This window comes from Nyctibius grandis, chromosome Z, assembly GCF_013368605.1.
Source record: "Nyctibius grandis isolate bNycGra1 chromosome Z, bNycGra1.pri, whole genome shotgun sequence".
NCBI classification, from domain to species: domain Eukaryota; kingdom Metazoa; phylum Chordata; class Aves; order Nyctibiiformes; family Nyctibiidae; genus Nyctibius; species Nyctibius grandis.
In genome coordinates this window covers 65737619-65809707 of record NC_090695.1, presented here as the reverse complement: position 1 = coordinate 65809707, position 72089 = coordinate 65737619, and the positions used below count along the sequence as shown (strand labels likewise).

The 72089-nt window shown below is 40.5% G+C and overlaps 1 protein-coding gene across 3 annotated transcripts; it reads right to left on the bottom strand.

Annotated features, from left to right (window-relative positions):
- Positions 1–25629: 25629 nt before the first annotated feature.
- On the bottom strand, positions 25630–61187 carry MFSD14B (major facilitator superfamily domain containing 14B). 3 transcript variants are annotated; one of them, XM_068422278.1, is made up of 13 exons: positions 60964–61187; positions 50029–50124; positions 46532–46594; positions 44122–44249; positions 43123–43237; positions 41097–41315; positions 37536–37649; positions 36320–36391; positions 34492–34604; positions 33489–33586; positions 31521–31678; positions 27727–27750; positions 25630–27205 (listed from the first exon to the last, which is right to left on the bottom strand). In XM_068422278.1, exons 1-13 carry the CDS (start codon positions 61114–61116, stop codon positions 27002–27004), a joined length of 1557 nt encoding a protein of 518 aa, XP_068278379.1. In that variant the 5' UTR covers positions 61117–61187; the 3' UTR covers positions 25630–27001. The 3 variants fall into 3 exon arrangements, 2 of the variants coding, with proteins under 2 accessions (XP_068278379.1, XP_068278380.1); XR_011050028.1 differs by lacking the exon at positions 27727–27750 and adding an exon at positions 30965–31099 and having other exon boundaries at positions 27168–27205; XM_068422279.1 differs by lacking the exon at positions 27727–27750.
- Positions 61188–72089: the final 10902 nt, after the last annotated feature.

The window sequence follows — 72089 nt, the reverse complement described above, 5'->3', positions numbered from 1 at the left end:
AGACATAGTGTGGGTTCCATTGAGAATGGCAGATAGATATAGCTCTGCAATTTGCATAATTTTTGGATAAACAATTCTCCACAGATTCTTGGACAAATTAAAAAGATCTGCATTGTCACAGTTCCATCCTTTTTTTTTTTTAAGAAATCTTGATGGACATTCATAGAGGAGTGGAGCAGTACAGTTGGTGCCAAAACAGTAATAGACATTTATTACAAATAAATGTAATAGCAATCAACATTTTATCTTGCATTTCCTCCTCTTTAGTTGTGCCTACAGGCCCAGCTCTTTGTCAAACCCGAGCGTGTCTTCTCTGCTAAACTACCTATGGCAAACACTTCATTCTTTCAGCAAGCCACCAAAACAAAGTTTTTTAATAACCTATGTCTTCATTAGCTCCAGTGTCACCATCTCAGAGAAGGCATTGCCTTAGGGAAATCATAGAATTATAGAATCGTTTCAGATGGAAAAGACCTTTAAGAACACTGAGTCCAACCATTAACCTACCACTGTCAAGTTCACCACCAAACAACGTCCCTAAGTGCCACATCTACACGTTTTTTAAATACCTCCAGGTACAGTGACTCAATCACTTCCCTGGGCAGCCTGTTCCAATGCTTAACCACCCTTTCCGTGAAGAAATTTCTCCTAATATCCAATCTAAACATCCCCTGGCACAACTTGAAGATGCTTCCTCTTGTCCCATCACTTGTTACTTCAGAAAAGACACCAACACCCACCTCGCTACAGCCTCCTTTCAGGTACTTCTAGAGAGTGATAAGGTCTCCCCTCAGCCTCCTTTTCTCCACAGTAAACAACCCTAGTTCCCTTAGCTGCTCCTCAGAAGACCTGTGCTCTAGACCATTCACCAGCTTCATTGCCCTCCTTTGGACACACTCCAGCACTTCAATGTCTTTCTTGTAGTGACAGGCCCAAAACTGAACACAGTATTTGAGATGCCACCTCACCAGTGCTGAGTACAGGGGGATGATCACTTCCCTAGTCCTGCTGGCCACACTATTTCTGACACAAGCCAGCATGATGTTGGTCTTCTTGGCCACCTGGGCACACTGCTGGCTCATATTCAGCCGGTCATTGATCAACACCCCCAGGTTCTTTTCTGCCAAGCAGCCTTCCAACCACTCTTCCCCAAGCCTGTAGTGTTGCATGGGGTTGTTGTGACCCAAGTGCAGCACCCGACACTTGGCCTTGTTGAACCTCATGCAGATCCAGCCTGTCCAGATGCCTCCGTAGACCCTTCCTACCCTCCAGCAGATCAACACTCCTGCCCAGCTTGATGTTGTCTGCAAACTTACCGAGGGTGAACTTGATCCCCTCAACCAAATCACTGACAAAGATACTGAAGAGAGCTGGTCCCAGTACTGAGCCCTGGGGAACATCACTTGCGATGGGCCACCAACTGGATTTAACTCCATTCACTTAGTGCCCGTTCATCCAGCTAGTTTTCTACTCAGTAAAGAGTATATCTGTCCAAGCCATAAGAAGACAGTTTCTCCAGGAGAATGCTGTGGGAAACAGTGTCAAAGGCTTTACTAAAGTCCAGGTAGACAACATCCACAGCCTTTCCCTCATCCAGTAAGTGGGTCATCTTGTCATAAAAGGAGATCAGGTTAGTCAAGCAGGATCTGCCTTTCATAAACCCATGCTGACTGGGACTCATCACCTGGTTATCCTGAACGTGCCGCGTGATGGCACTCAGGATGATCTGCTCCATAACCGTCCCTGGCACCAAGGTCAGACTGACAGGCCTATAGTTCCCCAGATCCTCCTTCCAGCCCTTCTTGCAGATGGGCGTCACATTTGCTAATTTCCAGTCACCTGGGACCTCCCTGCTTAACCAGAACTACTGATGAATGATGGGAGGTGGCTTGGTGAGCACTTCCACCAGTTCTCTCACGACTCTTGGGTGGATCCCATCCGGCCCCATAGACTTATGTGTGTCTAAGTGGTATAGCAGCTCTCTAACCATTTCGCTGTGGATTACGGGGTCTTTGCTCAGCTCCCCGTCCCTGTCTTCCAGCTCAGGGGGCTGGGTTCCTGGAGACAACTCGTCTTACTACTAAAGACTGAGGCAAAGAAGGCATTAAGTACCTCAGCCTTTTCTTCATCCTTTGTCACTATGTTTTCCCACACATCCAGTAAAGAATGGAGATCTTCCTTGGCCCTCCTCTTGTGGCTAATGTATTTATAGAAACATTTTTTATTGTTTTTTACAGCAGTGGCCATATTAACTTCTAGCTGGGCTTTGGCCCTTCGAATTTTTTCCCTGCATAACCTCATGACATCCTTGTAGTCCTCCTGGGTTGCTTGCCCTTTCTTCCGCAGGTCATAAACTCTCCTTTTGTTTCCTGACTTCTAGATTACAAAGGAGTCAAAATAGAAATGCAACATACTAATCTACAGTCAGTTATTTTCTTTGCAGCTCCAGTGATCTGAAGAGAAGTCAATTAGAAGGCATGTGTTAGAATATAGGTATCAAACATTGAATAGATTTGCCATTTTCTGATGATAGAAAACTGCTCTAGCCTGTAATACCAATTTTTGCCTAGTGCATCACTTTTAAGAGTGTAATTTAGGAAGAGTTTTTTTAGGCTTGGTCTGTTTGTGGCCTGTTCCATAAGAACAGACTTTTTCTTAACTTCAAAAAACCTGGAGGATGCATCTCAATTTTAAGTGTTGCTACAGTTAGTTTGAGATCATTAGTATAGATCTTCTTAGACACACTCAGAAAAAAATCCCAGCATCTGAGGAATGGAGAGGTTTTTTCCCCTCAAGTATCTTAGTGTCAGAATAATCTTTGTAATTACTATAAATTAAGCCCATTTTTAATATTATAAACAGAATTATATTTCATTAGTAAGTAAGCTTTCTATCACTGCACTAAAAAGCATCCCTTGTTAATGAATGCTTATTAACAAACAAGGGTAGTTTTCACATGACTTGAGCTCCAGCTTGCTCCCTTTGTTTACCAGTGAGCACCATCTGAAAATTTATCCACAGAAAGACATCTAGTGACTAAACAGTTTCCTGAAGTAAACATTTCATTAACCTTTCTAAACTGGACAGTTTCTCCCAAGACAGAAAGTATGTTTCAGATAAAAGATAAAAGAACAGCAAAGCAGGGTACATGATCAAAAGAGCTCTCATATTAAAGACTAGCTGGCAGATATCAATAGTGCAAAAACCTCAGAGCTATAGAAGTAGGTAATTACATACCAAAAACTCCACCTTTTTTGCTAGCATCCCAATCATAGCCAAACTCCACTAGGCAAACAGCTGGCTGGAAGCCACTTTTTATTTTTAGATAAAAGCATGCTATGTCTAAGCTACCGTTCTTCTGTTCACATATCCTTTCACTCCAAAGACAGCAATTTTCTCAAAGCAGGGGATTCTTCATGTGTAGAGGAGCCCTTCAGCCACGGTGGCCTAGATTTACATCGCATTTACATGGTGCTCAGCCACCACGTTGGACAAGCAAAGAATATGATTGGCTCTATATGCTGCACCTATTCTATGTTGAAGCTGACTTCAAGATAACTTCCCTCACTACATCTGCCTCCTAAATGCCTCTGTTTAAATGATTTACAGTTACATTTTCATGTTTTCCTTGTAACAGTTTTCTCTCCACTGAGGCCTTGTTGTTCTCCTGCTTATTTCTGAAGGAACCAAACAAAAGCATTGACGAGAGAAAGAAAAGTGAACACTCAGAACTGAGTGTACACAAGTCTATTTGCTAAGTGAACAAATGGGAATCAACCTATTTCCAAAAATCTTACAGATATAAGGATCTCAAAACACTTCATCTAATAGCTGTAGATAAAATTTTTTCAGTTATGAGCATGGTTTCTTCTCCAGAATCCCTTTAGAATTAAAAGCAGGATTTTATCCAACCTTTTTGTTCCCCACACTGGTCTTTTTGAGGATAAAACATATGGCTTTACAGTACAAAATACTGCAAGGAATTTTTTAAACTCGTTTGTCTCAGTGTGTCATTCTCTTACATTTTTCTTCTTATTAAGACATAATAGACTTTGACCACTAAAATTCATACAAGCATGAGTCTCCACCTACTTGCAAGTAGGAGAACTGGTAGCAATAAAAGAGTACAGTGAAAAATGGCAGTTGGAGTATCTGGTGCATGAGGATAGAAATGTAGTCAGCTTGTGCTGCCATTGGTACCCATCCTCATTGCACTGAACTTTGGAGTAACTCCCATTGCTTGTCAACATCTTGATTTGATGTTGAAGTAGACATGAAATGATGCCATAGAAAACAACCAATAGTGGATAGGCAGGAAGGGGTACAGTTTTAAGACATTTGAAGATGAGGGAAAGATAGTTGAAATAAGTGCAATGAAGGACACCTACACTGGAGTTTCAAAGAGTTGCTGGTATGGTCCAGGCTATTGGCAGAAGAAATGATTATACAAGCTTCATTTTCAACACACTGGATGGTTTGAAGTAAGTAAAGGTATTTAAAATCGAAGTTAAAACTAAACACACAGAACTGGATAAACAAAAGAAATCCTATAAGCAAAGGTTATTACTTCAGAAACTATTTCTGTCCACTGTCCTTCCTATTTTCTTGCTAATCTACACCAGACCCTTAGCAGTGAAATATTCAGAAGTGCCCAGCCCCACTGAAATCCAATTTCTTTTTCTGTTTCTAAAATTAAAGGTCTTGAGTCAAACCATGATATATTATGCAATGATTCTGCAACAGTAAGAGCTGTATAACATCGCCAGCTAGTGGTCACTTGGCTTCAGAGCACAATAACTCAATTCTAGCACAGTTTTGGTATTTTTGAAATGTAATAAAACCTTTTATAGTTGTAGTTTAAGAAGATGACAAATAAATCATAAACGTATTTCAGTAGCTTAGCTATCAGAATCTAAAAATCTGCATTAAGGTAACATTTAGTTCATGAATATGTTAGTCCTGCATTTATGTTTAGTTTTCCAATTCAAGAGCACACAGATACTTTTAAGACCATAAGAGCACTGACTACCACAGTGCAGGAAACTGTATTATAGCTTAATTAATGTTGTTTAATTTTACCATCTGTGCCGTCTCTGAGCTATATATTCTGACACATGGATAATAATATGATTTTTTTATTATGATTGTTGCTGATAAATACTATTTATCAATTAAAAGTGAACTCTCACAAGGGCACAGATAACAGCAAAACAAAAATGAAATGGATACTAAAGGGGCAAGGGAAATGCAGGCACGTGCATTTATAATAAGGCATGCATTTATAATAATTACACTTACAATATTAATAACGCATATTTCTGAATTCTCTCTGTAATCTTACATCTAGCTTCAAACAGGTTGTTTTGTGAAGTAGGGTATAAAGGAACAGGAACACCTAGTAGTGCAAGATACATGGTAAGAGAGCATAAAGGAATGGAAAGAATGGATCCAAAGGTAAATGTCATGTCCTGCAAAAACATATATGCTTAACTCTCTTTCACTGGCTACATTACCTTTGTAAAAATTAAGTCTGTCAGCATTTGCATGTCAGGATGTAAAGGTCGTAGAGAAGAATATACTTTTTGGAAGCAGATATTTCCTACAGATTAACATAATACAAAATTTTAAAGGCAAGCCTATGATGACAAACAGTTCCTATTAAGGCATTGTTGGGATTAATACTGTCTTAGTACACTAAAGAGTACATCTATGTCACCGTTTGCAAGCAGTTTTAAACTTGCTTTGTTCACACTCAGATCAAATGGGATCAGGTGCTACCATCCCCTTGCAACAAATCTGTGTTAATTCATCTCACCTTGCAGCCATATCTATCGTGTGGGCTTCATTTCTGAGCTAGCTGTGGTTATGGCTCACAGTGGGAACACACCAACTTCATATTGGCAGTGAGAACCAGCAGGATCAACCTGGTTTTGCCTATAAAGGACTGGGCAAATATATCCTAAAAAATGATCTGTTTAAGGTCCTTCCAGCTTCAGGATGTCATTCTGCAAAGTTTTACACACCCATTTAATTTTATTCTGACTTCAGCAGGACTAGTCATCATGGATAAATACAAGTATAGCAGGCACCTTTGCAAATGATTCTGACAACTGGGATAAGTACAAAGTGCGAATTGAGATACTGAGTCTCAGGGCCAAGTCCACAGTCATCCGGAAAATTGTGCTGCCATTAAAATTCACAGGAGGAGTATCCCTAGAGGAAGAGATCTGTCAATAAAGGCACACAGCTACTACTGACGACAGAATATCTGTCCTAAACTCAGAATCCTTTAAAATTATCCACTACGTGTGATGGAAGCCCTAATTTAGGAGGTGTCTTTACAAAGAGAAGACAGAATTCACCTTTTACCCTGCAACAACAATTAAAGCAGGCAAAGCAAAATTTGTTCCTTTCAGGCTGCGTCTGCACTAGTGACTTGGATCAGAGCAGTTTTGAAGCACTTCCCCTAACTGTCTCTATTTAACAGTCTCTTTTCTCAGAATGGTTTTCCTGCACACTGAACAGATTCCTTGGGCCTTGTACCAGGTCTCTCTGTCACAAGATCATCCAGTTAGTGCTAAAACCTTTTGCCTTTAGCTATCTCCAAACCACATGCTTGATGGAGACTTTTGGCCCAGGGCATCAAGCGAGATGTAATTCAGAATAAATCCCCTGAACCACCACTGTAAACAGAAACATAAGTCCAGTCTCCAACTATTGGTCACTTTCTATTGTGCCAAAATATCCCTTCATGTAGATATAACAAAAGGTATTGAGTAAACAACACAAAGCCAAGGTCCTGTTACATTGTTAGTCACCACTGACAGAATGTAGATCTTCACACACACACACAAAAACTCTGTTTGTTAGCAGATTATTTAATTAGTCTCAGCAGTGTCAGGTACTGTGAAGCGCATCTGTAAGGCTCCCAAGGCACAAGTACACTTGCTGTCAAGCAGTGAAGTTAATAATTCTAGACAGGCCATTGCCATCCCAGCAAGGGCCCAGGAAGGACTGACTTAGTTTTTTGCTAACCATCACAGTGCACCATGGAGTTCGTCTCATTCAAGTTCTCAGACTCTCTTTAAATACTTGCAAAAGTATCCAGCTGCTGGAAAATGCCTGTTTTGAAGTTACATTTTCAGGCACCTGCATCAGTGCCCCACATACGTTCTCCTCCAGCCCAAGGATTCTCTGTAGCTCCAGCTTCCCTCTTGGGTCAGACACGGTGGCCTCAGTCTTGCTGTGATCTAGCTGTACGTCTCATGTTTTCTTCCCCCTCTTTCAATTACAGGAAGTTTATGGGTTGTTTTGCTTGCTAAAAGATGTTTGCAACACTTTTGTAACTAACTTGGTAATTAACTAACTAGTGCCACTACAAGCAACTTGTGGAGACACGCTTTCAGATTTACGGTCACACCGTTCCAGATCCAGTGCTGTCCACAACTCCACAAAGACTAGCACGTTTGTCACCACTTGGATCACACTGTGCTGTGACAACACTGGCCAATTTTTACACTGTTTTATATAACCGCTCTACAGCCTTCACTCTCTACAGCACGAAAACTTTCAAACGCCAAAGGCTCATTGGTCTCGACTTCCAGTTTTCACTCTCTGTTCCACATAATCCAATACCTGATCAGGGACTGATTTTCCTCCTTCCAACAATAACTGCCAGCATATGTTTTCCTTCTTTTTGTATAGTTAGAACTTTTCTTGATGTAGGCTTCACTTCTGCACAGAGAGCAGCATTTCTAAATTTTCTGTAATGCAGTTGCACAGTTAGCTCATCTAGCTGAGATAATGGAAAGACACTAAAACCAAACCATTTCAGAACTAGCATTGCCACCAAAGAAATTATCCTCTGACAGCCTTCCTGCTTTGTGGCACCGCTTGATTTTGGGGACACAGAGCAAAGCACTCTCCAGACGCCACCCACTCTACTAAAATGCCGTCAGTCACAGCAGGGCTTCTTGGGCATGACATGGAGGACAAGCAACACTGTCTATCCTGCTCTCACACATCTTGATTTATTTTTGGTTGACAATGACACACTGACTGAAGGATGCGCTTTTTATAATCCTGCAGTGTGGACACTGCTTGGAATCTTTCACCACTGTAACTTGTCTCACCCCTTGTAAACCTCGAACAAAATGCTTGAGACTCGTGGTTCTTTTGTTTTCCTATACGTGTATTTTATGTCCCCAGACGTCTCACCTTGACATCATTAATATTTCAAGTTTTTTCTTCTTGCTATCAAATAATGAGAATGAAATTGCTTACAGCATTTTGTAGCAATTAACACACACCATACCCTTGTTTGGCTGTTTCTAAGGCTTTAACACACTCTTCCTTCACACTTCAGTCGTATCAGTCTTGATATTTTTGGTACAAATGTCTATACATTCTTGTAGATTAATTATCTTAGTTTGTTTGTTTCCACTTGTTTTTCAGTAATTTAGCCATATAACCCCACAGGGGTGCAGCTCCTCCTGTATCTGACTCCTTTCAACCACAATTTCATTTAACACAACATCTGACTCTTGCCAAAGGTATCCTGCTATTTCCCAAGTTTAATTACAAAACAGGAATCGATTCTACTTTCCATCATCTGCTTTAGCAAATACATTTATCCTGCACAGCGGGTGACTATTTTTGAAAGATTTTACTTCTTTTTTTCAGTTTAGTAAAATCCAAACTAATCTGTATACAAATAGACAGAAGACAAATACTGAAGCTTACTAAGACATTTGCAAGATGTGAACAACAGAGACTATACTGCATTGTGTATGAGTAGGTGAGGATTTTTAGTCCATCCGCAGAATGCATTAATGGAACTGATCCCAGATTTCACAACTGGCACTTTCGGTGAGCTCAACACAACAAGGACTCTTCACTGCCTCAGGCTGTCCTTTACTGCAGGTTGTCTTACATAGTGTTAGAAACAATGTTTGCATCTAGCTGATAAAGCTCTTTGTGGTCCTATGAGTTGAAGGGTGATGTCAGATACAATTTTTTTTAGATAGTTCAAGAGCTTTTTGCCATAACAGAGGCATTGTATTTTCTAAAAGAGCTGACAAGAAGGTCTTAGATTAAGATCCAAAAAGTTCATGTGATGTTTTACCAGAGCATTTGAAGGTCAGTGCCTTATGGCACATTCCAACTCAAACAACATGCTGAGTTTTGTGAATGGATGTACTACTTCCTCAGCTAAGGTTTTCTCCTGTGACTAATTCTACTTAGCAATAAAGTGGTACAATCTTTTTACGAAGACACCTACACCTTAAAGTACTTCTGAGACGATGATGTGAAGGCTAACACTGTGACAACAAAAGTCAAGATTACCTGATATTTTATTACACTAGGCCTTCTAGACAGGTGCAACTAGCAGTGTCAGGCACTTCCAGTGCTTGCTGTCAACAGGATTAATCATCTGAACCTTGGCTAGTAAAAAAATGGTGCAGTCAAGGCTTAAGTGACCAGCACATACAATGCTCTAAATAGCACTGCTGTGTGACCCTTTCCTTAGACTTTTAGATCTTATTTATGCAGGACAAAAAGGACACGACAAAGCATTAAACTAGTGTTCCCCTGACAACAAGCATCTGAACACTCTGATTCAAGCACGGTTATTTGATGCTGAACAACATCATGTACCTATCTACTAGAAATCCCAAAAGTCGCACGGTCAGAAACAGGGTAAGAACTGTCATCTCTGGGGATAAAAATGTTGGAGCACAAACAAACAAAAGACATTTTTACAGCACTAGAGTTAAAGAAGTGTATCCTACTGGAATCAGCTGCAAAACGGACATGTGACACTGCAGCAGTTGGACTTCCCAGCTTTAAAGAACAACATACCTGAAGTAAGTTTGCCTCTGAGGAGATGAATGAATACTGGAAAAGCTTGTGGTGCCCAGGGTATCACAGGAAAATGGCTCTTTGAGATGGGGTTGAATTCTCCTCTTTGAAGGCCAAGGTTTTCAGTTTTCAGAGATCAAGTTTGGTGTGCAGTGTCCTGGTTTTCTGGGGATAAATTTTGTAGAATCAAGTTTCTGTTAGATTTTGTTTCAGTTTGTGGGAAGCCATGGTGATCAGGCCATTATCAGTTAAACCCAGGTCAGCTGACCCAGGCTGGCCCACAGATGTATTCTGTATCATTAACATCAAGTTCACTATGAAAGGCAAAGCTTGCTGGGGAGGACTGGGGCTCTTTTCGCTCTCTTCTCCTTTCTCTTTCTCATTCCCAATGATTGCTATTCCTGGAGCAACTTGCTGCAACTCTGTAGCTAAGTATAATTTTGTGTGTTTTGTATTGTCATTCATATTGGTTTCTTTATTTTATTAAATCTGTTTAACCCATGAGTCTCCTTCCTTTTTCCCCATTTCCTTCCTTGGTCAGCGAAGGGACATGGGGTGAGAGAACAACTGTTTATTTTTTAGCCCCGGGTGTGGGCTAAAAATAGACATACAGGTTTTCCTATCAGCTTTTGATTCATAGGATTTAATTTAAAAAATCTAGATATGTTTCAGATGTAAACTTGGCCAAAGTCATTGATCAATGGCATGTCAAAATATTTCATTTTAAAGCTAGGTCCTACTACAGTTAAACCACTTTTTAACTAAATGATTTTAACAAAACATTCTTGCAACCAGTACTGATCTTTATTGTCTCAAGTTCCAGATAAAGCTTGCTTGCTTCATGAGATTTTTGTGAGGTTTGAAAACTCAGTTGGTTATGAAAGTAAAGCTGCTTGCTTGCTTTCCCTCTCTTCAGCAATCTCATGCTATCTCAAATGCATTTTTATTATGCTTACCCTACACTTCAGGTGGGTCAGCATTTCTGGTAACTGTGTTAGAAACAGAACGGCACACATGAAAATCTCAGGTTGAGTTTGGAGTCTTTCTAATTAAGAAAAAATAAATACCACATTTAAAAATAAAATTTAAAAAATTTACCTCAAAAGGCACATATGGAATCTTTCCTGTTCCATTTTTATAGTCCTTTTTCCAAATATAACTACATTCAACACTGAATAAAAGCAAATAAATTCAAAGACATTTGCCCTGGGCTCCTTCCACAAACTTAGAGATAAGCTTTTGCCATTGTGTACTTCATAATAAAATAAAAGACCAAGACCTCAACCAGCTGCTTGAGGCACCTGCGCAGAAATTTTTAATATTATTGCTACATGGTAGCTTGACATTTTTCCCCCTCTAGAGATGGGAGAAATAGGGCAAATGGGTTGTTTTTACTACCTTCAGTTACTGCCTAGAGTCATGAGTTGTTTTTCCTTTTGACAGATGCTGTAATGTCAAGGTGGCACCAGCCCACTCGTGGTGAGGCTCTACCCTAGGAAAGTGTTGTGCTCATAATACACTGCCTGACAGTCTGACCTTTATCATATTTTTCTTTTCTTTCACCCTCAGGAAGGGCAGCTGTGGTGCTGATGATATATTTCATATACAGATAAATAATTTCAGTATTATTCTGAAACACTAAAAATTGAACTCTTCTCTTCATCTTGCCACAACTTCTGTTTTCTTGTGATTCATATTAAAAATAAAAAAATCTGAATTTATTTTGGATTACCTGGTTCCATAATTGTTAAAAGTTTTCAGCGCTCCATATTTACCAAGGTATTTGCCCCAACATGCCTTCGCATTTGAAAAATGAAAGCTAACTCCTTGGCAAGGAAAGCTTGCTTCTTGAGGAAAAATGGAAACCCATTGCCCAAGTACATTAAATCCTTAACCACTGAGTTAAGATCACAAATTATCAGCTCTGCAGACAGCTTTTTCCTAAGGACTGCACAGAGGCCTGCAGCCTCTTTCAGAGGCCAAAATGTGTGCCTGACAAGGATCTGCAGAATGCAATTGGCTTTAGGTGGCATAGACTAGTGAATATTTACTTTCCCCACTCCCTTTTCAGTTTTATTTCCCTCTCAGCATTAAAAAAACCTGCAAAATGTACACTTTTTGTACACCTCTTTAAATACTGTATTTAAAATATTCTACTAGCACTCAAATGCATGTTTAAAACTTGCTGGGATCACTAGTTGCATTGACTTAAAACTCCCAATACATTTCAGCATGAGCATAAAGTGTATGGGCTAGAGGGCTAGCTGGCCAAGTCTACAAAAGTTTGATGTTGCAGTTACTTATAAGCCAGTTACAGATGCAGCCAAAAACTACAAAATACATTTCAGCTGTCATGAAGTCACAAAGAAGTAAGATAGCTAGAAAAACTGCTTTGGAGTTTTAAGCAACATGGAAGTATGCTTAGACCAGTGTGTTTCATTTTTTCTTCAGCACTTGAAACTTCTGTCTCTCACTAGAAGGTTTCCTCTTGTTTTTTCTGCTTCACTATTTTTCTCAGGGATGTTTGAATCACTGCTCTGAGAAAAGGCATCAAGTTGTCAGAAGTAGTATCTGCATACCATAAGCAGACACCTCCATATATGATTAAGTATCTCTAACAAAAGAGGACATCACTTTCAGAAAAGACTGCAGTATTTTGCTGCAAAGCATAAAAATATGCTTAAAATTATTCTTCATCAGAACTGGGAGGAGGAGAAAGGACAGAAAAATAGTATCCTGTAAGACAAAATCTGCCTGTAAGACAGATTTTCTGGAGAAAATAATACAACCACAGCAAAGTTTTCAAGAACACAAGCACTTTCCACCTGTGTAGAAAAGTCATTTGACATGGTTTGGTGTTGCTTGCCTGTTGTTCATTGTCAGTTTTTGTTGCATCATGACTAAATAAGGTCCTTCTGAGCAGATTTTTGTCTTTGTTCAGATGCAGCAGAGCTAGCAGCACAGTTTCCTTTACAGTCTGTTTCTTACACAATTATATTGGTACATTAGCCCTAAGGGATACATAAGGTAGTAATTAAGGGACACTTCAGATACAAGCAAATTTCTGAAATCCTTAAGCCTAAATTCACATTCAGACATGCAATCAGACGTGACCATTGTTTCCTGCCAACAAAACCAGGAGTTATAAAAAATATTCTGACTACAAAATTGTTTGCATCTCATTCAGTCGATTGCATTTACATTACCCAGCTCTATACTTCTCAGGGATTCAGCAACTGATACAGCAATTACTTTCAAATTAAGGAAGGAATTTAACACTCCTCCTTTAAGGGACTGACAATGTATATGCAACACATAAGATAAAGGCACCTTTATACCAACACAAAATCGATGCGCTGCAAGGGCCAGGGAGTAGCAATACTAGGCCTGGGAGTGTATCTTGAACCTTGCCCAACATCTTCCATCTTCTTATTGCAAAGTTTACTTTTAGAGAATGGAGCAAGACTGTCCTTTTGATGCAAAGAAAGACGACAAATAGTACCTTCTTTTCTGCAACACGTATTAAAGAGAAATAGTCTAGAAAATAAAAAACTGGTTTAATATAGTTCTTTAAACACATGGGATTCAAGCCTTTATCTCTACTCTTAGATCAATCTCACCACCAAGCTCCTGAAAAACAACAGATGAGACAGCATGCAAATAAACAGAGGACTAGAAATCATGCTCGTTTTTCTCAATTATATAAAAATAAGCTATTCTGCTTGTCTTCTCATCCTCATTCCTAAACATTTTCATACTGACTAGGAAGTGTCTGAGCTTAGCCAGTTAAGCTTGGAAGATGCTATAAGTGAAGGCTTTTGGACCACATCAACAAGAAAGTCTGAGCAGGAGATTTTATTTTAAACCAAATTCTCTTCTTGTTAAAAGACATTCTGGTGCCAGTATATATAACTGATTGGTTAACACAATTGTTTAAACAATCTAAATCATAGATCAATGTTTCATTATACTCTCCCTGTATGTTGTAATCAAAGTACAGTAGCATCATATTTTTGTGACAAATGAATGTACGCAGCAGCACAAAATCTCTGCACAGAGGAAGAGGAAAAGGAAACAAGTATCCTAAGCATAGTTTTCCAGGTCTTTCATCTCCCTTCCCTGTGCCCCTCCACTAGTTTTCTGGGGGCAAGACTATGATTTCTCCTGAAAAAAAGATGAAGAAAGATACATTGCACCAGAACAACTAGAACTTCTCTGGATCAGGTTCAACAGCTCGACACCAATGAAGACCAGCAGCATGCCCATTACTCCCCTGAGGAAGTGAGGCACTGTCTTACTCTTATGGCACATTCTTAGACTAGAGTAAAACATGCTATGGAGCAGTGGTCTCCCAACTGGGGAGGGAACACCCTGGGAGTGTGCAAGGCAATCCACTGGGGTGCAGGAAGAAAATATTAGAACTTCTGTTTCTTTTTTATCTTAAAAGTAAGAAAGAAACCAAGCTTTACTAATATTTAATATGTCTTGACACTGGCACCCTCATTTGGTCCATATGTCAGATGGTCATGCATCACGCAGTCACAAGGTATCCTTGAGGAAGAGCGGGTGCTTCGCAACACAGATGGTGCTTGACAGTGGCACCCTCATTCATTTGTTCACTTTCAGTGTATTGCAACATATTGCAGTTTACATGTGCCCAGTTAAGTGCATCTGTGGATTATATTATCTAGTTGTAACTACACTAACCCTCACAAAATGACCAAGTGGCTTAAAAAGATTCCTTAAAAAAACCCCTGCAGATTGAAGGGTTTAAGGAATTGAAAGATTCCTTAAAAAAAACCCTGCAGATTGAAGGGACAGCGGCGGCAGGAGCGAAAGCGGCGGCAGCGACTTGAGGTTAGTGCGGGGGCGAGGGCGACATCGGGCTTAACCGGGCGGTTTTTCGTACTCTGGGCCCCCCCTGAGCCCCCCGCAAGCATCAGCCCCGAGCTGCGAGCATCAGCCCCGCAAGCATCAGCCCCGAGCTGCGAGCATCAGCCCCGCGAGCATCAGCCCCGAGCTGCTTGACCCCGGACCCGGACCCGGAGGTTCCCGGCAACGAATCAGGAGAGGAGGGGGCATTGCCGGAGGCACCGCGGGCGATTTAAGCGATTTAAACGCACCACCCCCTGTGATCAGGTGATAAAAAGTCTCCTGGAGGGCAGGGACTAGTCCCTGGCCAGAGGGGAGAGGGAGACTTAGCTGTGACTGGGTGTGTCCCAGGGCGGGAGAGGCCGCAGCCATTTGCAGCTCGTTGGGGAGGGCGCTGACTCCCTCCCAGTGCACAAGGCGAGGAAGGCGCCAAGGAGCTGTGAACCAGGGGTGGCACCAACAGGTATTTCCCAGCTCAGAGGAAGAACAATGGTATCTACCCGGTGGAAGAAGACCAAAATGGATGTGGGAACCCAGACAGAGCTCCCACGGAAGGAGGCGATGGTGCAGGTCGCAGGCTGCAGGGAATGCTACACCGTCTCTGTGGTGTCAGGGGGCTGTGTGCGCTGTGAGCAAGTAGATGATCTGCTCGGCCGAGCGGCACAGCTGCAAAGCCAGGTTGAAAGGCTTCAAGCCGAAGTAGAAAGGCTTAGGAGCATTCGGGAGGCTGAAATGGAGATAGACTGGTGGAGCCAGGCTCTGCCCTCCCTGCAACAAAAATGGGAGCACCTGCCAGAGAGCTCCCAGGATCGAGGGACCCCTGTACTCTGCCCCTCTCAGGTGGAAAACAATAACCTAGAGGAGAGGAGTGAGTGGAGGCAAGTCTATGGCCGTGGCAAAAGGCGAGTGCCCTCCTTGCCTACCTTGCCTCCACAGGTGCCTCTGAGCAATAGATATGAAGCCCTAGTGGAATACAGCCGGTCCAATGGGGATGTGGTGGAGAGGCAACCTATATCAGAGGTCCCACCACAGTCAGAAAAACCTGACAGGCGTATAGCTACCTCCTCCACAAGGAAGAAGAGAAGAGTTTTAGTGGTTGGAGACTCCTTCCTAAAGGGATCTGAGGGCCCAATATGCAGAGCTGACCCCCATCGCAGGGAGGTCTGCAGCCTGCCTGGAGCCCGAATCAGGGATATCACCAGGCAACTCCCCAACCTGGTGAAGGCCACAGACTACTACCCCCTGCTGATCTTCCAGACAGGTGGGGAAGAAGCTGCATCCCGTAGTCTGAGGGGGATGAAGAAAGACTACAAGGCCCTAGGACGGTTGGTGAAAGAGTCTGGGGCACAAGTTGTTTTCTCCTCCCTCCTTCCATTTTCAGGTGATGACGTGGGATGGAATAGTAGGATTCTCTCTATTAATGCCTGGCTACGAGACTGGTGCTACAGGCAGGGCTTTGGGTTCTTTGATAATGGCTGGTTTTATAAGACAACAGGCGTGACTGTAATACATGGGAAAGGTTGATGTCGTAGGGGCAAAAGGGTTCTGGGACAGGAATTAGCAGGGCTCATTCGGAGAACTTTAAACTAGATTCGAAGGGGGATGGGGTAGTAGCTGGGCTTGCACCACTGGGGCAATGCTCTAGTGTTGAGGTAGACCAGGAGGCCTCCCATCCCCCTGGGGTGAAATCGGTGTGCTCAGCTCGCTCCCTGAAATGCCTGTACACCAATGCACGCAGCATGGGGAATAAACAGGAGGAGGTACAAATCCGTGTTCGGTCGGGGGGCTATGATCTAGTGGCAATTACAGAGACTTGGTGGGACGCCTCGCATGACTGGAATGTGGTCATGGATGGCTATGTCCTGTTCAGGAAAGACAGGCCGCTAAGGAGAGGTGGTGGAGTTGCTCTTTATGTGAGTGAGCAGCTAGAATGTATTGAGTTCTGTCCAGGGGCGGATCAGGAGCGAGTTGAGAGTTTGTGGGTGCGAATTAAGGGGCAGGCTGGCAGGGGTGATACTGTTGTGGGTGTCTATTACAGGCCACCGGATCAGGATGAGGAGGGTGATGAGGCCTTCTACAGGCAGCTGAGAGCAGTCTCGCAATTACAGGGCCTGGTTGTCATGGGGGATTTCAACTACCCTGATATTTGCTGGGAGGCCTACTCAGCCAGCCATCCTCAGTCCAGGAGGTTCCTCCAGTGCATTGATGATAACTTTCTGATGCAAATGGTGGATGAGCCAACTAGGACAGGAGCGCTGCTGGATCTTATCCTCACTAACAAGGAGGGTCTGGTTGAAGAGGTGAAGGTTGAGGGCAGCCTTGGTTGTAGTGACCATGAGATGGTAGAGTTCAGGATCTCATGTGGCAGGAACAGAATAGCTAGCAGAATCGCAACCCTGAACTTCAGGAGGGCCAACTTTGGCCTTTTCAAGCAATTGCTAGGGGAAATCCCATGGGACAGGGTACTAGAAGCTAAGGGGGCCCAAGATAGTTGGTTAGCATTCAAGGACTGCTTCTTCCGAGCTCAAGATCAGAGCATCCCAACAGGTAGGAAGTCCAGGAAGGGTACCAGGAGACCTGCATGGTTGAACAGGGAACTGCTGGGCAAACTCAAGTGGAAGAAGAGGGTGTACAGATCGTGGAAGGAGGGGCTGGCCACTTGGGAGGAATATAAGTCTGTTGTCAGAGGATGTAGGGAGGCAACTAGGAAAGCTAAGGCCTCCTTGGAATTAAACCTTGCAAAAGAGGTCAAGGACAACAGAAAGGGCTTCTTCAAATACATTGCAGGTAAAGCCAACACTAGAGGCAATGTAGGCCCACTGATGAATGAGGTGGGGGTCCTGGAGACAGAGGATAAAAAGAAGGCGGAGTTACTGAATGCCTTCTTTGCCTCTGTCTATACTGCTGGAGGCTGTCCTGAGGAGCCCCGGACCCCTGAGGCCTCAGAAGAAGTCAGGATAGAGGAGGAATCTGTCTTGGTTGATGAGGGCTGGGTCTGGGACCAATTAAGCAACCTGGACATCCATAAATCCATGGGCCCTGATGGGATGCACCCGCGGGTGCTGAGGGAGCTGGAAGAAGTCATTGCTAGGCCACTCTCCATCATCTTTGCTAAGTCGTGGGCAACGGGAGAGGTGCCTGAGGACTGGAGGAAAGTGAATGTCACTCCAGTCTTCAAAAAGGGCAAGAAGGAGGACGCGGGGAACTATAGACCGGTCAGCCTCACCTCCATCCCTGGAAAGGTGATGGAACAACTTGTTCTTGGTGCTGTCTCTAGGCACATCAAGGATAAGTGGATCATTAGGGGCACTCAGCATGGCTTCACCAAGGGGAAGTCATGCTCAACCAACTTGATAGCCTTTTATGAGGATGTAACCCGGTGGATAGATGATGGTAAAGCTGTGGATGTGGTCTATCTCGATTTCAGGAAAGCGTTTGACCCAGTCTCCCACAGCATCCTCGCAGCTAAACTGAGGAAGTGTGGTCTGGATGATCGGGTAGTGAGGTGGATTGTGAACTGGCTGAAGGAAAGAAGCCAGAGAGTGGTGGTCAATGGGACAGAGTCCAGTTGGAGGCCTGTGTCTAGCGGAGTCCCTCAAGGGTCGGTACTGGGACCAGTGCTATTCAATATATTCATTAATGACTTGGATGAGGGATTAGAGTGCGCTGTCAGCAAGTTCGCTGATGACACAAAACTGGGAGGAGTGGCTGACGCGCCAGAAGGCTGCGCAGCCATTCAGAGGGACCTGGACAGGCTGGAGAGTTGGGCGGGGAGAAATTGAATGAAATATAACAAGGGCAAGTGTAGAGTCCTGCATCTGGGCAAGAACAACCCCATGTACCAGTACAAGTTGGGGGCAGACCTGTTGGAGATCAGCGTAGGGAAAAGGGACGTGGGGGTCCTAGTGGACAGCAGGATGACCATGAGCCAGCAGTGTGCCCTTGTGGCCAAGAAGGCCAATGGCATCCTGGGCTGTATTAGAAGGGGTGTGGTCAGCAGGTCGAGAGAGGTTCTCCTCCCCCTCTACTCTGCCCTGGTGAGGCCGCATCTGGAATATTGTGTCCAGTTCTGGGCCCTTCAGTTCAAGAAGGACAGGGAACTGCTAGAGAGAGTCCAGCACAGAGCCATGAAGATGATTAAGGGAGTGGAACATCTCCCTTATGAGGAGAGGCTGACGGAGCTGGGTCTCTTTAGCTTGGAGAAGAGGAGACTGAGGGGTGACCTCATTAATGTTTATAAATATGTAAAGGGCAAGTGTCATGAGGATGGAGCCAGGCTCTTCTCAGTGACATCCCTTGTCAGGACAAGGGGCAATGGGTGCAAGCTGGAACACAGGAGGTTCCACATAAATATGAGGAAAAACTTCTTTACGGTGAGGGTGACCGAACACTGGAGCGGGCTGCCCAGAGAGGTTGTGGAGTCTCCTTCTCTGGAGACATTCAAAACCCGCCTGGACGCGTTCCTGTGTGATATGGTCTAGGCAATCCTGCCCCGGCAGGGGGATTGGACTAGATGGTCTTTCAAGGTCCCTTCCAATCCCTAACATTCTGTGATGCTGTGATTCTGTGAAGGTAATACTAATAATACAAGCACAAATAAACAAGAAAGTTGCTGAGCTGACAATTCTGCTCTTAGTATGAACCCTTCGTCAACCGCATTGCATGGTAATATCAATGACAGTCTAATTAGATTTGACAAAGTTGGCCAAAAAACAATCAAAATTATCAAGACAGCTGTTTGAAATACGAATTTACATCCACTATTGCTAACAATGAACCTCAGTTTAAACACATAGTGTGCCTTTAGGTGTTATTTAATAATAGTATGAAGCCATCAGGATTAGCTGGGCATTTAAAAACTATCCATCCGGGACATGAGAACAAACCTTTACAAGTTTTTTTCAGCTATGTTTAAATTCAAGTGATACTCAATCCAGTACTTTACAAAATTTCATAGAAAACATTGCTGAAGATTTGAAGAAACAAGCATTAGAAGAACTTATGGGGTGTAGGAGGTTTCCTATACAATTGGATGAAAGTAGAGGTGTTCCTAACTTGTCTCAGCTTACAGTATTTGCTAGATTTTTTAAATGATGAAATATATAAAGAAAAACTTTTTTGTGAGTCACTAAAGATGTACTGGAGAAGACACTTTTTCAACAGTACAGTTTCTTTAATAAAAATGATGTTTTATGGAAAAACTGCACAAGTGTAACCATTGACAGAGTTGCTGCTTTCACTGGAAAAAAAAAAAAAGGATCCCAGGGTAAGGTTACAGCAACAGCAAAATTCATCCACTAGATCACTCACGAGCAAGCTCGTGCAGCAAAGTTGGAGCCGGAAGCACACAAAGTGCTACAAGATGTCATCAATGTGGTTAATAGTATAACAACAAGACCTTTCAATACTAGAATTTTTACAATACTTTGAAAAGAGATAGGGAGTGACAATGAAAGTCTGTTGTACCACAGAGGTTCACTGGTTCGTGGCAAAGTGCTTAAAAGAGCTGTCAAACTTCAAGATGAGTACACATTTTTCTTTCAAAGACAAGTAGGTGTTCCAAATCTGCTGACCTTTTCTGTGATGAGAAGGCCCTGTCAGTACTATGCTACCTAGGCCAGTATTTTAGAAAAATAAAAACATTTAATCTGTCTCTTCAAGGTAAAGGTGGCATTTTAACAATGAGTGAGAAAATAACTGCTTTTTTAAAGAATCTCATTGTATGGAGAGAGCATTTTGAAAACAGAAGTTTGGAAATGTTTCCATCATCATGTGATGCTCAGCCAGTGAGGAGCACAGCGGCGGCAACAGAGAGCTCCGCAGCTGAGCGAGTGCGGAGGAGACCTGGGAGGTTCCTGGAGCCACCCAGACAGAGCCTTCAAGAGCACATGCAGCCAGCCAGGTGCCGGCCTGCAGGGAGTGCCCAAGCTTCGGGTCAGTGTCTGGCAGCAGCAGCAGTGAGCACACCTGGGGGAGATGTGCCCAGGTAAAGGAGCTGCTCAGCCTGGTGACGGAGCTTCAGGAGGAGGTGTCCAGGCTGAGGAGTATCAGGGAGTCAGAAAGGGACACTGACTGCTGCAATCGAACTCTACCATTTCTGAGACAGATGCACCTGCTCAAGGGACAAGCGCTGAACCACCACAGCACAAGCGACAAAGGACCCCCTGCCCCCTCGCCACTAGGCAAAGGGAGGACACCCAGGAGAGAGGGGAGAAGGAAGCAGGTTACTGCTTGGGGAGGGCAGGTGAATCAGCTGTCAGCCTGCCTCACCTTCCCAGGTGCCCTTACACAACAGATATGAGGCCCAGGAATTGGTTGGGCAGACAACTGATGATGTGAATGTAGGTCCTTCTGGGGCGGAGGGGTCATCTAGGCAGTCGACCCTCAGCATCACAACCACTCATGCTAAGAAAAAAAGAAGGGTACTTGTCATAGCTGACTCCCTTCTGAGGGGAACAGAGGGCCCCATATGCTGACCGGACCCAACACACAGGGAAGTCTGCTGCCTCCCTGGGGCCCAGGTAAGAGATGTCACCAGAAAACTACCTAGTCTGGTGAAGTCCTCAGACTATTACCTGATATTGGTTCTTCATGTCGGCAGTGAGAAGGTAACAAAGAGAAGTCCTAAGGCAATCAAAAGAGACTTCAGAGATTTGGGGCAGGTGATTGAAGGATCAGGTGCTCAGGTAGCGTTTTCTTCAATCCTTCCAGTAGGAGGGAAGAATCTTGAACAGATTAGGCTGACCCAGCTGATCAACACGTGGCTCTGAGGTTGGTGTCACCAGTGGAACTTTGGGTTTTTCGATCATGGGATGATCTATTCGTCACCAGGTCTACAGAATTCCAATGGGATGCACCTTTCCCAGAAAGGGAAATGGGTACTTGCTCAGGAGCTAGCAGGGCTGATGATTGACAGGGCTTTAAACTAGATTGGAAGGGGGAATGGGACAACACCAGGCCAATCATTGACAAGACATGGGATGGCATGACACAGTTTGAAGAGCTGAGTGCTAGTGAAATTCTTGCAACTGCTATAAGAGGTGATGGGCACAACAAACTGCATTTGAAGTGTTTCTACTCAAATGTGCGCAGTATGAGGAACAAGCAAGAGGAGCTAGAAGCATTGGCCCAGTCCCAGGGATACAGTATTATTGGCATAAGTGAAACCTGGTGGGATGACTCCTGTGACTGGTGTGCCGTGATGGATGGTTACAGACTCTTCAGGAGGGATAGGCAGGGCACGCGAGGTGGGGGGTGGCACTGTATGCAGTGGAAGGGCTGGAATGTATGGAGCTTACAGTCGGTGATGGCACAGTTGAGAGCCTCTGGGTAAGGATTAAAGGGTAGACAAATAAAGCGGATGTTGTTGTGGGAATCTACTATAGGCCATCCAGACAGGATGATGACTCAGATGAGTTATTCTTTAAGGAACTAAGAGATGCATCTAAGTCATCTGCCCTTGTCCTTATGGGGGACTTCAACTTGCCAGATGTTAATTGGGAATACCACACAGCTGGTACAAACGGGTCCAGAAGATTTCTAAACCATCTGGATGATAACTTCTTGGTTCAAGTGTTAAGGGAACCAACCAGGAAAGGGGCCTTCCTCGATCTGTTGCTTGTTAACAGAGGGGGTCTTGTGGGTGAAGTGACGGTTGGTGTCTGCCTTGGCCATAGCAACCATGAAGCTGTCAAGTTTAAAATTTATGGTAACAGGAGGAAGACTGCCAGCAAGATCTCTACTCTGGATATGAGGAGAGCAGAGTTCAGGCTGCTCAGGGAACTACTTAATAAGGTTCCCTGGGAACAAGCTTTTGAAGGGGCTGGGGTCCATCAGTGCTGGTCACTTTTTAAATAGAACCTCATAAAAGCACAGGAACAAACAATCCCAAAATCTCAAAAGTCAAGCAGACGGCCAGGCTGAGCAGAGATCTTCTTCTTGAACTACGGCAAAAAAAGAAAGTGTACAAATGCTGGAAGCAGGGTCAGGCGACATGGGAGGATTATAGAGATGCTGTTCACCAGTGTAGGGAGGAAATTCGTGCGGCCAAAGCTCAATTAGAGTTGAAGTTGGCCAGTATTGTGAAGGACAATAAAAAGGGCTTTTTAAAATACATTGGTAGCAAAAGGCAGGTTAGAAATAACATTGGCCCATTACTCAGTGAGCATGGTCACCTCACATACAGGGACATAGATAAAGTGGAGATATTTAATGCTTCTTCGCCTCGGTTTTCAACACCAATGAACGATGGGCGCTGGGACCCCCAGAGCCCTGTGCCTGAGATCCATGACTGTTAGAATGATACACTCCCAATCAGCCCCGAACTTTTGTGGGATTTGCTGCTCCAGCTGGATCCCTACAAGTAAGTGGGGCCCGACGGGATTCATCCAAGGATACTTAAAGAACTGGCGATGTCATAGCGAGAACTCTCTCAATGATTTTTCAATGCTCTTGGGAATCTGGAGAGGTCCCAGTTCACAGAATCACAGAATCAGCCAGGTTGGAAGAGACTTCACGGATCATCAAGTCCAACCGTTGCCCTGACACCACCATGTCAACTAGACCATGGCACTAAGTGCCATGTCCAGTCTTTTCTTAAACACATCCAGAGATGGTGACTCCACCACCTCCCTGGGCAGCCCATTCCAATGTCTAATAAACCTTTCTGAAAAGAAATTCTTCCTAATGTCCAACCTGAACCTCCCCTCACGAAGCTTGAGGCTGTGTCCTCGTGTCCTATCGCTAGTTGCCCAGGAGAAGAGGCCGACTCCCACTTCACTACAACCTCCCTTCAGGTAGTTGTAGATGGCAATAAGGTCACCTCTGGGCCTCCTCTTCTCCAAGCTAAACAACCCCAGCTCCCTCAGCCGTTCCTCATAGGTCAGACCCTCCAGACCCTTCACCAGCTTGGTCGCCCTCCTCTGGACTCTCTCCAACACCTCAACATCTTTCTTGAAGTGCAGGGCCCAGAACTGAACACAGTACTCAAGATGCGGCCTCACCAGTGCCGAGTACAGAGGGACGATCACTTCCCTAGACCGGCTGGCTACACTATTCCTAATAGAGGCCAGGATGCCATTGGCCTTCTTGGCCACCTGGGCACACTGCTGGCTCATGTTTAGCCAGCTGTCCATCAGCACCACCAGGTCTCTTTCCACTGGGCTGCTTTCTAACCACTCTTCCCCCAGCCTGTAGAGCTGCATGGGGTTGTTGTGGCCAAAGTGTAAGACCCGGCACTTGTTCTTGTTGAACCTCATGCCATTGGTCTCGGCCCATCTATCTAACCTGTCCAGATGCCTCTGTAGGGCCTTCTTACCCTCCAGCAGATCGACACTGCCACCCAGCTTGGTGTCATCTGCAAATTTGCTGAGGGTGCACTCAATCCTGACGTCTAGATCACCTATAAAGATATTGAACAGCATCGGCCCTAGAACTGAGCCCTGGGGAACACCGCTAGTGACCGACCGCCAGCTGGACTTTGCCCCATTCACCACCACTCTCTGGGCTTGGCCATCCAGCCAGTTTTTAACCCATCGAAGAGTCCACCCATCCAAGCCCCGGGCAGCCACTTTGTCCAGGAGGATGCTGTGGGAGACAGTGTCGAATGCCTTACTGAAGTCTAGATAGACTACATCCACAGCCCTGCCCTCATCTACTAAGCGGGTCACTTGGTCATAGAAGGAGACCAGGTTGGTCAAGCAGGACCTGCCTTTCATGAACCCATGTTGGCTGGCCCCGATGCCCCGATTGTCCTGCATGTGCTGTGTAATGGCACTCAGGATGATCTGCTCCAGCACCTTGCCTGGCACCGAGGTCAGGCTGACAGGCCTATAGTTCCCTGGATCATCCTTCCAGCCCTTCTTGTAGATGGGCATTACATTTGCTAATTTCCAGTCAGCTGGAACTTCTCCAGTTAACCAGGACTGCCGGTAGATAATAGAGAGTGGTTTGGCAATTTCATTTGCCAGTTCCTTCATTACTCTGGGGTGAATCCCATCCGGGCCCATAGCCTTGTGGGTGTCCAACTGGTACAACAGGTCACTAACGATCTCCTCCTGGATTACGGGGGGTTCACACAGCCCCCCCGTCCCTAACTTCAGGCTTTGGGGGCCAAGTCTCCTGAGGACAACCAGTCTTGACATTAAAGACCGAGGCAAAGAAGGCATTGAGCAGCTCTGCCTTTTCCTCATGCCCTGACACTACACTACCCTCCTCATTCAGCAAGTGGTGGAGGCTCTCCTTGACCCTCCTTTGGCTGTTAATGTATTTGTAAAAGCTTTTTTTGTTATCTTTGACTGTAGCAGCCAAATCAAGCTCTAATTGAGCTTTGGCCCTTCTAATCTTCTCCCTACACGACCTGGCAACGTCCCTATAGGCCTCCCAAGTTACCCGACCCTTCTTCCAGAGCAAGTAGGCTCTCTTTTTCTACACTGGGATCATGCAAAACCTACTTTGACTGCAGTCTGGCCTGCAGCAGAAATCTAGCATAAAAGCTCAGGCTTGAATTCCAAGTAATTCAAAGTAAAAGAAACACCTAAGCCTCATCAGAAAAAGCATCTTAATTCTGTTGTACTGTTCAGATGAGCAATGCCTTTATTTTTGTTTTTAACCGACTCCCTTCCACTCTTTCCTCTTCTCTACCCCAGTGGACACCATGTCAGGCACCAAAAGGACTTCTGAGCATGTTCAACATGCTTGATGACACAGACAGAACAGAACAGTACAACAGGAATTCAGGTACTGTAATTCAGCACTAAGATTAAACAACTGCTGTTCTGAAGCAGGGAAGGCACAATAGTGAACTTGGAAGAACACACACTTACACATGAAACCTAGAAAGTTTAAGATGTAGATTTATTATGCATTAGAAAGCTTATTAACTTTAAAAACAAACTGCATAGTACAAAAGGTTTGTTATCTCTGCTCAATGTGGAACAAGTTTCAAAATATATATTTTTAAAATTTTTTCAGTCAATACACAATCCTTTTAAAAAACTGTATATCTGTCAGTACCCTCATTACATTTATAAATACATGATTTACACAGCAACCCATCTGGAAAAATTAAAACTCCTTACAAATATCTACATATATTGCATACATATAAAACATTCATTAGGAGTATTTCATTAAAGTTGGGTTTAATGGTCCATTTACACTGCAGCAAAATACATATAAATCTGTGTATTTTTCATAAAATGTCTCTAAAAATTAGCACATTTGTAGTCATTCATAAGTCCTTTAAAGCATCTTTTAGAAAGGAAATTTGATATGAATATACCCATGAGATTCAGCAGATAAGACAGTGATATGACAGCTAAATACTATTAATAACTGAACACTAAATAGTAGTTAAGGCAGGAGTGAAAAGAATTAATAGGAAGGATTATTTCATATGCAGATAAAGTGACAAAATGCAATAAATATACATATTTCTTGATGTAAACTACTCTGGCACCCACTGTTTTTCCTGCCTCAGAAGTCCGGGGTGTACATATTTCTGATGCTGCTCATTTTATAATTAAAATTCTATTTCTTATCAGCAAAACATTAATGTGACCAGTGCTCTCAGGTGCCATCTGGATTTGCTTTAACTGCTTAGGACTGACTGTTCTGGAATGTGGGTTTAAGACTTCAATATAACCTTCATTTATGGGTAATGACTGTCATGTGTGATCACGTGCCCTCAGAAATCATCCTAGTTTCATCAGTGCTTTCTGGTAACCACTGGACTTCTTGGTACTAAATAGTATTTGAGAATATGTCTTCAGGAAATTTAATTACTTTTATTGGTAACCACAATTTCAGATACCAGAACAATATATATCGGTCCCTCTCACATCATGAGGACTACATGTGGCATACATGCAGGTAAAAGGCGTAAGAAACGCAAAACAACCTTTAACAGTGGCGGCAGAAACTGTTCTGCCTCAGACCTGATTATTTTGCATACGACTTTTGGAATCGAACATTCAAACTTTAAAAAAGTTCCATTATGCCTGTATATTCAGGTTTCTACCATATACTAGGATTTGACAGAGCATTTGAAGTCCAATATTGTGTAGAACCACACCTAATTTTGACCTGCCCTGCTCAACAAACCCTTCTGCAAGTATGCTATCATCCCCAAGTATTATACAGCATGTGACCTTCCCTAGTACACAGCTGCCTTCCTTTCAGAAGTTAGATACTCTGTACTTCCCACCAAGCTTCCAGAGCTGCAATGTAGTGCATGAATTTGTTCCATAGTCTGCTCAGAAGTTAGCCTTCATACACTGCTATCTTGCAGCAATGGTTCAATGTCCTCTTCACTACTTCGGTCTAGGCTGTTACTCAGAGTACTGCTGATGCTATTGCTGTGTTTTCTGGTACTGCTGGCTTTGCTGTGCTCAGGAATAAATAAGGCGACTAGAAAAGCCAGAAGAACAATGCATGCGCCAACAAGGAAGGGTGGACCAGGAACAATTGCTCTCTGCGGGGAAACAAGCATAACAAAGCATTCATGAAGTTTAGACATTGACTTTTGCATTAAGAACTATACCATTAAGGCAGGAGATAATGGGAGACATATTTACAGTGACTATAAAGTTTATGCAAGCAAGTTCATATGTGCACTGCAACATGGATTTTCTGCCTCTACAAAGCCTAAGAATTCCTCACTTGATCTGCACACTAATCTAAAAAACAGAAACATGCACAAAACTATCAATTGACAATAGGATTGCCTAGCAGATGAAACAGACATTGACTGATGCTTCTTTGTCATTTCTTTTTCTTTAGGCAACATGCCTGTTAAATCAGCAAGACTCCTCTGAAGATTAATGGGATAAGGTTTCAACGTGAAGCACAAATACTCAATAAATCTTTAACATAACTTCACTTTTTCCACTTGCTTCCACGGCTGACATGCTTTAGAATCAAGTTAGTCAAACAAACATCCCCAAAAACTAATACATGAGTGAAGAAAGTAACAGCAGGCTATGCAGTACGTACCATTCTCACTGTAGAGACAGGTTGCTGGCATGTGTGATAAAGTGGTATTTGGAGTTATTCTCTCTTGCTTCAAAGTAGTTTATTTTAAAATTTAAAATACAACCTATCCTCATTTCATAATCACTATTAAAACAAGCACCAGAAAGGTTATAAGACTAATTTTAAACCACCTAAGTCTGATGACAAAACTCCACAAAAGAAAGTGTCAGCAATCCAGCAATTTTTTTTTTAAATGTTAAACAACTTTTTTGTATTTTTGTCAACTAAAACGAAATAAAAATCAGAACATGAAACTTGTCAATCCAGTGTACTTTTTTCCTACCAAATGAAATGCAGGAAGTTATTCTAATAAGAAGTGGGAAAGTAGCTGAAATTAAGCACACAGTGACAGGGTATTTCCCTTGCTTCAACTCTTGTTACAAGCAGAGGCCTAATATTTCAGCTGATGGTCTCTAAATTTAAAGTATATAATCATATTAACAGAATGTATATTAACAATATTACTTAAATCTTCAAGTGGTGCTAAGCCCACAAGTATTTCAAGAATGTAACAGGCTTCCATAAATTAATAATCCTCACTTGTAGTATAACAGCTGTTTTTTCTGAGCAGCTTTTGAATATTCCACTATTGCAGTTTCACTGAAGGGAGTAAGAAGTTTTGAAACACAGTCCTTGCTCACTGCATTGTCAAGTGTCATTATTACGCTCCAAACACAGCCTATGACTGCACTGTTTGCTGTAAGGGCTCCCTGTGGATAATTATAACAATGCAACCTCACTCTCCTCTTCAGGCTCTCCAGTTTTGAAAACAGTTATTTAAATGGGAATTAAGACAGATATGCTTAACTTCCACTATTTATGCTCTGCAGAGCAGATACACAATCTTTCTTGAATAGGTGAATTAGATCTTTTGTTTGATGGAAGAGAATCACAAGTGTGACCTGTGGCAACACTGCAGCTCTCCCACTTCCATGAGAAAAAAAAGGGATATTCAGTAAAATCCTATTCTTAAGTCCTCTAGAGTAACAGAAATGAATACTTAAAGGCAAGTTAAAAAAAGAAAAAAAATAAGTTCGAGCTGTTCAAAAAACCACCAAAAATGACCACTAGGATATATTCTCCTCCATTTACTCTACATGGTAAGTAACTGAAATTTGCATCCAGACTTTCCTGTCACCACTGTTTGAATATGAAGGTTTACAAAACCATTACATCTAACAATTTGTTTTAGCACTCTGTCCATCAGTGAACACAGAAGACTTTTTATCTGAAAGGTACAATACTAAATTATGACCACAATCAGCTTTCACTAGTTAAGTTAAACTTAAATGTTGGGGTTTTTTTTAAATGGGACAAGACAGCTTTCTCTCGAAGTAAAATATGTCAAAAGTTACATAAAACAAATTTATTCTTCACATTAATAATTTTAACAATACCTATATAAATAAACTATGTCTGATAACATCTTGATCTATTTCCTGTACTTGCAGTAACACCCAGTATTACAGTAGTGAAAACGAAGGAGAAAGAACTGTTTCTAATTCACCTCAACAGCACACTGGGTTTGATCAAAGTTCAGCGCAGTAACAGTGCATTCTCAACTGAGCTGCTATAGACTCACTGCTTTTGACAAGCAGGGGTAGAATACAAGCTTAATCGTCAAAAAAAAAAAAATTAACAATGCTCCTCACAGATTAAAACACATTATATCAGTTAACTGCAGTTCCACAGACATCTAGTAACTTTTTAAAACAAGGTACTTGACCATTTAAAGTTGTTATTAAAACACTTCTGCTGAACATTTATTAGCATTTAATAAAATGAAGAAAACATTTTTCAAACTACGTATATCTGTAAAGCAACTCCTAGTTATCAATTTAAAACACTGAACAAAATTAAGAGACACATAGCTTGCATTTGGGCCTTGTAAATCCAAGGTACTAGTGCTAGTGTTGTAAACTAGGCTTGTACACAGTTGCTAATTTCCTTGTCTAATCTTGGTGCATTCCCTGGTTTTCACTTCCACTCATTTTACTTAAATCAACTTTTAAAACTATATAACATTTCAACTGTAGAGTTCTTTCCCAATGTTATATTAAACCTGAACATAAGAATTAGTAGGAAAAAATTGTACTGTTATTTTCCTGAATGATAGTTTTACATGTCTGGTGCCTGGTAACCATTAACAGGGAGAGATGTAATCACAGACATTTAACAAAGTTCATGGGTACATACATAATTAAAAGTAAGAGCTGTCGCATTGAAATTAGAATAAAAAGCAATCTTTGTTATGCAAATACTTACTGATTTTGCTGTCCTGCTAACTAAATTGTCTACTTACTTATTAAGTAGGTTTTCAAGAAAACAAAGATGTCTGAAACGACAGTTTAATTTACACTTACAGCTTATAAAAATCATTATTTTATAAGGAAACTCATACATCAGGCTTCAGTGCAGGAATTTCTTCTCCCACAAGCTTTAGAAAATTCCACAACAGAAGGGTTTGACTCATTTATAACTTATTGGAACAGTCAGTTGCCCCACTGTAACACATCTGGGCTACTTCAACAAAGAAACCACACGGATATTCTTAAAGTAACAGAACATACTGATATTACTTGTAACAGAAATGTGTACAAGGTCAAAAAGACAACAGACTCCCTGCCCCCAAGAAAAGCTTACGTGTTTCGATGCTTTAAACTACAGTTTGAGAGCAAAATTTTAACTAGCGGAAGCATGGCAAAGCTCCTGAAAACACGATTATAAAGGTTTCCCCGTATGTTACTATAGTTTCCTTTTTGTACAACAAAAAGAGTGTCTTTGCCCCCTTACTCTAAACCTCTGCTCACTTTGCCTGAGCGAATTATGGAGCACCTCACCACATGTACTGGAGTGAGCAATATGTTCAAGCACTGGTCACAGCTAGTACCTGGAAAGATGTATGGACTGAGGGATGAACAACAAACAGTTGTTTCCACAGTAACAGGCACCAGTTATTTACATACTCAGCTAAACTGTAGTCTTTTTTAATCAGCGTAAGGACAAGCTAAGAGATCACCAGCTCCCTCAAAAGTCCATTCTTAGTATTTTGAAAAAGCAATGAAATTGTAGCTGAAGAGGTAAGAGCAATCAAGCTAAAAAGAAAAAAGGGTCCATAAGATTCTCCAAACTCTGGTAAGCATGTATTTGGTACCTTGGAAGCCAAACAGGAAAAACTAAAACAGACAAAAATGCAGACCTGAAACAAAGATGGAAGGGATACAAGAAAAGACTGAAGGGAGTTCCAAAGAAATGTTGTATAGGATTGACTTCTCCCCTCCCCATCAAGTTCCATACAGGTAAGGAAAGGTGATGAACAGCACTGTTACTGCCACTGAAAAAAAAGTATGTATCTCAGTTGTATACTGAATTACTGTACATGTGAATAATTAACGTGTTGCTGTGAGGTTCAAAGATAAACTTGTTACAATTTACTGAATTACCAAAAATGACCTTCCTGTTGTCAAAATTTCACATTTTGCTGTAATTCACTATTACAGCTATGTTTTGAGTAGATTTACATCAAAAGAAGTTAACTGGTCCCATTAGAATATTGAAACCAAAGCTGCTACTACTGTAAATCTAAACATTTACTATCAAATTTTAATTATGAGTTATCTTAATAGTTCAACAAAGCTGACAAGTGAGAATTTAGTTCAAGAATTAAACATCAAGATTTTAAATCAACCAGAAATGACAGATTTTTGTCCTTATGAGCTCTACACTGCAAACGTCACACCAAATTTTAAACTTACCTCATCACTGGGATCTTGCATTGCTTTTTTTCCAGAAGTCTGATCAGGTGGCAATTCATTGAGCTCCACATGAAAGAGAAAGAAAATAAAGCCATACAGTGCTGGTCCCAGGCCATTGCACAGACCTCTTATTCCAGTTATTATTCCTTGAACAACACCTAAAGAAGAAAAAAAAAAAAAAAAAAAAAGAGTAGGATTTTTTTTTTTTTTAAATCAAGAATGAAACGCTCCGAGCCAATAGTTCTGAGTGTATTCTAATGGCTATTCCAAAATAGTACATCTCATAATTATTTCTACACATTAAGGTCTTAAGAAATATGTTGAAGACAACTTTGCTGGTTTAAAATAATCCTCTGCATGACCATAGTTCTGTCAGTGTACTTGCATGCTACTGGAAGCAGTATGAGTTTTGAATATGAGTGACTAAATTTATGTGCAAGTCTAATTTTCTGTGTTAGAGTTCTTCCACCCTCATCCAAAGCCCCCAGTGAAGAAAGCAAAGGTTAAGTGTGGTACCTGCTCAATTTATTTTCAAGTGAAATTAACAGTAATATATCTGTTAAAGGTTGTTATTAGCAAAATATGCACAAGCTGTAACAGATTTCTTTCCTTCACCAGCCTAAAACCAGGATTTATTTAAGTACCAAGTAACTTATTCAGGGCAGTAAATTCAGCAGTACTGTAGCAAATTCACAATACTAGATTGGTTGCAGTTTTACATTACATTATCGAAGTTCTATGGGTGTATTTCTGTTTCAACTTCATTAAGTGATTGTGAAAACAGTGTAAAAAGTTTTTTTATGATCTTACAGATTAAGATTCTACAGAACATTATTTTTACAATATTGGTAGTCTGCATATCCCCTTCCTTCTTATGGCAGTAACTTGTAAAATGGAAGGAAAGAAAACATGCCAAAAAGAAAATTGTCCAAGTTTTTTCTTCATATGTTGACATGTAAGCTTAAGATCTTTGTGCCACTAAGTGGCAAAACTCTAGAAATTATTGTATGCCTGAGCTATTAACAGTAGTCTCATCTGCGTAAAACGAAAGATCAATGACTTCTGTCAACTTAATTAAACTATTCATTTCATGACATAAACAGAAAACAAGTCATTTAAAACTCTTTTAAATGTCTCTATTAGAAACAAAACTGGGGGAATGATAAAAATAGCTATGTAAAGTACTCTTTCGCACCTTTCAAACTCAGTAGAACTCTGCCTCCTTGAACTGCAACTCCTTTGTACCTCCCATTAACTAATTTAAAGTTGTACAATGTTAGACTGATACTTATGATTTATATGTACAGGATTTTTTTAAAGATAACACTAAATTCAGTTATTATATGCCAATATTATACTTTGTGATGACTCCTTCCCTCACATCATTTTAAATGAAGAGTTATTTCTGATCATCTCCCTTCACATCAAAACCTATGAATTTTTCTGCTTTCTCAGATCAACTATTTACTTAAGCTTCCTTTTCTATTCCTTGAAAATCTGAAGTATTATAGTAAACAGGGCCAACTTTTCCACACAGAATAGAGCTTCTTGTATATGCTTATATTAATCTGGCAAGATGTGTTTTTAGTATCCATTACAAAGATAGTATTGTTACATGAATGCTCACTATCTGCTTAGAGAATTATTACTTTTAATAAAAAAAGAGGAAGGAAAAAACATGAAAGTTACCACATCTGTTTTTGTTGCTTTTGTAGTACTTTTACAAGAAGCTAGAAGAGAAGTAGCTGGTCAGACAGAAACTATGTATTTTGCAATGCAAATTTGATATATTTGTGTACCTCCTTTCTCTCTACATAGATTGCCAGACTTCCACAGCTACTACCAAAGAAACTCGTTACTCATCAAAATATTTGAAAAGTACACCTAGATAAGTATTCTGCTTTCTAGACAGAAAAGTCATCCAAGAAAGCAGTCTGATGCTGAAACAGAAATCCATTCAATACTCACCTTGTTGATCTGACTCTGCATTTCGTGAAACCAGAGCACTGATTGCTGGGAACGTAATGCTTGACATTGCTGCAACAGCTCCTGCTGCCCACATCATCCTGTGTTAAAAGCATAATTTGAATTAAACATGAGACTGCCCATATAATTACTCCCCATCCCCTCAAAAAGGGCCACCCTCATTTAAGGCTTAATGCCCTTTCAAAAGTACTCATTAAAACACCTAGAGACTGGAAATTATCTGGTCAAGGCCTTCTTCCTGCTGCCCTCCCACAAATTACTCTGAGCTTGTTGGAATAGAGCAGCATGTGATTCTACACTAGGTATTACAGCAGAAGAAGGGAGTGGGAATGAAGTGATGCATGGGCTTTCCCTCTCCAAAGGCTGTACAAAGGAACAATTTCACAGGGTGGCCCAGTGAGGCAGCTCTCTAACCTGTGTAACTCAGTAGGAAGTGCTCTGATACAGAACAAGCATTCATCACTGTCAGTAGGACAAACTTTGTAAAGAAAAAGCTGTTCCAGCTTACAGTTCTAGTTCCCTTTACTTACAGTTTTTCCAACAAAAGAAGTTCTTGTTAGTTTCCAAGACCAAATACATTTACACTAAGAGAATTACATGTTAGAAGAAAAAGAAGAAAGTACAGATCCAATAACTGACTAGAAAGGATCTCATGGAATTACTGGAGAGAACATACCACTTACTGGCTTGTGAGTTTAAGAAAAAGCTTTAACTACATTTGTAGACATAAAACTCAGTGGACCAAAATGGTGCAATGACTCCTTTTTCAAGGGCTGTCAGTCTGCAATTTATACCATATACCTGGAAAATTCTATCATTCCTACATGAGCAAAACACAGTCTAAATTTTGTAGTGCAATGCAAACGAGAATGCTTAATTTACAGAACATTTAAATACTCATGACGACAGAACTAAATGGTAGAATTTCTTGGAAAAACATTTTCAGTTCCTTAACATGTATGTACATATGAAAATGTGTGCTTACCAAGGCTGAGATCCAAAACCATACCAAGCCAACTGAAGGATCTGAAAGCCAAGGCCAAGGAGAACTGTATTTTTGTTCCCTATCGACCTCATCAATATACTGAGAAACACAGTCTGCAAGAGAAATCGGGTATCCAAATATTATTAAAAACCCAGATTGCTAAAGTAATTTCCCCTTCTACACAAAGTAATTCAGAAGACCTTTCAACTCTGAGGAACTTCACACTATTCATGTTCTTCCCCTCTGTTAAGTCCAAAACACAGACTAGTCATATCAATATTTGATGTACTGACATTCTTAACTATTAAAGAATTTCTACTTCAGGACATCGAGAAGCATGTGTATTGCTTTCTCGATGGACATTACATCTCAGTGTCTGTTTCTGCTGTAAATAGGTTTTCATTTCCACCTCTACAATTCTGTTTCATTAAAGACAAAAGAGTTCCATAATAAATGCTGCTATCAAGTTAAGATAGTACAGGTTGGATATAGGTTGAATTCACCAGTATCTACAAATACTAGAGAAAAAAAAGACTGTTAGCTCAGGAAAAAAGTAATCTCTAGGTCAGGTGAATTACTATCCAAATTTACAACTACAACAAACAAGTAAATCGTGCTGCTTTTCCAACTTCACTACATGCATTGAAATTTGGCTGAGGCCAATTCCTAGGCATCTTTAATTACATTTTCTGCTGCCTTTTTACACCATTCATATGACCTTTTTATTTGTACATGAAAACTAATCCTAAGGGAAGACCACTGTTTTTCATCTGTTAGAAGCGTTACTGCTGAGGGGGAAGGAGGTCCCAATTCAGACACAACAGCAATACACTCATGGCAAGAAGCAGACTGTTCCTAGTAAGGCGAAGTCCATATGGACAACTTCATTCAGTTAACAGTGCACACGTTTTTCTTTAACATTAGAAACTCAGCAATGCATCAGTAAAAAGCTAGAGAAAAGGAACAACAAGGATTGCAGAGCAGAGCACACTTCCTCTGTCATGTACATCTTACCTTAGTTTTCTTGTCCTTCTTAGACAAAACTATTTTGAAATCTAAATAGCAAAAATACAGTCATTCTATCTACATGTGATCAGTTCTTTCGGGAGACATTAAACATGCCAATGCAAATCAGTATTTATGAAGCAAAGACTATTTCAATAAACTGTACTCTTCAAAGTTCAAAAAATCAATGCAGAGTTTCCTCATTTTAACACTGAAAATTATGAACCAGAAGGGCAGCCATTCTAGAGATTTTTAACAAAAATACTGGTCTCAAAGTATGGTTGGCAAATGGGAGTGCACATAAAAGCATCAGAAGAAACAACAGAGCAAGGATTAAAATAAATTACTTGTATTGATAGTGAAGGACGCAACTGACACCAGTAAAACTGGTAAACACTGAGGAATGTGTTGTTTACATCAAAATAGTGAGACCTCCCCTCTGCTAAGGAAGGCAACAAGGTTACAGCACACTGTATATGCCATTCCTCTTCCTGTTATCACAAGAGGAAGACAAACTGTACCCATAAAAATACCAAAGATCACATCGTAAAAACTGTTTGATTTCTAAAAGGCATAAAGGACCTGTCCAAAAACCAGCTCGCTGTTGCCTATTAAAAGATATGAAAGCAATACACCAAGGCCTCACAGTTCCTCAGCCTCCATGCTGAGCCTAAGTAACCCAGGACAAACCATGTCAATACCTGCATCGTTTGTATGTAAGTTTGTTAGCATGTAAGAAGTTTATAGACAAGCTTCACAGTCAGAAGAGCATGCCTCGGCATTCAGTTTGTATTAATAAAACACTAAAAAGAACGAAGCTTACCTGAGCTATTATAGACAAAATGCCTACCACAGCTATAAATGCCGCAATGCTAGCAGATCCAAAACCTATAATCTGAAGAGAAGCAGAAAATGCATAAAACAAGTGTCAAACACTATCCAAGACAACCACTAGCAAACGATATCTTCTTCAAAGAAAACACTGATACTCGCTTATAATCTAAATCCATACAGCAAGTGTCCACTTTGGAGAATAATCCTTAACTCGACTGCTTGCCAAGAAATCCACACAAGGAAAAAAAAAAACTGGCTTAAAAAAAGGAGACAGAGGAAGTCATGTATCTGGAAACTGATGTTCAATATCCCCTCCCACAGAGACAACAGATCTTCAACAGGCAAGAGGTGGGCCTCGAGACATACAAACTGCTGCACTGAATGGGAACAAAGGTCTGCTGAAATCTATGAACATGTGTGCTGGTTTTGGCTGGGGTAGAGTTAATTTTCTTCATAGTAGCTGGTATGGGGCTGTGTTTTGGATTTGTGCTGGAAACAGTGTTGATAATGCAGAGATGTTCTCATTACTGCTGAGTGGCGCTCACACAGTGTCAAGGTCTTTTCTGCTTCTCACATCACCCCACCAGTGAGTAGGCTGGGGGTGCACAAGATGTTGGGAGGGGACACAGACGGGACAGCTGACCCCAACTGACCAAAGGGATATCCCATACCATATGACATCATACTCAGCATATAAAGCTGGGGGAAGAAGAAGGAATGGGGAACATTCAGAGTGATGGCGTTGTCTTCCCAAGTAACCATTAACACATGATGGAGCCCCGCTTTCCTGCCTGCCGATGGGAAGTAGTGAATTAATTCCTTCTTTTGCTTTGCTTGTGTGTGCAGCTTTTGCTTTACCTATCAAACTGTTTTTATCTCAACTCACAAGTTTTCTTTTACTCTTCTGATTCTCTGCCCCATCTTACGGGGCGGGGCGGGGGGGGCGGGGAGTGATCCAGCGGCTGTGTGGAGCTTAGGTGCTGGCTGGAGTTAAACCACAACAACATGCTTAAGCTATGGCAGGGTTTATGCATCAGGAGTCAAGTGTTATTCTGTTCTTGGCTTAGCAAAGTACACTGCTTTTACTTTTTAAAGCTGTATTTTGCCAGAAAGCAGTTTTTGGAGCAAAGTCTTCAACAAGAAACAGGTCTTAGGGAATAGTTATTTAAACATCCTTAGTAAATTGTGAAGACACCAACATTTACCTGTCTCAAGTACAGAAAAAAGCTAGAGTACTGGCCAGCCTCAGGCAGATAGGAGAGAAACACTGTAATGCAGATTGGGAGAACTGTAGAATCTTTTCTAACCTTCTTCAGAGACTGTAAAACAAAGAAAGAAAACAAGTATTGGAACATTTATACAAAGTCTAATGAAAGCATAAAGAAAGCAGAAGGTGGATTCACTTTTTTAAAATCCATTTTTACCCATGCATACAAGTCAAAAAAATCACATATGGAAACAGTTAAGCCAAACATTAAGTTAGAAACAACCCCCTGTTATATAACGTTTGTGGTACCTCAATCTTCTGCAAAGTTTCCATTTGATTTTTGAAGCTACTGTTCAATGCCAAATTACAAGTATTCACTGAAAACAGCATCATATAATATTTAGGGAAATGCATAATATCTTCTAATTGATCTCCATAATAATCTATTCTGAAAGATGCTAGCAAGTAGTACAGCCTCATTACAACTACTTCACTTCCCAAATTATGAGCATATTTTCCCTTGTACTTTTCTTGTACTTGTTCATCCAAAATATGAATCAGTTTGAGTAACAAATAAATTGTGGAAAACTAATTCTTTAACTGCAGTCTTCCAAGCATGTCACTCATCTCTCAACATTCACAACCAGTTCCCAGCAGGATGGATCACATGAAGAACAATCATTCTTTCCTCTCTTAAGAAATCAAGGTGTAACACAAACACAAATGAGCAAAGGTGAGGAAGTGAACAAGTTACTAGAAAGACTGAATGTTATCTTTTAACACTTTCTATATATGCCTGAAGAAAAATCAGGCTTTATAGATCCATTCTATAAGCGGTTGAAGCGGTGAAGGTTGAGGGCAGCCTTGGTTGTAGTGACCATGAGATGGTAGAGTTCAGGATCTCATGTGGCAGGAACAGAATAGCTAGCAGAATTACAAGCCTGGACTTCAGGAGGGCCAACTTTGGCCTTTTCAAGCAATTGCTAGGGGAAATCCCATGGGACAGGGTACTAGAAGCTAAGGGGGCCCAAGATAGTTGGTTAGCATTCAAGGGCTGCTTCTTCCGAGCTCAAGATCAGAGCATCCCAACAAGTAGGAAGTCAAGGAAGGGTACCAGGAGACCTGCATGGTTAAACAGGGAACTGCTGGGCAAACTCAAGTGGAAGAAGAGAGTGTACAGATCATGGAAGGAGGGGCTGGCCACTTGGGAGGAATATAAGTCTGTTGTCAGAGGATGTAGGGAGGCAACTAGGAAAGCTAAGGCCTCCTTGGAATTAAACCTTGCAAGAGAGGTCAAGGACAACAGAAAGGGCTTCTTCAAATACATTGCAGGTAAAGCCAACACTAGAGGCAATGTAGGCCCACTGATGAATGAGGTGGGGGTCCTGGAGACAGAGGATAAAAAGAAGGCGGAGTTACTGAATGCCTTCTTTGCCTCTCTCTATACTGCTGGAGGCTGTCCTGAGGAGCCCCGCACCCCTGAGGCCTCAGAAGAAGTCAGGATAGAGGAGGAGTCTGTCTTGGTTGATGAGGGCTGGGTCTGGGACCAATTAAGCAACCTGGACGTCCATAAATCCATGGGCCCTGATGGGATGCACCCGCGGGTGCTGAGGGAGCTGGCAGAAGTCATTGCTAGGCCACTCTCCATCATCTTTGCTAAGTCGTGGGCAACGGGAGAGGTGCCTGAGGACTGGAGGAAAGTGAATGTCACTCCAGTCTTCAAAAAGGGCAAGAAGGAGGACCCGGGGAACTATAGACCGGTCAGCCTCACCTCCATCCCCGGAAAGGTGATGGAACAACTTGTTCTTGGTGCTGTCTCTAGGCACATCAAGGATAGGGGGATCATTAGGGGCACTCAACATGGCTTCACCAAGGGGAAGTCATGCTCAACCAACTTGATAGCCTTTTATGAGGATGTAACCCGGTGGATAGATGATGGTAAAGCTGTGGATGTGGTCTATCTCAATTTCAGTAAAGCGTTTGACCCAGTCTCCCACAGCATCCTTGCAGCTAAACTGAGGAAGTGTGGTCTGGATGATCGGGTAGTGAGGTGGATTGTGAACTGGCTGAAGGAAAGAAGCCAGAGAGTGGTGGTCAATGGGACAGAGTCCAGTTGGAGGCCTGTGTCTAGCGGAGTCCCTCAAGGGTCGGTACTGGGACCAGTTCTATTCAATATATTCATTAATGACTTGGATGAGGGATTAGAGTGCGCTGTCAGCAAGTTCGCTGATGACACAAAACTGGGAGGAGTGGCTGACACAACAGAAGGCTGCGCAGCCATTCAGAGAGACCTAGACAGGCTGGAGAGTTGGGCGGGGAGAAATTGAATGAAATATAACAAGGGCAAGTGTAGAGTCCTGCATCTGGGCAAGAACAACCCCATGTACCAGTACAAGTTGGGGGCAGACCGGTTGGAGAGCAGCACAGGGGAAAGGGAACTGGGGGTCCTAGTGGACAGCAGGATGACCATGAGCCAGCAGTGTGCCCTTGTGGCCAAGAAGGCCAATGGCATCCTGGGGTGGATTAGAAGGGGTGTGGTTAGCAGGTCAAGAGAGGTTCTCCTCCCCCTCTACTCTGCCCTGGTGAGGCTGCATCTGGAATATTGTGTCCAGTTCTGGGCACCTCAGTTCAAGAAGGACAGGGAACTGCTAGAGAGAGTCCAGCACAGAGCCACGAAGATGATTGAGGGAGTGGAACATCTCCCTTATGAGGAGAGGCTGAGGGAGCTGGGTCTCTTTAGCTTAGAGAAGAGGAGACTGAGGGGTGACCTCATTAATGTTTATAAATATGTAAAGGGCAAGTGTCATGAGGATGGAGCCAGGCTCTTCTCAGTGACATCCCTTGACAGGACAAGGGGCAAAGGGTGCAAGCTGGAACACAGGAGGTTCCACATAAATATGAGGAAAAACTTCTTTACGGTGAGGGTGACCGAACACTGGAACAGGCTGCCCAGAGAGGCTGTGGAGTCTCCTTCTCTGGAGACATTCAAAACCTGCCTGGACACGTTTCTGTGTGATATGGTCTAGGTAATCCTGCTCTGGCAGGGGGATTGGACTAGATGATCTTTCGAAGTCCCTTCCAATCCCTGACATTCTGTGATTCTGTGATTCTGTGACTATATCAAAAAAAAATCACATATAACCAAAAGTGGAATTCAAGAGTGGGGAGAGAGATTGCCAACCAAAAGTACAAAGAATAAAATAAATATGGAAAAGTCTTACAATATCAGGTTTTGGGGTCTGTAGCAGTGTAAGAATTCAGCATTTCTCTTACAATAAAATAGAGTAAGGTAAAACTAAGTAAAGCATTTCCCCTTTGTATTTCACACCAAACATAGTTTCCAATTCAAGAACCATTTAATCCACAAAGTTTCTTTTGGTTTTGGTTTTTAAATGTAGCTAGATCTTTTTGTGCAACAGCAGAGAACAGACATTATGGCATAATGAACAGTCAAGCTACCAATACGATTAAAGATTTCTCAAGTTTACAAAACACAATTAATTATTATTATTAGTTAATCATCAACTATTTATTAATTACTTAGTGAAGTGCATCTTACTGCAAAAGGGTCTGCTTGTTCCCATGATATAGAAGCTCCCCATGAAGCAGGTCTCATTTTTTCTGGCAGAGATTCTGGTACAGCTAGCAGGATGAAGCAGATGTCCACAACAGCCACCAACGTGGCCACCAGTACGACAAGGTTATCTCCGTAGCTGGCAGAGAGGTATGCTCCAATGGCAGGACTAGTTACCAAACTTGCTGCAAAGGTGGCAGATACCTATGCACAAGAAGAGTTTACAAACTTGTCAAAGTGGTTATTTTACCATTGCAGAAAAATTAAGTAACATGCTCAACACCACCACCCCTCCTCAGAAGTGTGGTTTTAAAAAAACAAGTCAAAATTTAAGTTTAAAAAAAAAAAAAAAAATTGCTTATGACAGTAAATACGGGTCCAAAAAAAGTTTCTCCAACCTCCTCCACAGCCCACCATACAAGACAGGGATTTGCAGTCAAAGACAAGTTTGTCTCAAAGGAAAACAGCTCTTACTTTCTAACAGACTAAAATGGGTTTTTTTTTTCCAATTATGAATTTGATGAAATTTCACTTAAGATGGTGTCAGCACATTTAAAATGCCTGCCTAAGTGAACCTGAGCCTCAGCACTCCAGGTGATACATAGAGTAATATATAATGCCTTTGTTTACAGTTTGCATTTTAAATACACAGCCACCACTGGACAGCACAGCAAACGAGGAGATCATTAGCTATGACAACAACTACTGTATTGTTTCATACTATGTAGTAGTGACATGCAGCTACTAACAGATCACTTACTATATTCACATACACCAGAACATGATGAAAAATCAAGTGCTATAGTTAAATGTCACTATAAAAATCACCAGAAAAGGTTATAATAATGGTAGTTTGTTTGGTTTTTTTAATTACTACTCTTTTCCAGTCCCCAAAACAAAAAACACTCTGCATAACTATTTTACAGAATAAGTAAGAACACAAGCTAGAAACATAGCTTTATACAAAGCTAGAAAAAAAACTAAGGAAAAGACGTAACGAACTGATTAGAAAGAGACACACCTCATCACAACAACTGCACTTTTGTCTATCACCTCATAGAATTTTAGAACAAGCTGTTTCTGTTAATAAAAAGCTGTTTGAAGGCAGGCAAATATATGCTGCAAATATACTTACGGCCCTCTTTATCAACAGGAGAAATAAAGTGGGAATTCCAGAACTTTTAAACCTGTTGTGTGCTCTGCTACAACAATACACACGTTTGGTTCAAGAGAACTAAGTCCTTTGTTTTCTTAACTGTTAAATGAATATCTGAGGAATCATACATCCCTAAGGCTAAAAATAAAAGGAAACCTTAAAAGTACAAAGTACAGTACAGTCAGCCAAGAATCAAGTCCATGAATATCTATATAGTGAAAGCAGATGCACAGAGGATGAAGGGATAAATGACATTCAAAGGCCAAGGGCCTCTACCAATGGCCCTACAAAACCTAAACCAATATAGGTATTCAGGAAAGCAAACTGAGCAGAAATTAAATTATTACTGAAAAAGCTAGTCTGTACTAACTGAACTATTTTCCTCTTCTCTTGCTGATTAACAAAGGTCATGACTATTATTAAAATACTGCATTATGCATATTCGCCCTTCCTGCCTGTTTTGACTATAGAAAAAGCCATTCTACATTAAAAAGAAATCACATAAAATAAAAGTGCAATTTACAGGTGGTGGAAAGATATTGCCACATCAACTATTAAATAATTTGCATTGCCTTTAACAACATTTCTTGTTCTGCCTGCAAAACCTAAAACATGTTTTGTTACACATGCGCTCTACGTAGGTAAAGTTGTCAAATTCTTATTCTGTTCCTATGAACACAGAGCAGTTTGTGCAGTAGTAAAAAGTCTAAATTAGATTTCAAACTCTAACACAGTGCCTTGATGCACGGTTCATTCCTTTCTCTATCAACTTCATTACATTAATCAGGAAATGATCTGCGCATCAAAACACAAAGGTCATAATCTGACCTTTTTTCCAAGTTTAGAGTATCTTACCAGTCCATAGGCTGTAATTCTTTCGTGTTCTTGTGTTACATCAGCTACATAGGCAAATATTACAGAAAAGGTAACCGAAAAGATTCCAGATACCGAAATCATAGCGAAGTACCACCTAATGATTTAAAAGCAACAATTAGAAAGTTTAAGATAAGACCTCTTGCTTTTCTCTTACTAATCAAGCAAGTTTGTATTTAATCTATGCGAACTGTTCCTCAAGAACTAACACAGAGCTTTACTGGAGATTGATGATTGTGCAGTCCCACTTAAATACTGGAAAACAGCATTTTAATTTTTTATATTCTATTGTTTACTTTACATCAGCCTAAATGAAGAAGCGACCCCTTCACGACATGGTACCTATACATTTTCACACTCTCAAAGCTGAAGCAAGTTTAAGTAATAAAAAAAGGAATTATCTTAGAACTCAGTTTCTCAACCAGTTAAGGAATAAACTATCATATATAATGTTTTGGAAGCTGAACTCTGAATGCACTCAGTGTAAACAAAGTTCTTTTGTAATCCTCCTAAATTTCACAATGAATGTAAATGAAACTGAAATCAAGTCAATCACACTCAGTTAAGGCTTCAAAGTTGCCTAAAAAACCAGTTAAAAGATCTTGTTTGCAGCAATTATACTTTTCTGTGGTCAATAAATTCTAAGATTCACTTAGCTTTAAAAATACTTTTATTACAGCATTGTCAGTCCTCAGGGGAAAAAAAAAAATTAACAGCTGAGCTTAAAATTGAGTTAGACAGGGCTATCAAACCATTTCAATTACTGTTATACTTGTATGAATACAATAATAAATTACATCCCATAATTTCTACTTTTAAGACACACAGTTTTAACATCTCAAACAGAAAATCTCCAGAATAATGCAACATCTTGAAAGTGTCTCTCTCTTGTCTTATTATCCCTCTCCCACTTCCCCAAACTACTCCTGATTGAATTTCTGCTGTACTGACAGGCTCACTACTTCAGTCTGTACCACTTACCATGGACTTACTCTCATTAACGGAATTGGGGCACAGGTGAAGAAAACTGTAACAAGAAGAAAAGATTTCCTTCCCCACGCATCTGATAGAGCACCTATTAGCGGAGCACTGAGAAACGACAAAAAACCCTGTGACAGAAGAAAAAGAATTAATATATCTATATTTACATTTCCAATTTTCACTTTAACCACAATATAAAAAAGGATTAAAATTGCAATTTGATTTGTAATTAAATACAAAATTGTAGATAACTGAAATTGTACACAATTTCTTCTACAGTCTACATTTCTGTGACTCTTTTTTTTCCAAATCTATTAAACCTGAGTGCATTAAAAAAAGAGGCATGCTTTTCATTCAAGATCAATTTGATTCAATATAGAAGTACCACAGACCGCAAAAGCTTCTTAAAAATCTCCAAAATCTACAGTCTAGTTTTAGAAAGGACATCTTCTTAGCCTCTATCATGGGACTTGGTACTAGATCCCAAACCCAAACCCAAACTCTAACTCGCACTGTCCTAAGGGAGAGTTTTGGGTAACCTAACTGTTCTCTGAAACAAATTAAACAGAACACTTATTGCTTTATGGTACATATTTATCAAGTACAGGACATTTGTACATTGCAAAAACTATGAGGACCATTTGAGCAAGCCTAACAACTTGAGACAGTGGAACACTATAATGATATTCCAGTGGCAAAAGTCAGACTTACAGGCACGGTTGTCACAGAAAAAATTGACTATGGATCAAATACTACATTTTTCAGCATTTCATAAAGCCCTAGCATCTAGGTGTCAAATGTGTTCTGTATTACACGGAAGAATTAAAATAAGCAAAGCCTTTCATGGGTTTGTTAACTGCAAAACCTCCAGAACAGATGCATCTTCCTCCTAATTACTATATTGTTCTCTCATCAATCCAACTCTGCCATAAATCCAAACATTAGTAGATACAGTGTGAGCACCTCAATACACTGGTAGTCTACTCCAGCTAACTTTAGCTAACGTCTGGTATTCAAATATACTCACCTTCAAGTTTAACGTATGTGTACAGGCTACTATAGTAAATCACAGTTCTGCCGAATCCCAATAAACAACTCTGATTCCAATGATTTCAGTAAATAAATTGAGAGCAAAAGCTATAAAGCCGGACCACCGACTCCTAGGGAAGTTAGATGCCTGAGTTGAAATTCATGTTTTTGCTCCTTACAGTCAGATTTCAGTAGACTATGAACTATCATGTTCTGCTGTCACCCAAACCACTCTTGATGTTTCATAAGCAGCATTTTAAAGAAAATACTGGACACTGAAATGCAAGCTCACTCTGTTCTATGCACCCCTGTTTGTTATACCTGTTAGAGCAATACATACATTTAGACCATTATATTAATGCACTTTTCTACAGATATGCTCTGTTGAAAATATATGAGGAACCCTCCATTCACTATTTTTAAGTGACACTCAGTTACACTGCACTGTGAACAAACACAGTTGAAAGAAAACGTCAAAAGGAACACACCCATTGTTTTCTAAGAGAACAATGCAAAGTTAACTTCCTCTTTCAGTTCGAGACATCCCGACATCCCTAGTGCATGGTATTCTGCTAATCCACCACGAAAGATATCAAGACAGCAAGTCCATCCTAAAGATGTCATGTTCTTACAACTAAAAGCAACGTTTTAGATTTGTTGCAGAATATAAAGCTAAATAATTTCTGGGTGCTGTAAATTAACTTAGTCATAAGTTACACTAAGTGCTTTGAAGCCTCTCAGTAAAACAGTTACCAGAGAAGAACCTTTCAAGTTTTAGTTATGCTAGAGGAATTTTGCAAGCTTTTTTTGTGGCAACAATCCAGCTTGATCACTGTGTGACTGCAGTGGTATAAGTAAGCTATAAGCTGCCCTGAATATCTCGACCATCACAGAATGCTCAAAAACTGATTAAAAAAAGACCAGGAAAAGAAAAATAAGCAATCCTGCTTAAAATTAGCTTTTATACCACATCTTGGACAAAATCACAGTGTTTCAGTACTTCATTTTTTTATCTCAATGGTGTCATCATGGCTGCATTATTCTGCTTTTGATACAAATCATCTAACATTATGAAGCAGATATTAATAACCTAGCTCCATTCTCAGAAGGATCCTTATCAAGATTACAATAGCTACAACTGGTACCTATTCAAATGAGAGGAATTTAAACTTCTGAGAAATTATCCACTTTTTTCAAGATGCTACCATTTAGCAGTAAATCTTGAACTAAGCCCAAGAACACAACCATTACAATGAAAAAATGGTTTAAGAATTAATTACACTCTCAGTCCTTTGGATGTTCTTATGCAGAATGCAGGAGAGACAAATTACAATACAGGAACACACAGAATATTTAGGTCAGAGGTTTTAAAAAATCTTACCTTAACACCTTGAATAAGACCATTCATTAAAAATGTATGATTGGAAAATGTTTCATGTAAGACCTGATGGGGAAAAAAAAAAATAATTTGAATCAGGAGAGACAGGAGAAAGTTGATTCAAAGTTTAAATTTGATTTGTAAAACAGGATAGCTCTATATGGACTTATTAAAAAAGTATCTTATCCCACAATTATACTTTTATTTCTCTTCACCAGAAAATATTGTCAAGGTTTAATATCAATTTATTGGCATAAATTCCTCTGTTGGCACGACTACACTGTACTGCAGAGATAATTTGGTTTGGGGTACTTTCCTCAGAAAGGGGATCAATGTAGGCAAAAAGGATCGCCATGTGGTACAAATCACAGAATTTTTGAGGTAGATAATTCCTTCAAAAGGTTGTCTCAATCATTGTTACTAATTAGGAGTGAAAATGAGATTCAGCTAACTTATTCTGTAAAGAAAAAAACAGCGCTATATTCACAAAGCCCAAAAGGCACCGTGAAAACTGTTTCTGAACAAATTGCAGATATTCAACAGTCATGCAGTTAGAAACACTTCTGATGAACAAGTAGATGCTAGCAACAGTTCTGAGAGTTTCATGTATCCTTTAAGTACAGCTATTAATTCATTTAAGGTGCTTTACCAGCACTGTTAATTCAAGGGCAACCACGTTAATCTATACTAAACAGATTTACCATAAATATGCAAGAGAGTTAAAAGGCCTCACAAGCGCTACTGTGTCAATTTAAAATGTTATTGCAATGATCAAAGTGTATATGCAACACACACTTCAAATTCATTTGCTGTTTTTATCTATAGATAAGTGCCAATAACTACAAAAATTATTTATATGCATACTGAGAAAGCCACTAACCTAAAGAAACACAATACTTTAGAGTCACTGAAAAATATCAGCATCATTTTTCAAGGACAACTGAGATTCTCAAATCACAGGTTTAACAAAGGTGGTTGTTCCCACGTTAACTCCTGCTGAGATAACTCTGCTTATTTACACCCCTTTTTCCTTTCGTTCTTATCTTCTGTTTAGATACTTAAAACAATTTTGCACCTGTTTGACCACTGATCTTATGATATGAATGAAGAAAAAAAGTCAGAGTTCAAATCAGAGATATAGAGGAGCATGTGCCTTCCAAGTCAAAAAAAAAAAAAAAAAAAAAAAAAAAAACAAGCAGGAAGCTCACAGAGCTTTCTGTAAAGCATTTTCCAGTATGCTTCCTGGGAGGCAACCACTGCTGATATTGGTTCAAGCTTTTAAGATTAATTTCTGTTACTTTACAGACAAGAGAAATGCAAGTTGACAAACTGATAGAGGGAACTGCCTTACTCATGTTCTACCGATAGAAATATTTTCGTATTAAAAAAAATATGACACTGAAGACAGAATATGCCATTAAGTGACTAATACTGTTGACGGCCATTTACTAATATTGGTTTACCAGTCCATAAAAAAAAGCAATGAGTATAAGCTGTGGGTAGTCTGTAAGCAAAATAGCCTTTGTGTGCTTTATAAACACTTTAAATCTTTTCTTCTCTAAGTATAGTGTCATGCAACAAACACTACAGCTTTGCTGATGGATGTCAAAAGAAGTGAAAAAGTAATCTAAAAAATGAACTTTAAATAATATCAGCTATGATAGAGTACATACAATTTATTTTGATAGTACACAACACAACATTTTAATCTGACTGAATGTTGACAATGACCTGGAGAATCATGACACAACCACAAAAAACTTCAGTGACCATGAGCTTTGATCAACAGGCCAGACATTTCCATTTCTGCCCTTCCTACCAGAGAAACCTTCTTGTGCAAAAGTGGGCAGCTGGTGGCAGTTCAAAGGCTGAAGTTTGCTCATAGGAAAGCTCTATGTGGCTTCTAGTACTACTGGCTCATCACAGCCCAAAGTAAGTTACCACAGGTATGTTACAAGACAGAAGGGTGCAAAGTATCAAATCAGATTTGAAATTATTTAAATCAAACATCAGCCTTTCAGTGTGTGTAAAGCTGATTGCAAATAAAGATGATCGCCCCCAAGAACACAGAAGTCATTTAAACCTGTGCAAGGTAAGTTACACCATTATATGTAACTCCATGCTTTAAAACTGCAGCAGCCTCCTGAATATTCAAGACCACACAAGAGAGGAACACAACATTCAAAATACAAGACATTCAAGACCATGACTGTACTGAATCCGCATACTTCAGTCCAAATGAAAATTCAGCTTTAATTAGAAGCATTTCATAACACTCCCATTAGACACAGTGCAATGATAAATACTAATATCAAGAATTAACATTTCAGTTGCACGTGACTAACAGTTCAAATTCATAGAGAACTATTTCACCTGGAGTACACTATCGAAGAACTATCGAAAAACCCACCTAACAAATAGTTTTATTTAAGTGGGGTTTTTTTGGAAGAAATTATTATTTGCACATTATCCCTTTAAATGCAAAGTGTCAAGCTAGGGCAACTTGAAGGTGAGCATTTTCATTAAGAAAAAAAGGAGAGAAAAAAAAAAGAAACAAGACAGACCACCCAGTAAGCTTCCCCATATTTTGACACTGGCAAGACTACATGACACGATGGTAATTTAGTGAGACACCTATTTTATGGAAATTGTTAACTGTTTATATGGACTTTTTTATTATTAAGCTATGTTAAAAAGATCAGTGATTGTCATTAGGAAGGTTAGACAAACATCTCTCAAGAGTTATGTAGATGATTTTATTTGGAGTTTGGGGAAGGAAAATAATTAACTCCAAGGTCTTTCAATCCCACAGGACCTTGTTTGTCATGTATTCAAAGTGCTCTCAGATATTATCTGGTGAAAAACTGGACTAGTAGACTTAGGATGACTTTCCTCAGGCAGGCCTGATGAATAAGACCCATGTCCTCAGATGAAAGGCTTCATATCCTATTACCAAACACTCGAATTATCTATTCATCTGGAAAATAACTGAATTCCAGAACAGATTAAATACTTATAAAATCCATTTCTTACATGAAAGCCTTTACATTTTACTTCAAGTTACATGCTGGCAAATCAGACAGCCCACAATAGAATACAAAATTTACTATGGGATGCATAGTTTATTCAATCGTTATGACTGGAAGATGAACTGAACTATGAAGTCTTAAAAAAAGCCAGAATTTCCAGAAAGACTTTCATCAATACACTAAACTACTGTTTAGTGATACTTTTAGAGATGCTACTCTAAAGGGCAAATAAAAGTGAAAGAGTAGTGCAGCATTTTGCTAATTTATTTTTCACTATCTTTTAGTCTTTCAGCAATCCAAACCTCAGCTGTAGTATATTATTATTGCACAGTGTTGAATGCTAAAGACTCCTGGAATTCAGTTAATGAGGTCAGCAGGAAGTGCAAAAGAAATTAAAACCCCTGTCCCTAGGAATTAGCAAATTAACTTTTGTCATTACTGCCAAGAATACAGCTGATCAGTGATACTTACTGTTAGCATTGGAGTTGTCAAGAGCCCCCAGGCAAAGAATTCTAGAAATATGACCACCACCGCATGGTATACACTTGGCCGACCAACACCTTGTTGCTAAGAAAGAAAAACACAAGCAGTGGTTGTACACATCCAGGACGTTACATGTGCAAAGATCTCTTACAAACTTTTGAGCATAACCAGCTTTCAGGACAACCTACTATTGAGCCCTTGGGAACAATAAGCCAAACAAGGGTAGAAAAAGTTATTACAAAATGACTACGGATCTCCTGGGAACTTGAAAAAGTTTGTCCCCTCAAACTCTTGCTGACTGAAGAGAACTATTTTCCCCATTCCTGCCATTGCCCTGTACTGCTCTCATCTCCAGTGTACCTTTAGGCTTCTATCCCCCTTGAGCAGTATTCACAACGCTTCCACTGCAGTGTGACAAAAAGTGCAACTCTCCCTGCTACCTCCACAAGTGACAACAAAACAGATCTGCTTTATGAAGATTGCATCACCATTACAACAAAACTAGGACAATGTACATAACCAGAAGAGCACCAGTTTTTGTATTTGAAACTACCAAAGTATGAGAAAAGGCAGCACAGCTTACGCCGTCTGTACAGCCGCTTTCTGTTGACCAACTGATTTCATGCTTGTGTGTGCCCATGGACTAGAGACCCAGGAGCCATTTTAATGGTCAACAAGTAACTCCAGAAAGCCTTAGCAAACTATGGAAGTGCTCATGATGTTGTGAAACCACTGCCATTCAAGACCCAATGACTGGATCCCAGACAAGAGAACCAGAATCTTTTTATTTAGATAAACCAGGCAGAACTGTTGGGTAAAGCAGATTTAACCAGAACTGCTGCTTTCTTTCATTTCTAGCTGCCCCTTTGGCATAGCAACTGTTTTACAAAGTTTTTGGGTTCCAAAATTAGTCTTTCCCTTTCCCCTAACACTTGTCCTGTAGAAGATTGTTTTCAGTGTTTCTCGCTAATCCAAAGCCATTACACTTCCACAGAATTGGTAATTCTTAGAAAGGCGCAGTACACTCAAAATATAAAAGGACACTTCTCTTGCATGCTGCGCAATCTAATAATGTAGGATTCAGTTGAAAAGACATCTTCTAGTGACAAGTATCAACCACATTGTGTCATTTTAGCATGGGGAGAGTAGGGAGTACATGAAACTCAAGGTCTCCCACTGAACCCAAAAAAAGTCAAGACAGCATATGACGCATTTGGTGTTTCTCCCGTGCTCAGTAACTTTCACCAGATTGGCAGGAATTACAGGTTTAAAAAACACTTGTATCACAAGATTCATTTAAGTTAACCATCTATAGTAAAGATTTTTAAAGAAATCCCTACTGCCTGGACAGTCTAAGACCTCTAATAATTTTTAAATCTACCACAGTTTATCAAAACCTGTAGCAGCAAACAAAAAGTAACCCAAACAGCATTTTTTCTAGCTATAAAATTCAAATTATTTTCTACATTGCTGCTTGCTTCAAAGCTTGAGGATTTGAAGAAAATAGTTCTCTTTCTCCTGTGAAATAATACGATAATATCATAGATCAAAGATTACCTCTGGGAGGCTGATAACTTCCAAGCATTATTAACATTTCTCCATAGGTTACCATGCAATTTTTAATCTCTAAATAGCACTTAACACAGATTACACAGAAGTCTGACGATCCCTTCCACAGCAGTTTCCTGTGGAAAAGGCAAATTTTACAGCAGAGAGTAGGTAAGGGACTTCTCAGCCTTTCTCTTGCCTCTACTTTACTTCCCCCCCACCTCTATATCACTAAGTACAATGTTGGACCACAAACCTCTGGTTTGCATTCAGCAAACAGTTCTAATGCCACTAAAAATGAAGTTTTGGAGGTTTTTTTTTGTTTTTTTTAAATAATGTTTTTATTACATGCAAATTTGATCTGAGATTTATGTGGTTTACCAGAAAGATGATGTACACACATACTCAAAAAGACAGGCATGTTTTTTTCCTCAGAAGTCTTTTAAAAACTTCTGTGAAAGAAAAGTATTTTTGCTGTACTGAGCCTAAATGAGCATTTCCTGGAGATCAAAATAGTCTGTAAATCATTTTCGGCAGTATCATGCGGCTTACAGATAGTTGGACTGAACTACGAAAAAACCTGAAACCTCTATAGCCTTTTGCATTCAAGACATAACCTGGAAAAGCTGAATCTAAATCCCAAAAGGAACATGCACCTGTCAAAATGAAGTCAAGCATTCCACATCAGATAAACTAATAGCTACCGATCTATGATCCACATAGACTGCAGCTGATGATTTTCAGTTTTCTTTACAGAGCCCTAAGCGTCTAGATTAATTCAAGAACACTTGTGCAAATGGCTGTATCAGGAAAGTAAAATCACGCAAATAGGAAAATCCACTGACATTGTCAAATGGACCAATGCAGATAGTTACTTCCGGATGCCCATCTTTTCTGTAGGACCTAAAAACTCTTATCACAAAAGCTTTCAATTTTAATCAAGAATCAAGTTATTTTCAAGAAAAGAAAATAGCTTATGACTGATCACATACACAGCCTGGACCACTGATAAAAAAGCAACAAAAACTCTTTACTCATTTCGAAACCAAAGAGCTTTCTAAAAACACTTCACACTTGCTTTTAAAAGGAAGCTACTCCAGAAGTAATGGGTGTGGCTCATTTCTCAATGTGGCACACTGAGAAAATACTTTGCTACAGAATGCAACTGCATGTAATTTACATAAAGAATAAGCTTGAGACACACATGCAGAAAATGGTTATAAACTTGAAGCACAAAGAGCTTTAGGCTTCTTTAACCAGACAATATGGGGACAACATACTGAATTATTTATGGTTAAAAAGATTTAAATAGAATTTCAGAAATAGCACAGATACAGTCAACATACAAGTTTCTTTCATCATTCCTCGCCCCCAAATTTTAAAGTGTTATTGTTAAAAACTAAGTGCCCTCAGGAAAGTCTTAAAATCTGTTATGGGCTTATTTTCTATCCACATAGATCATCGTCATATGACAGCTCAGTGTGTGGGCTGATAAACTATGTACAAACATTACAATTGCTTTCAAACGCAGCTGCTGGTCAAGCTATTATACTTGCATAATCAATAATGAGATAAACATTATGTAATCTCAAAGGCTTCCAATAAAAGTTTAAGGCCATCGCTATAAAATCTGAAGTCCTACAAGTTCTAAGAAAATATCTACTATTTCTCCAGTTTTACGCTTCTGCTCTTTCTACGCTTCTTTTCACCCATATCCAATTCTAAACTATATTTTTTTCTTCTGCCTTTACTGGAGGCAGAATAAACCCAAAAGTTAGTTTGAAGACAAAAGGGAGAACTACTGGGATGCAATACAAACTTTTTTTTTAAAGCAGAACACAGCTGTTGAACATTAATAAACCCATGAGAAGATGTCAAGATCATAAATCCAGCTGGCAAGGAATTGTTCATAGAAAAGGGAAAAAAATTGCCTTATAGTATCAGTAAGAATACCTTATCTTAGACATTTTGAAGGACAGCTAGTACAATTCACCCTAAAATACACCAAAGCAAGACAGAATTTTATAGCCAGTCCCAGATCTTCAGAGCAAAGCTAGAACTGACAGTATTCATTTATTCACACAACTTTTAGGTAACTATTTATCTGTTAATTCAAATCTGTAATTTAACAATTAAAATTGTTCGAATGGCTGCAAAAGCACCTTAACATCAATTTCAAACATGCTTAACTGTTTGTTTCTCTTAAGCAATGTGTTTATTTCAGAACAAAAGCACTTCTCACTTTCAAATACTGAAGACCTCCAGAGCGCCTTTCAAACTTTTCACGTTTTGATGAGGGCCACAGAGTCCTGCTAGGCAGATTAAGAAAAATACCCAATTGGCTAAATACAGCATGCTTTTTTCTTCCCATGAGGGTCAAGCAGCAGAGCCCATTGCCCAGAGAGCTGGACACACGTTCTACATTGTGGACACAAGTTCTCTGTCCTCTTGCAGAGTTTCAATACCCAACTGGAAAAGCTCTGGGCAACCTGCTCAGGTCTCACAGCTGATCCTGCCCTGAAGAGGAAGAGATCTCCCTGAAGTACCTTTCCAGTAATCCTGTTATCTCTCAGGCAGAAAACAAACTCAAGCTGAAATTCTGAACAGACAATCACAGGAACTTGCCTTTCTCTCCCCACACCCTCCTTTGGGAAATACTTCCCCACCATGCAGTAGGGTCTCTCAGGAGAGCCTGCTAGTTGCTTGTTCTACTTGCAGTATAGAGATGACTCTGCAAACAGCACTCACTGTCCTTCTATAGTACGTAAACCAACATTCAGGTGCATTAGTATGAAGAGTGTTCTTACTTTCTTTTTTAAAAAGTGCCTATAGAAATGTTCTACCCCTACAAAAATTAACTGCTACAAGTACTTTTTTTTACACAACCACCTGCACTGCAGTCTGCTATATCAACTCTCACGTTTTCAAGAAAACAAAGAACTGAACTAACAGAATCAGTAAAACATTTTGAGAAACATGCTCTCATGTATGAATCATTCAGACCTTGGAAGTTCATGTCAAATTATAAAGGGCACATTTATCTTCACTGCAATTTTCCTAGTTTCCCCCCAAAATTCAACCTTTTCAAATGCAAACTTTTCCTGGTATGCTTCACTACATTACTAATAATCATTTTAGCTTATTCTAGCATAAATCTTATGCTACCAATACATCTCACTACATTATGGATGCTCTTTTCTCCACATGTATTACCCAGGTAGCTCTCTAGGCATATTGCATGTTTACCTCTTTCTAGTGCCTATTGTCCTTACCTTTCAAACAGAAGTATTTAGGAACCACCTTAATTCCAGCTGTTCCCCACAAATGTCCCTTTGTTGGAACTGGCAAGAATTCACTCAAGTGTAAAAAGCACCCCAAAGGCCTTAGCTGCGTTTGTCACATGAAGCAATCACCAACTGATTATGTGTACAAGCTCCAGTCTGAGACATGGAACTCGTATGCAGTGCAAAAACACACCAAACACAAGTGAAAGTATTTCCCAATCCAGTACAGCCTTTAGCATTTTAGATGTGCCTTGTGAGCTGGAATATAAATCATAACTAATTCAGATTATACGTTTTCCAAACTTGCATTACAGTTGCAAGAGAAATACCTTAAGCAGATCTGCATCTGGACAGTAAGATCATGATGTACTCTCTCAAGAAAAAGCTAGGCTAAATCATATTCCACAGGTCTAGAGTATCACAACCACAACTTGTTCAAAATGGAAAAGACCACACAGATTTTGTAAAGAGAAATTGTGCCTTAAAAAATTCCTGGAGTTCTCAAAAGAACATGTATGATAATGGAATCATGTTAATAAGCTTTCTGAAAATTCAAGTAAATACACTCAAAGACCCTCACCAAAGGCTCTTAAGGTAAGCAGAAAAGGGTGCAAACTCTTCACAGGAATTAAAAAGTAAAAAGAAACAATAGTACGGAAGAAAAAAGAAACAGGATAAGTTAAAAAAAATAAACCAGTGATCTGTTTTCACAGCAAAGGGAAGTTACCAGACGGGTCCCAGTGCTCTGTCCTAGGGCCTGTGTAGTTCAACACATTCCTAACGGAGTTGTAAAAAGGGTGAATGCAAAGTGACAAAGTTCAGATGACAAAACACAATTCACGTCAGGAAAGTTAGAGGGCAATGGCGAAGAACATCAAAAGTTGATGGAATCAGTAAAACAAATTAAACAGCAGATTATAATTAATGTAGATAAATTTAACCAATACAAACATGAAAAAAACAATTTTAATTCCACATATAGGGCGACTACTACTTAGGAATATGATCCTGGAGAAAACAGTCCCATGAAAGACACCAGTTTAGCATTCAGCAGTGGTTTACAAAAGTGTATTCTATGATACACCCTGTTAGGAAAAAAGATTATCATTATATTACTGCATAAACATGTGATGTGCCTGCCTTGCTAACCCTCTGCTTCTGGTGTTCTAACCATTTTTATTAGATCTACATAAAGATCCTCCCTCTTACCCTATGATTGCTTGTTTTGTTCAGAAGCTTTAAAGCAATACATATTATTGAATAGTCTATTTTACAAAAGCACAAGTGAAAGAGGCCCACAGAAGGTCAAAGGACATTGCCAAAGGTATGGAGGAATGCTGAAGTAGGTTACTCCAAGCTGCAGTCAAAACATCTGCGGAAAGATACAACTGGGATTTACTGAACTAGGAGTAACATGAAGGGTGTGAAGAGAAAACAATTGCCACTGCCTTCTTATACTAAAATACGAGAAAATAAGTAAAGCGGGACACGAGACAGCAAGTTTAAATTGCATGGCACTCCACACAATTTACTCTCATAGTCTAAAATGTCTTGCCCCATCATTTTTTCTGCTGGGAACACATTCCTGTTTAAGTTTAGGCTGGACAAGCTTATGAAGCAGGAATCTTCTGAGGAGTGCAAACCACGAAAACACCATTTCTGGTTCAGCCTTTGAGGCTGAGGCCATCAAGGGTAGGAAGAGGATCCAAAAGAACAATCACTATACGCCCTGCCACATTCTGAAAGCTCAGCTTTAGACTATTGCATTATCTAATTAAATTACTTCTTACAGATACAATACATAACAAGCATATTACGCTACTCCAAATTGCAAGCTGATTTATCCATTGCTGAAGTTTTCTTCCTAAAACGTAGAAAGGTGTACAACACTGAGAAATTCCTCTAAAAAGCACAGACTGCTTAGTTAATTCACATGCTTCTCCATGGGATAGAGAATTACTCAAGCTCATTGCCCAGTGGTTAAGTTTGGATCTTCAGTACTAATATATCAAGTCTTATTTATATAATTTATATAATTAAGTTTCTATTGCTCTAGCCTAGCATACTTCTCTTTGGATACAAGACCTTCCAGATTGCTAGAACCTGGAGGATCAGTAACAGCAAACTCAGAACAGCAGAAGTGCCCTCTCAGCATCAATATGAGAGTGATTTGTTTTTAAAGACTGCAGCAGACAGACAATCACTCCTGGTAATGGTTCAGAGTTCAGACTCGGTGTTAATTTAACATGATGGGAAGATTCAGAGTGACACTGGCAACCTTCAGAAGGCAACACTGTTTATCCCCAATTATTCAGATTTAACAGAAAAAATAATTTTTGTGTGGGAGAAAATAGGGCTCCACAAAGCACTAAATACCCAAACTGCCAATTTGAACCACGTGCTTACTACTAGCGATTAAATTTAAATCCTACAAGCAAGAAATTTGAGAAACCAGCTTATTGGACTGAAAGGTGCTTCAGTAAAGTCTCACAATGTTTCATCATGCTGCCTGTTTCACCATGCTATATTTTTTACACAGTGTTAAAAAGAAAAATGCTATCAGTAAGGGTAAAAACCTGTAATTCTTCAGGTATATACCAGTTGTGCTTCGCTGTGTAAAACAGTTTAATGAATAAAGGCTGGCAGACTTCTGAGATGTACAGTTTTATCCTTCAGAATGCATTCATTAGGTTTCTAAAAAACACAGAGGTCTCAGGCTTCACAATAGCCAAGGCATTTTATAGTGTCCAAGAAGATGAAACTAATGTACGATTAATCCGCAAAGAGGTACATAGGTGTGTTTTCTCCTTAGACATCCCATTTGGGGACTTCTCCCATAACAGCACTTTATTTAGACAGTACAGTACTGTATTTTGCTAAAAAGCTTCCTTAGTGTGGCATTATTTTACTGAAAATAGGTTGTATAGAAATGAAGTACGTGGTATGAATATTCTGAATGTCATGCTAAGTTTTATACTACCAGTGTTCATAATTCAGATGAAACAAGATTGCATAACCAGTAACAAAATGTCCATGGCATCATTTACTTCAATTTCTGAAGCTCACTGAAATCAGGGTAATACAGCCAACGGAAACTGATTTAATTCCAGTGGAATTTACTTAAACATACTATTGTTCTTACTAGTTTTGAGCCAGTAACTCAATTCAGACGAAGTCATTTGTTCAGCATTTATATTTTAGTTCTTCAGTCCAGTGAAGCCTATGCATTCAACAGGGTGAAGTCAGTTACAGATAAATCAAAAACCAGAAGTTTGTTACTCCCAAGCTGGAGGGGTAAAGGAAGAAAGCCTTGCATAACCTGACAAACTTGGTCATATTCTTACACTTCATCCTACCGATCTGATGTGACAAAAGAATCAGAACAAAACTTAAAACATCCTTCACAGACCAAAGAAGCAGCTCACTAAAATTCCATTGCTGTATTTACTCCTTCATCAGCAAGCCAAAGGGCAAGCTTCCACTTTCATATGCCAGGGATGCACTCCCACTGATACCAGAGATCTCTGCAATCACATCTAAAGCCATGATCCATCCCCTCATATTTTAGTCTGAATAAGCTCTTTCAATAAAGTCTAGGCAGAGAGAGTTCTAGTAATATGACAGCCACATGAGAATCACAGGGAGGTACAGCAACTGCAATAACAAAGTAGAAAACAGACTGTTCAGTCAGGAATTGTGAAGCAGACCCTAAACTGATGTAAGGATAATTGTGTTACTGCTAAACCAATGTACAGAAGATAAGGCTAGAGCCTTATGTCTTTCTCTGTTGTAGGAGATGCATTATAGGAACACAAAGCCCCTTAAGGGCACAATTAGGAGGGAGGGGGCAAAAAAAACACCAAGGAAGCAAAACCTGAGATCATTTTATAAATTAAGATTTTATGTCATTTACAATCTACATTTTCAAACCGAAAAAAACAGCACATTTTAAGTACTCAAGAACATTATATTAATCCTTAACCCAACTTTAACAAACATTCCATCTATTAATAAAAATACAGATTAGCACATTTGTCAGTTATGGATTTATTTTCCATTTGAGTTTTACTCTTCTTCAAAGTTAGAGAAAGAAATCAAAGGTCTTTGACTTCTTGTTTAACTTCTCTACCTGTACCCTTCATTTTCTACTCTATGTGCATATTTAAATAAATTCATTTGGTTTTCCTCTATATAATGACATTATCCTTTATTCCTTTCACCACATCATCTATGCTGATAAAACTTAAAGTTTACATTTCTTAACTAAAAAGTTAGTTTTAGTTAAACCTCTTCTGGAGTTACTTTCCTATTCTGACTTTAGATTGGGTTACTGCATCATATATAAACAGAGTCCTAAATGGGAGCTGCTGTTCACAAACCTAGAATGGCAAATACATCACACAGCAGTCATCAGTTGCACTTCTTGAAGGAGCCCAACCTGCTTTTTGGAAGACATAACCATTTCTAATAGTGAACTGAAAGACTTGAATACATTAGTGACCGGTTACAAGAAGTGTGAAGCAGTCACTTTGGAATTAACTTACATAAAACAACATATTTGACTAATGAATTCCATAGAAGAACACTTCTGTACATCTTCTCTGGGTTAATCACATATTAAAAGTACCTCAGCACCTTCATCAGATATGAGTAAGGGACAAAGAATGCATTGATATAAAACAGATGGTTTCAAGATTATTTTTTTACGTTCTGGAGCTCTAGCCATGATATCACATTAATGCTACACTATGAATGCTCAGCTAAAGATATTAGAAATTGATTCACTTCACATATAACATAAAGCAATAAACTATTCTCTCTCCAACAGCAGAGATGCTTACCTGTGGGAGGGTAGGTGACATATGTAGCAGATGTTGGCTCCCTGACGCAAACTTAATATTGTTTTAAAACTGTCGGAATAAGCAATGTTTTCAGCACCTCATTTTGTGAGTAAACTAATATTAAATACATTATTCAGGAACACCCGAACATAAATATAGTCTAAAAAAGTATTAATACCTAGTTAGTCAGGTTACAAATAAAATTTACATGATTTCAATTTGCCGAAAGAGATTTACCATGGCAAGATTTCGCCTAGTTTTGTACCTATATGCCTTCAAAACCCATCAATGACAGGATGTCATAGTTACTTTGCTGTCTCCCTGGGTTCCTCTACTTCCACCTTATGCTCTGGGCTCACTGTCAACAAAACAGGATGGGTTATATCATCTCAGCCAGGACTATCCTGCTTGAAACAAGCCACCTGTCCCTACCTACTGCAAAAAGCTCAGGAGGCGTCATCTCACATCTGTTTTTAAGGCATCTTGTGAGCATGCACGTAGAAAGGGAAAGGCTTAATAACCTTTAATAAAGACGTTTCTGCTGCGAGGTAATTACGCACCACTGCCACACTTACAAAGACAACTTTCCTAGAGATGCTTTCAAGTGAGCGCACAGACCACTCCCTTCCAGCTCCTTTTATTTGCACAGGCATCTTAATGCTTAATGTAGTGGGAATAAACGAAACAGAAAGAGCACTAAGTTATTAAAATTGCATGATAACCCTGCGGTTTTGGTTCACCAAGAGGCACCGGCTGGAACTCCAAAGGAAAACGAAGCTTTACTTCCAGGCACCTCGGATTTACAGATTTTAAAAGAAAACTTATTTACAGCCACCTGCTTACAGGTGTCGCCTCTGCCCGGGATAAACCAGTAGCGAATGTCCCGGGGCTAGGGCAGACGAGGAGGCGCGGCCGGCGGGAGGCCCAGGGCCGGTCCGGCCGAGATGCCGTCAAGCGCGGCTGGCAGAAGCCCGACACCCCGCCGCACCCCAACTCCCAGAAAGCTTCCAGGGCGGCGGGTGCAGCCGGAAAACACTCTGGGGGGCAGTCGGACCCTCACGGGCGAGGAGGCGGGGCGGGCGCTAGCCGCCACAGACGGGCCGCCCGGCCCGGCCCGCACCCCGGCGGCGTCCCCACGCCCTCGGCGGAGCCCAGCGCCCCCTGGCCTGGCCTGGCCCGGCCCGGCCCGGCCCGGCCCGGCCCGGCCCGGCCCAGCCCAGCCCAGCCCTCACCGCGCCGCAGCCGCCCACCTTCAGGACGACCCTCTTCACCAGCATGATGCAGCCGCCCCGCCTGGCGCCGCCGCCCTCCCTCGGCGGCGGCGCCGCCGCCTCCGCCTCCTCCTCTTCTTCCTCGTCTCCCTCCCGGGCCGGGGCTGGCGGCGGCTCCGGCTCGGGGCTCATCTCGCTCCCACCATCCTCCCGGCAAGGCCGGGTCGGAGGAGCAGCGGGTGCGGAGCGGGCTGAGGGCGGCCGCCCGCGCCCGCAGCGGCCGCCTCCGCCGCGCCGCCTGGGCGGGGCGCCACTGCCCGGGTCACGTGACCGCGCGGCCCCGCCCCCTCCGCCTCGGCGGAACTGCTCCCGGCCGGCCGGAAGCTGCGCGCTCGTGGCTGTGGCGGGTTCGAAGGGAATCGCGGCGGCGGGGCTGTTCGCTGCTAAGGCGCCACCAGCGCCGCTCTGTGCTTGGCTGCCCGCAGCGGTGCGCCCGGTGGCGGCTCCCAGCTTCCCTCCGGGAAGGTGAATCTCTTCCAAACTAGCGTCCTGAGTGCCTTAGTTACACCTTGCTCGGCCCCTTGGCCGTTCGGCACCGGGCAGTGTAATTGCGAGCTTGGTTGCTTCTCACTGAAGTACTACCAGGCCAGACGGTTGCCATAAGAAGTGTCACAAGTTGTCATAAGAAGTAGAACTGCTTACCTCTCAGCTCCCCAAATGTGCACAAGTGGAGTACTTTGAGTAAGTGTAGTGCTGACAGTAAAGATTATGACTACTAACAGACCATGAAAAATCAATACAGCAGGCCAGCCGCCCGTCCAGAATAAGCTGTTCACCAGAGAGCTCAAAATGTCTGCACGTGGCCAATGCTGAGAGGCGTTTGTCCTGCAAACGCTTCTGTCCTGATATGTTATTGGGGTCAAGCCATTGTTTTCCCTGGTACCTCAGGTGTTCTCCGCTAAGTACCAAACTGTTTATGGGATCAGAACTTTTCAGTTTGCTAGAATAATAAATGTTAATTTAAAATGCCATTTTCTATTTGCTGTGCATCTATCAGTGTATAACAAGCTATATACTTGTTAAATAACAGCACATTGTGAAGTTTATCTTCTATGATATGTTACACAGCAATTTAACAAATTATCTCGTTTAGCAAAGTAGCGTGTGTTGAAAGCATGTCTCTATAAGACCTTTTTTGAAGCTCTGTTTTGTTTAAAGTAAACATCAGAATTTAAAAGGAACATTGGATACTATGAGCTAAGCAGATATGCAAAATTATCTTTCATTTTATATAAGGATTAGTAAATCAACACATATTATTTAAAATTACTTTTGCTAGCTGGTCCAAACCAATTGTGTGTAGAATTTTATGCTTGCTTTCCACTTTTTTTGTTCTGGTAGCCTCGAAGCTCTCACAAAACCTTTCATTTCTTCAAAAGTAGTCATGACTATGAAATATAGTAATATTTTTTTCTCCTTTAAAGACTTGACCATTTTTCTATTGACTTGAAAACCAAGGGACTTCTAGGGGAAAAGAATTCTAATTAGTTATTGGGCTTATAGATCTCTGAATTAGCTGTTTCTACTTAGGAAAAACACCAGAACCTGTATGGATAGTTTTCTGAATCCTCAGAAGTGGTTAAAAAGGAAAATAGAAATTTTGGAAACATTAGGAAATAACTAGATGAGAAAAAAGGTGAAAATACTATGTCAACGTATCATGAATCCATTAAGTCTCTCTGCTGTTCTCATCCCCATCTCAAAAAGAAAATAATGAACAAAAAAAACCCAGAAAGTAGAATGTGGAGACCAGGATGAGCAGAGTTGTGGAATGGCATCAGTATATGAGAGATAACTGAGGGAAGGAAATGATATGACAGCAATTATAAAATCCTGACTGGTGCGGAGAAAGTGTCTATTATCATTAGTTAATATTCTCTTATAATGCAGGAAGAGGAGGCACTAGATGGAATGATCATGTAACAAGCTTAAAACAAACGAAAGCAAGTGTTTTTCCAGGGAAATTGTCGTTAAATCATGGAACTAATTTCCACAGGATATTTTGATTCAAAAGTACAAGTACAATTTAAAAGGCAATTACATAAATTTGTAAAATAAAACTCCATTGAGGGCTATGAAGCCGTAGAAAGTCCTGAAGCTGCTGGCTGCGTGAAGGTGGTGAGTTTATTGGACTCAACTGCTCTTGCTCATATGGTCCACTCTTTGCGTAAGCGTACACTAGTGTCTCAGAACCAGGATAGGTGGAAGTGTGGTGCAGCTCTGCACATCTGCTCTTTTAAGGCTCAAGTCTTGGCAGTCTTACAGACTCTGAGTCTTTGAAACAGAAATGACAACAGCACTGTCTGACCAGCTTCGCAAGCATCCAGCAGCTGGTCTGACAGAAGTATAACTGCCCTATTTGTGTCACTGGGTGTATACTCTCTAGAAAACTGATGATAATTTGCATGTCAATGCAGATAACCGTTATTACTCATCAAAGAAATACCAAAGATTACAGAATCATTTGAACACAGAAGGTGATGTTGTTGGTTGGGCCCAGCTAGGCAGAGCTTGAGAAAGCGATCCCTGCAGCTTGGCAGAGTGCTGACTTGGCAGGGTGCTGATGAAGGTCCTCTTACTCAGTGAGCTGTCAATAAAAACAACTTGAAGTCTCCTGTCAATGAAGCAATAGTGTGTGCAAGAGGTGGGCCAGCTCAGTCTGCAGGGTAGACACTTGCCATAGTTCTGCATTCAATCTGAGCTATGTGTTACAGTAATGTGAGCTATAGCTATTATGGATCAGAAACACCATCCACCCTCTCCTTACTCCATACATCACAGCTCCTGGTGAGAAGAGTTTAGAACTGACAAGCCATCTTTCCTCTTCAATTTCTTTGTGTTATTAAGGGCAAGAGGAACAAAACCAGTGGAATGTGCTCATGCTGCAATTTAGTTGTGTACGCTGCCAGAATTCATTACTGGTTTGCTCAAACTCATTATAGCCTAGTCCCCAACATTCATGACAGCGAGATTACTTTCTTTTATGCTCTTGGGCCCCTTTGTAATTTATTAATTTTCTATGACCACGGAAAACTTTGAAGGAAATCCATGCAGCCCAGGTACTCCAGGGACCATCGACCAACACTACTTCTACCTTGTACTTTTCTACCTATAATCACTTACAACTCATAAAACTGGATACTTATATTTTTTTTCACAGTGTTACTCTAATCTTTTTCAGAGCTCATCCAGGTAACACAGTAGATAGATAGTTCCCTACATGCATCAACCCTTTGTTACTGATGAAGCAATCATAACGGTAGCAAAGATACTATAGTTCTAGGAGAAATCTGGTGTAGGCAAAACCTGGGAATCTCCTGCTTTCATTTAATGGTCTTTACTAACACAAAGTACTCAAAGTCAGAGTAAGGAACAGATCAAATCCTATCAGCTATTAAAAAGGTGTCCCACTAGATGGGGTTATAGTTTCAAAGGAAGAGTATTTTCTAATCTGGTTTGAGGACAAGCATTTTTTTGCTGCTTATTTTGTTCGAGTTACCTACATAATTCTATGCAATTAGAATATCTTCTCTTTATCTCTTCAGTTCAGCAGTAGATTTTTTTGACCATTCTTATATTTAGCACAAGCTATTGTAGCTTTATCTGAGTAAATTATTGATGTGTTTGGGGCACTGTTGCCACTGTTGATAGATTTCAGTGGCTGAAAACCTGTTACATTTTTGTTTGTTTTTTTCTTCTCTGTCCCTAGCACTACTGCAGTACCATTTTATATGCTAGCATATAGCAGTTACAGTAAAAAACTCTGACACGAATCATCTTAATTTGGAATTAGTAACATCCTTGGAGCCATAATCTATGAACCGTTTGGAACACAGGTTTTATTTCTTTATTCATTTTTATGAAGGAAGGCTAGTTAGCACAGGGATGCCCTATAAGTGGGTTCAAATCCTCCTGAAGGCAAATACTAAATAATTACATTGAATGTAAGTAATAATTATGTTCTTAGATCCTTGTTGCTGCCCAGTTTTAAAAGAAGTTTCTCAAATGAGAATTAATCAAATGTAGTAATAACTAAAAGGAAGAAAGCATACACACGAATCCAGTGAAAACAAATTGAGATCAATAGGTAAATTAATTTTTGACATTGCCTGGTTTGTGATTATTTAAAAACTTATATTAATATTCTGGTACCATATTTGTTGTTATTATGCTTAGCACATTTTCATTCCTAAATCCATTTAATTAATAATTATAGTAATGCCTTTGCATTTTACACTTTAAGAATGATGATAAAAATCTCAAGGGTCATCTGCATTCTAATGAAGTTAATTGAATTTGATTAGTACTAAATCACTTCCATCTACGATTCTTAATACAAAGGGTAGCAAATGAAAGTTAGCTTTTAAAATCACTGGAAAAAAAAAAAAGGAGGGGGATCTGGACAAGGACAGGGACACAGGGAAATTAAAAGTAATCTAGTGATAATATCAAATGTTGTGAGCTCCAGTAAGAGGTACTGGAAAATCAAACAACTTTTAAAAAATTATCTAAACCTTATCAAAACTGTATTTTCAAAAGGGATTTAACATCTCCCTTCCCTAGCCATAGTATGAGTTCTAATTTAGTTCAAATTTTGAGAATGGAGTTTCTGACAATATACTGAATGTCCAAATAGTCAGTCATTACACTACAAGTATAAAGCAACAGGTACAACAGGTGACTAGAATATGAGATGAAGGAAAAAATAAAAATAACAAAGGAGCGTTTTTTTACTTCACTTTTGGCTTATTGATTGTCAATATTTAAACTTTTTTTTTTCAACAAAAGAGATTTCTAGCTTGAGAGCTGTCAGAAGCACTATTATTTACTGTATGAAACAATAACAACAAGCATAATAAATATACAATGGCAATTTGCTTTCTTCCAAGTTCTTTAAGTGAAATAATTGAGTTCATTAATACATTCAGAACATTCTTGCTGAAACTCTTAACAATATGGGGTTTTTCCCCCATTTTTCAAAGATGGCATTAATAAGTGGAAACTGGATTACAGAAGAGGTCACTGGAGATCATCCAGTCCCAAGATATATTCTGTTAATTTACCTGTTGCTTGCCAGATATCTTCCAATTGCATGTCTGCATTACACTGTAATTCAGCTTTGATGAGACTTTTGTTTGTGTTGCTATATTTGCTTGATCCATGAATAAGAAATTATGCTTTTCCTTATACTTACAATTTTTATTTCTTCTCTGTGCTTGAAGCTTAGCATTAGCTAAAAATCACTTGGCCCTCATATATTATAATATGTTGGGATTTTGATCTTTTGTGGTTATTTTTTAGATCATGCATTTAGTACAGTTATTGCACAATTAAGGAGTTTAACATCATGGTTTGATCAAAATCTGGTTTTGTTTCCAAAAATTTACCTGTTGTTACCACTACTCAGGAGCACTTACATAGTGAAACAAAGTATATGTACGCACCTAGAATAGTCTTAAATGTATAAATGTTTGCACAGTGGTTTGGGTCCCTTCTGTATGAAGAATCCCATAGTCACATATTATTTTACTTTATTGCAGCAGAACAGGTTTACAGGGAAATTAGGCTCAGGAAAAATAGGTTACTGAGTCAGAAAAATGATATTTATAAAGCTTTTTCATTCTGTGATAAATTTCACACAAAAAAATGTGGGTGCTGCAGAGCTTCTTTTGTCCACGGCTCTGGGAATCATCCAGCTGCCTGTGGGACCATGATGCTATCTATCACAGGATACTAGATAAGGTGTAGAGGTACAGGATAAGGGGTTTCTTTATGGTTAGGTCAATATCCTTGTACAAAGTTTCAACGGTCCTTGGCTGAGTGGCAGAAGAAGAGGAGGACAGAAGTGTGTCAAGATCTGGAGAGCAGCTCTGCAGAGAAGGACCTGAGCGTTCTGGTGGAGAAGAAGTTCACCATGAGTCAGCAATGTGCCCTTGTGGCCAGGAAGGCCAATGGTATCCTGGGATGCATTAGGAAGAGTGTGGCCACTCTAGAGGGGAGGTTATCCTGCGCCTCTACACAACCCTGGTGAGGCCAGATCTGGAGTACTGTATCCAGTTTTGGGCCCCCCAGTTCAAGAAAGATAAGGAATTACTGGAGAGAGTCCAGGAAAGGGCTACAAAGATGATCAGAGGACTAGAGCATCTTTCTTATGAGGAGAGGCTCAGAGAGCTGGATCTGTTCAGCTTGGAGAAGAGAAGACTGAGAGGGGATCTTATCAACACTTACAAATACCTTAGGGGTGGGTGTCAAGAGGAGGGGGCCAAACTCTTATCAGTTGTGCCCGACAACAGGACAAGGGGCAATGGGCACAAGCTGAAACATGAGAAGTTCCATCTGAATATGAGGAAGAACTTCTTTGCTTTGAGGGTGATAGAGCACTGGAACAGGCTGCCCAGGGAGGTTGTGGAGTCTCCTTCTCTGGAGATATTCAAAACCCACCTGGACGCAACCCTGTGCAACATGCTATAGGTGAACCTTCTTTGGCAGGGGATTGGACTAGATGATCTCCAGAGGTCCCTTCCAACCCTTAACCATTCTGTGATTCTGTGATCTGTCCATGTCCCTGTCTAGGGCTTCAGCTGTCAAAGACAGGAGAACCACCAACGGAAGCAACCACCCTCTGTTGCCACCTGTAGCCCCTGCCTCCCTGCCCATGGCTCTTCCAGCCTCACACCAAAGCTGTTCATTACATGCCTCCCTGATGGCCACAAGACACCAATCCTGGGGCAACCATGCTGACCACCACTACCTCACTTGCCCTCACTTTCCTGCCCCATCTCACCTGGCTGCTCATCTGCCAGACTAGGCTGGCACAGCCCTTTTCATACCCATCCTGTGCTGACATTGTCACCAACTGCCACTGCCAATGTTCTACCTACTATGGCACCACCACAACATCTCCACAGCTGATGCCAGGTGCTGTCGGCTGCCTTCTCTGACATCACCAGGCTTGGTACTATGTCTTAGTTCTGCAACACCATGACATGGCTATTATGTTCCAGCATTCAAGTTAGAAGAAACAAATTAATTATATTTTTAAAAATGGTGGCTGGAGATGGAAATGTATTATCTGTAGCGGAAATTTGAAGAACAGAAGCTCAACAAAGTTTGAAAGAAAATTAAAGCAGCTGGTCCTCCCCACTGCCTAATTTTAAATATTTATGTGATACCTGATGCTGTCATTTTTGTGCCTGACAGTTAAATTTTGGGGAAAAAAAGGTTTCTCTTTTGACTGAAGGCAATATTTCACACCTTTGGAATTAAAGACACGTACAATGCCAAACTGTGCATCCATAATGCACGGACCACGTCTGGCAGTGCTGAGGATTTTTCAGTATGAAGTGCAAGACTTGTGTCTTTTTTTTTCTGAAATGAACCAAAGATTTTTGCCAGGGATTCTCCTGCGCTACACATTTCAGCTGGACACTAGAACAAAATACATAAATTGGCTTCCATCTAATCAGTTCTCTGCAAACTATTACATCCTCTTTAATTGACAGGGCAAGAGGCAGTGGGCTGAAACACAGGAGGTTCCTCCAGAACATCAGGAAACACTTTTTCACTGTGAGGCTGGCTGCATGCGAAAAGGTTGCCCGGAGAAGTTGTGTAGTCTCCGTCCTTGAAGACATTCAAAAGCTGTCTGGAAGTGGTCCTGGGCAATTGGCTCTAGGTGACCCTGCTTGAGTACAGGGCTAGGACAAGATGACCTCCAGAGGTCCCTTCCAACCTGAACCATTTTGTGGTTCTGTTTATTTAGATATATTTAACAGTCATTATTTGCTAACCTGCAGTATTTGTATACGCATGTAAAAATATTCTATGTAGTTAGTGCAGTTTGCTGTTGCTACCAGATAGCTAGCATCTAGGATTACTTTTTCACAATCCTTTGTACAATCTATAGTTGAGTTTTGGATTTTTCTGCAACAATGTTGCAGAGAAACTTGACATGTTTCAGCAAGGATGGGAAGGAAGGATGGTGATTGGGAACTCAAGAAATTTTCTTCCTGGATGATCCATTCCTTACTAGAAGCATCCATGTCACAAGATGTAGCATGTGCTGTTTTCCAAATAAAAAATAAATTATTACAATAATATTAAGGTGAAATTATTATGGAAAAATAATGCAAGTGTACCATGTAAATTACTTATATAACATTCTTATTCATCAATGGTCACTCACACTGGTACAACTTTGGGGAGGATACCACAGGAAGGGCATATTGCTTGTGTTAGAGAAGGACATACACGTTTGTTAGACCATTTCCTTAATTCTATAGACAAAAGTAGCAAAGGTCAAACTTAGGTATTACATCAAGCAATACAGACTATTGTTATGGATGAGCTGTGTAACATATAAAAACATACACCAAAAATTAGTGACAAAAATTGAAACATTAGTCCATGAGATCATCTACAGCTGCCTGTGTTGTGTAAATGCCTATGTGTGGTAACTTGAAACTGTTCGGGCTAATATGCTTAAAGGAAATTTTGTGTAATTCTGTGATCCACAGGTGCAGGATCTGGGTAATTTCCCACTTTTGACCAGCAGTTGTGGAAGTAAATTTCAATTTGATTTGTCTTTAAATTATGTACAGCCATAAGAGTTATATGGATGAGTATTAAAAAAATTTGTAATGGATTTGCTTCAGATTTATCTGTGCAATGATGAAGATGTGGTTTCCATAATTTCTATTAATAGCTGCCAAGCAGATTATATGCGAATATGATAGTCATCATTCAGGAACAAAGTGTCGTTCACAGTGAACTGAAGAAGGTGTTATGCACTTTTTACCTTTGTTTTTTATAGGAATACATCCAGGGGGTAGACGTCAATTTAGGTTTTCTACTCAAAGCAGTCTTGAGGTACTTCTTTGCAAGGTGCATTACTGGTAAGTATATTAAAATATTGTAGTTAATTTAAGCAAACTTCATTAAATTTCCATTTAAAAACTGTAAAAATGTCATTGGTAATGAGTAGCAAGAGTTATTGTTGAGTTGTTAGTGTATTCAGAAAAGACCCGGAAGATTCGCATGCAGATGTTTTCAAAAATCATAGTCCTGATGAATTGTAACAACTACTTGGCTGGAATGTTTTTCTCTGCTGCTTGATGTGGAATTACCTCATAGCAGGGGAAGGGACTAGGGAAAAGTCAGCTGAGCATTAGCGTTTTCCCCTGTGGTATTTCCTATTTCAACTATAGAAGTCGAAATTATAAAATTTCAACTATAAAACAGTTTATAATTTCAATTATAAAACAGTTGCTTGATACAGCAGTGCTGTGTTGCAAAATGTAGGATGCACAATAGCTCCATGCTATGTTGATTAGAGACAAATGTCTGTCCGGTCATCAACTTGACAGAGCTACTAAAGTAATCTCTGTAATTCACTCAAAACGCAAGACTCAGAATCATAGAATAGTTTGGGTTGGAACGGACCTCGAAAGGTCATCTAGTCCAGCCCCCACCCCTGCAATAAGCAAGGACTTCTTCAACTAGATCAGGTTGCTTAGAGCCGCATCCAACCTGACCTTCAATGTTTCCAGGGATGGGGCATCTACCACCTTATATCTAGTCTAAATCTACCCTTTTTTAGTTTAAAACCATTACCCCTTGTCCTATCACAACAGGCCCTGCTAAAAAGTTTGTCACAATCTTTCTTATAAGCCCCCTTTAAGTACTGAAAGGCCTCAAGAAGGTCTCCCCAGAGCCTTCTCTTCTCCAGACTGAACAACCCCAACTCTCAGTCTTGTAGGAGAGGTGTTCCATCCCCCTGATCATCTTTGTGGCCCTCCTCCGGACTTGCTCCAACAGGTCCATGTCCTTCTTATGTTTGGTGCCCCAGAGCTGGACGCAGTACTCCAGGTGGGGTCTCACGAGAGCGGAGTAGAGGGGCAGAATCACCTCCCTCGACCTGCTGGCCATGCTTTTTTTGATGCAGCCCAGGATACAGTTGGCCTTCTGGGCTGCAAGCGCACATTGCCGGCTCATGTTGAGCTTCTCATCAACCATCACCCCCAAGTCCTTCTCCTCAGGACTGCTCACAATCCATTCTCTGCCCAGCCTGTATTTGAGATTGGGATTTCCCCGACCCACATGCAGGGCCTTGCACTTGGCCTTGTTGCATTTCATGCAGTTTGCACAGGTCCAGCTCTCATTTTCCTCAGTTACTGTAGGAGTTTCAAGACCTTTAACCTTCTCACTCAAAACTGACAATTCCTTGTTTATGTCCCTTTAAAATTATTTCCAACAGTTTGGGGGTATTTTTCACCTAACAAAGTCCTATAGCAGGGAGTTTTACTGCTTAACTGTTTCACAAAAATCATACTGTGTAAGTCTACATTCCTACTTGGAAATTACAGGGATTTAACAATATCAGAAATTATGATACTGATACATTTGGCAAGGCAGAGGGCTTGTGTAGTAATGGCTGTTTGTACACTGTGTAATAAGACACGCATTAGCAAGCGTGCAAGCCAGAATTGTGAAGTCTGATTATCTGAAAGTGATCACCTTAAAGTGAATGGCCAGATTATCAGCTGTGTTGGGCAACTGCAGCTTCCTTTGATTTCACCAGAGAAAAAGGCAGCTCAATGCTTTCCATCACATACAACTCCAATGAGTACACAGATGCTCCAGACCCATTGAGACAAGGGTTTTGGTGGTAGATAAAACTTAATTTTAGGCATATATAGTTAAAAAAAAATTCCACAACCTGTCTTTAAATTAAAGGCCTAGAATTCTAACCATCCTTTTATTGATTTAATTAAAATAGTTGTTACTTTCTGCATGGTCACATATGCTTTCATTAAGTGCTAAGACACAGGGGTTAGCTGAATATTCCTATTATTAAGGAACATACTTATTCAGATCATAATATACAGTCTTCCAAGTCTGTGGGACAATATTGAAAGTAAGCCCATAATTATGGTCTCAGAGTGATCCGTTAGGAGGATTAAGGGAACCAGGACACCAATTCATAAGTCAAAATGGTATATGCTTTCAGTCTGAAGAGGGCTGTTAGCATCAAGGAGAATACATACACAGGCAACATGGGAAATCTTGCTGTCTCACAGCAGTGCTTAAAAAAAATTGGACCACTGTTT

Excerpts from the sequence above, each read along its gene's own strand:
- MFSD14B (XM_068422278.1), bottom strand. The coding sequence starts at position 61,116 with ATGAGCCCCGAGCCGGAGCCGCCGCCAGCCCCGGCCCGGGAGGGAGAC. Across the intron at positions 41,316-43,122 it reads GAATTACAGCCTATGGACTG|GTATCTGCCACCTTTGCAGC; the intron begins GTAAGATACTCT and ends TCTTGTGCATAG. Across the intron at positions 36,392-37,535 it reads TTTTTCTGTACTTGAGACAG|ATTATAGGTTTTGGATCTGC; the intron begins GTAAATGTTGGT and ends GCTTCTCTTCAG.